At 45.6% G+C, this 70788-nt stretch overlaps 5 protein-coding genes across 7 annotated transcripts in view; 3 read left to right on the forward strand and 2 right to left on the reverse strand.

Annotated features, from left to right (window-relative positions):
• LOC101768451 (ent-copalyl diphosphate synthase 2) overlaps window positions 1–7885 on the reverse strand; it is a 9045-nt gene extending 1160 nt beyond the window's left edge. The window contains exons 1-11 of one of the 2 annotated variants that reach the window (XM_004956254.3): window positions 7716–7885; window positions 4774–4847; window positions 4394–4694; window positions 4079–4262; window positions 2979–3193; window positions 2051–2171; window positions 1813–1925; window positions 594–820; window positions 387–502; window positions 208–306; window positions 1–95 (exon numbers count right to left, since the gene is read on the reverse strand). The exon at window positions 1–95 is cut by the window's left edge and continues 151 nt beyond it. In XM_004956254.3, the coding sequence (XP_004956311.1) occupies window positions 1–95; window positions 208–306; window positions 387–502; window positions 594–820; window positions 1813–1925; window positions 2051–2171; window positions 2979–3193; window positions 4079–4262; window positions 4394–4694; window positions 4774–4847; window positions 7716–7830 (1660 nt within the window). In that variant the 5' untranslated portion in view covers window positions 7831–7885. Of the gene's footprint in view, window positions 96–207; window positions 307–386; window positions 503–593; window positions 821–1812; window positions 1926–2050; window positions 2172–2978; window positions 3194–4078; window positions 4263–4393; window positions 4695–4773; window positions 4848–7691 lie in introns of both variants that reach the window. The other variant, XM_004956253.3, reaches the window with a different exon arrangement.
• A 29532-nt stretch (window positions 7886–37417) lies between these two features.
• Window positions 37418–42578, forward strand: LOC101767785. Of its 2 annotated transcripts, none has more exons than XM_004956252.4 (5): window positions 37418–37807; window positions 39116–39269; window positions 40618–40802; window positions 41920–42093; window positions 42198–42578. In XM_004956252.4, the coding sequence occupies exons 1-5, from the start codon at window positions 37592–37594 to the stop codon at window positions 42282–42284; spliced, it is 816 nt and encodes a 271-aa protein (XP_004956309.1). In that variant the 5' UTR covers window positions 37418–37591; the 3' UTR covers window positions 42285–42578. The 2 variants fall into 2 exon arrangements, with proteins under 2 accessions (XP_004956309.1, XP_004956308.1); XM_004956251.4 differs by having other exon boundaries at window positions 37419–37807; window positions 40582–40802.
• Window positions 42579–44765: 2187 nt separating this feature from the next.
• LOC101767383 lies at window positions 44766–46004 on the reverse strand. The gene is made up of 2 exons (XM_004956250.3): window positions 45829–46004; window positions 44766–45672 (listed from the first exon to the last, which is right to left on the reverse strand). The coding sequence occupies exons 1-2, from the start codon at window positions 45992–45994 to the stop codon at window positions 44981–44983; spliced, it is 858 nt and encodes a 285-aa protein (XP_004956307.1). The 5' UTR covers window positions 45995–46004; the 3' UTR covers window positions 44766–44980.
• A 7310-nt stretch (window positions 46005–53314) lies between these two features.
• LOC101766984 (PI-PLC X domain-containing protein At5g67130) lies at window positions 53315–57934 on the forward strand. The gene is made up of 8 exons (XM_004956249.4): window positions 53315–53589; window positions 53878–54000; window positions 54087–54224; window positions 54311–54409; window positions 54685–54988; window positions 56753–56973; window positions 57052–57138; window positions 57403–57934. The coding sequence occupies exons 1-8, from the start codon at window positions 53506–53508 to the stop codon at window positions 57625–57627; spliced, it is 1281 nt and encodes a 426-aa protein (XP_004956306.1). The 5' UTR covers window positions 53315–53505; the 3' UTR covers window positions 57628–57934.
• Window positions 57935–60100: 2166 nt separating this feature from the next.
• LOC101766568 (CBS domain-containing protein CBSX1, chloroplastic) lies at window positions 60101–63007 on the forward strand. The gene is made up of 7 exons (XM_004956248.4): window positions 60101–60378; window positions 60875–60962; window positions 61054–61118; window positions 61307–61355; window positions 61724–61782; window positions 62192–62365; window positions 62483–63007. The coding sequence occupies exons 1-7, from the start codon at window positions 60205–60207 to the stop codon at window positions 62555–62557; spliced, it is 684 nt and encodes a 227-aa protein (XP_004956305.2). The 5' UTR covers window positions 60101–60204; the 3' UTR covers window positions 62558–63007.
• The last annotated feature ends 7781 nt before the right edge of the window (window positions 63008–70788 follow it).

Below are 70788 nucleotides of genomic sequence, written 5' to 3' on the forward strand. Positions count from 1 at the left end.
CGGGCTCGAAGATGCTGGCTGCGGCTTGGAAGTAGGCTCTCAACACGCACTTTGGCTCCACGCCGAACGCTGCAAGCTTGTTCCTGTCATACCACCTGCATAGTCGCAAAGAACAATAGTATAAGCACCACCAATTGGACTATCTTCGAAGCTTCTTTCAACTGAACTTCCAAAGACGTGCATGTCCAGGTAGGAACCGAAGCTCACTTTCTGAGGCCATTCCATTCGAGTCGGCAGAGTTTCTGGAAACTGCGAAAATCTTCCCTTGCGGTCTCGAGGAACAGTTCGTTACTGACTAGGGGCATCCTGCAAAATTTTCGAAGCTAACCGGTGAGCAGCCGTTCATGTTTGGGCATTAGTTAGGGGTGAGTTAACCGATCGATCACCTATAGAGGACCTTCCCGATCCACACATCGGCACTGCCACCGTACTGCTCCAGATACATCCTTGCTTCGATCCGGGGCAGGCTTGCTCTCCAGGGGAAGTCCAGTGCGTAGCCGACCTGCCAAAATCGACGCGAAAATGTATAGTGCGTGCATATTTATCAACAGAGAGGGGGACAAAGTGGCCATGTAGCACTTGGATTTTGGTACCTCGCCAGCTAAGTCCTTGGGGATGACCCATTTGTCGCCAAAATTGCCGGAGGCTCGCTTCTCTTCCAGGAACCCGCGGCAGTAGACGTCGGCCCGCTCAAGCTCGCTCTCGCCGGGGAAGGAGACCTGTGCGGCACGGTATGTGTTGTACATCGCCGTGATTGATTTGTTTGTCTGTCCGTGGTAGCAGACAAACTCTCCATCCTTCTCGAAATGCTTGAACATACCTGGCAGTGGCAGTGATCAAAATTGAATACATCAAGGTTTCGAATATTGGTGCCATGTGAATTATATTATACACGCGCGGCATGAAATAAAACAACGGATGGAATAGTTAGTAGTGTGGAGCTCCACATACAGGGAGACAAAAACAATCCCCGAATAACAGCCAAACTGATACCGACATTTTCTCTGCATGCGATTTTGGATCTGCCATACGAGAATGACTCATGGAGTAAATTTGTCCAAGAAAAGCTCTGGTACTTCTACTATTTTTACCAGATTTTACAAATATGTTTCAATACAAACTTAACTGGTGTTTAAAGATATATGTTTGGTACCATTTCACGTCACAACCAGATGTGATAGCAACATTTCCATGGTTCTTAGATTTTTTTTTTGTTGAATAGCCGATGACTATTTGTCTTCTTTTATGATTTTTCAAGTAGACAAGTTTTTTAGCCTAATTGAAAAAATTCATGAGTTATGTATTAAGTGATCCAGTGGATTTTAGGAAAACATTGGTTGCTTTCTCTATCGAGTCCAAATTAAACTAGAAAACCCTTACCTCTTTATTAGAAATTGTGAAGAATAACGATAACCCACATCTATTTGAAATGAACACTAGGAAAATCTTAGCGGGAATAGTAAGGTTACGAGTCGCACAATGCGTAAGGTTACGAGTCGCACAATGCAACACGATTCCCTTAAGCCTACAACACGATTCTTCTTGTAGCGGGAATAGTACGTATAGCATTTTTTCTAGAAGAACTAAAATACTAATGCCATGACATACACTATTCCCCAAACCGATTTTAGCAAAAAAAAAAGTAGCTGTTCCACCAATTTGCCAAAATATAAGACAACTCTGAACCTTCCTTTTCCCTTTATGTAAGATGCCATCTTATTATATTAGAAATTTCAAAGAAATTCTTCTCGATAAAACACCTGTAATCTGCCTAGGAACTGACATTTCCAAGGAAAAATTCACACTACTTACTTGGAGAGACATAGTAGCCATGCAACCGCAGTAGACGAAAACCCATGGCTGTGTCATCGATGTCATTAACCGGACAATCCCTTGTAGCAGCCAAGCCTTTTTGAGTCAAGTGCCTGTTAATATATATATATCGTGTAATTTGTTTATATACAACGGATTGAATATATTGGCAGGAGATTTTTGGTAAATTTAAGAGAAATAGGCTGAAATTCTATACTTCTTTTTTACATATTTATACCTGTAGACATAATCCAAGCACTCTTGGATTTCACTTGTGAAGTACCTCGAAATGCCTAGTCGCTCCAACCGATCAACCACCCATAAGCGCTCAAAGATATCGACAGGATATGTAAAGGGCACTAAAATGAAATGAAAATTCAAACATATTAGTATTTTTCAAAATAATTTGTTATGCAATGTATACCTTGGGTCTATATCAAACTAGGTTATATTTTTTTTAAGGATTCCACCAAAGTTGATAAAGGAAGATGGCACACTTAATCCGTAAACCTAACTTTTCATGCAAACTTTATCAAGATAAATCAGCAGAATGATTTTTCTACTAGCTTTGAGAAAGCCAATGGAGAAACGTCATGAGCACTATAAGCATTCTCAAAGTTTGAGGTTTGACCGATAGTATATATACTTAATTACAAATATAAGCCGACTTAGGTTTGTCCTAAGTCAAACTTTATTTCTTAACTTTGACCATGTATATCTGAAATTTATATAGATTGACATACAAAATTAACATTAATCGATTTATTAAAAAACATTATACATAGCTCATTTGATGTAAGATAATATACTTTTATACATATTGTTTAAAAGTTTGACTTAGAACGAACCTAAATTAACTTTTATTTGTTATAGGTAAGAATATAATAAAAATTCAATATGCTTAGGATAAAATTAAAATGCATTAAGGTGTTTTTTTTGAAAATGCACCCACCCTCGTAGTTAGAATCAGGAGGCTTAATCACTTGCAACAGACTAAATCAGATGCAATTAGAGCCGAACAAGTAGCGGTACGCGTTGCAACTAGATACAAGCCTGTTGCAACTAGACACAACCAATTGTCTGGGTGGGTGCATTTTTAATTTATACAGAGTGGTACCTTGTGCATTACTCACATATATAATATTTAAATAAAACATTAATTTTACCTCCCTCCTTGAAGTTATCGACAATTTCTTCAAGGAATTGAAGGCACTTCCTGTCCCCAGTTTGCATAAGAGCATAAGCTGTGGGGGCAGGTGATGACATAAAGGAGCCATCGGGACACTGGAGCGTTAAAAGCCTTTCCCAGTCTAGACCTGGCATTCCTTCTATGCTAAGAAGCAAAGTTGTTGGCCCGGCATGAAGTGCATCTATAGGAATCCTGCGGTGAAGATAACCAATGTATCATTCGACTAATTAAGTTGAAGGTCTCAAACCTATGCACCTTTTGAAATGTTGATTTCTCATAAATTATATTAAGAACACCAGGTCTAAGGGAGCGCGGATGCTTCCCATTCAGCATGACTGTACATTTCGGAATACTTTGATTCTACTACTTCAAAAGAACATGAAAAATTAGAGACACCAAATGATAAAAAATATAGAAATAAACTGAAAGCACGTGCGTCCAATCACCTCCACGGCCTCACCACATCCCTTCTCCTATCCACTCCATTTCAACACACCCACTTGCTTAACTTTCTACTACTTAGACAATGCAAAGAGTCCTACGTATCGAATTTCATCCTCTTCCACTCGCACCATCTTAAGAAATTTAAAAAACTCACATGAAAAAAAGAACCCGAGAGTGAAACCACCTTTTTTTGAACATCTCTTTGCTTCCAAATGCTGTTCTCCCCTAACGGCCTTGCCGCAATAGTCCTTTTTCTCCACTAACTTCAAAACACACACGCGCGCGCACCTGCCTGATCTCCACTATCGGACGAGGCTAGAGGAGTTCCTCCTCCCACCCCCGTGTGGAGAAAGGAACATCCCTGCTGCCCCAGTGTTTTTCCTCGGTGCACCTGGCGTGCGGAGCGTCCACCATGCCCGTGGTCATTGTTGTCATTCCATAGAGCATTACCCATTAGCACCCTCACATTCCCACAATGCCAACGGCTGCACCGTGCTCTCCTCTCTCCACCTCACCCGTGGACATCACCGTGTCTGCGAATGTTGTGGCTGCACCCCACGCATCTAACTATTTCAAGCAAAATCATATAAGATAAACCGTAAAATAGAAACGAGTAGATGATAGGTAGTATACTTGGATAGCTTTAGCTCTCTTCTGGAATATATTTCTTGGAGCGCGGGCTCATCATAGGGCAAGTCGAGGCCAAGATCCTTGGCCATCTCTAGTAGTGTTGGCAAGGTTATCTCAAAGCCAACTGGCATCCATTCCGCATCTTCCTCAGTTAATCTCCATAGATTTCCATGAATAAATGACAGACCTGCAATAGATCAAATCCATGCCTTCATTAACATGGCAGCTAATAGTAAAAATCTTATTCATCAGCGTAGTGCTGCTTTTGAGAGACCTGTTATCCATGCCAAACACTAGAATGTGATATGTACGAAGTACCTCTTTGGCACTGGTAATGGTGAATGTTCCACGATTTAAGGGCCACAATGCAGGCTAGGGTGTTGATAATCCTATCGTGAACCATGAAGAAAGTGTCGTCGCCCCATGAGCCATCCGGCAGCTGATTTTTGGTGATCCAGTCAATACTGGTGGGGAACTGCGGGCCGCCACCTCCATCGAGCCTCTTCACAAGAGCTACCCACGCCGTGTCGTAGGCCGAGACATTGATATTGCCATCACTTATGGACTTAAGCTTTGCTCTAATGGCATCAATTTTTTCTGACACATTTCTTGGTTCATCCTGAAGTATAGAAGAAATGTACGTACGTATGCACAAATTAATAATGAATTCACTTCATGAGTTTAATTCATTTACGCACCTTTAGACGTTCAGATGGTTCGCAAGTCGTCACTGCACCCGTGCCTTTCCCATTTGCTATTGCCAAAATGCGCTCTAGGAACAAGAACGAAGTAGCAAGACATCATAAAAGGTTCCCCTCATTATCAGCATATATGGTTTGCTAAACATCTATGTAACACCATAGAGCAAAACTGGATTAGGCTAATTCACATACGAGGTCGCATACTTGTACTCGCTTACACCACGTAAAAAAAGATTAATTTGAGTGGGTGGCATGGACTCTAGTGTGGCCTATGTTTGTGTAACTAATTGTTATGGTTGGGTTATGACAAAAATGACTATACACATAATCATACCGCACGCATGAGCCACCATAGGCCAAATTCAAATCGGACAGGATGTCATATCCTGTTCCTGTCTCCCACAAGAGGCCGGTGATGTTCGGATCGGCCAAATGAACAAATGACCAATGGCATCTATATCTTGGCCACAAAGCTCACAACTACTGCTACTACAAAAAAAGAAAGATTTTTAGGAGCTCCTTGATTATTTTAGGGCCCCGTATGAGAAGTCCCCCGCACCTACCAAAACTGTGGCGGCGGACGGTTGGCGGGGGAGCGGGCGCAGGTTGGAAGAGATATATGCAGAAATTAAAAAAATCTAATCCAATAGCTGAAGGAAAAGTGTTGTCAGTGACGAGGAGGCAAAGGATCCAGATTTTGAAGTGTCAAATTGTCAGCTGAATTGGGCCTTCTTGGCTCTATATAATGCGTTGCTATCACAAAGACAATGACAAAGCAAGCTGACATGGCATATATCAGGTATGGCGATGGCGACTGGTTAATGGAAATAAGTGACCTATTGAGATGAGCTTTATCAATATTTGATTAGCCCCACAATGCGGCAAGCAGGATTATTTTTTTGAAACAATCGTTAGCTTCTTTGACCTATTTCTGCGGAAAATCAGAAGACTATATTCCACACTAGACGTATAATCCCTATATATTTTGAAAAATAACTAGCGAGCTACTAAAATGCCTAGCAGTAGATTTTAGCAAAGCTTGAATAGAATAACTTTAATTCAAACGTTACAATATGAAAAGCATTTCATTTGTACTATCTTGATTACGAAGAAAGCTTCAGCAAATTATAAACATTTCTCGCATTTTTTTATCCATGCGCATGGGCATGCCCATGTTTTAATTTATAATATTTGCACGGGTTGGCGATGCATACAGTGCCAGCAAATATTCGTATGCACGGGAAATATCTTTTGGAGTTTAGTCATGCATCTTTGTCTCATTGAGGAAAGATCTCAATAGAGATAACTGAAGACTTTACAATTGATGCAATTACTGATAATTTCAATTGCTAGAATGCCTTAAATTGACACCAAATATTCGCATGGCGGCATGGAGCAACAGTTGCTCTCTTAACTTGGATTTTGAATTGGGTGCAGAAATTTAACGTAATATATAATATAGGCATGGTGATTATTCTGCTAAGAACATCACTATGTGAGAGTGAATAATTTGTTTGGTTCTATAGTTATTTAATTGTTTGCCAGCATCGGTAACATATATAGTAGCTGGACCCCGTATGTCATTGGTACACCAGTATACTCACTGTTACCATAGTAGCTGGACCCCGTATGTCATTGGTACACCAGTATACTCACTCCGTCCTAAATTAATATTCATTTTGACTTTTCTAAATACATGACTTTTAATATGCACCTATATATATACTATGTCTATATACATGGTAAAAGCTATGTATCTAGACAAACTAAAACGTATAGTATTTTGGGATGGAGGGAGTCACTAGTAGACAACTGACTTTCCATGCGTCCCTTTTTGTCCCGGTTCAAAGTAGGTCCGTGACAAAAAGTTCACCAACTGGGATTAAAACTTAGCCACTGGTGGGGGGGCTCACCAACCGGGACTAAAGGGCTCCTTTAATTCCGGTTGTAAAGGCCAGTGACCCTGACGGGCTTTTTCTCCCGATTAGAAACACCAACCAGGATTAAAAGGGTCCTTTAATTTCGATTGGTGTTCCAAACTGGGAGAAAAGCACCGTCACCTCGTTTCACGCCCCCCACTCCTCCATCTCCTTGATCTTTGTCTCAGAAAATAAATCAGCAGTACAACCTTGTCCTCTGCACATCATGCACAGGTACTCTCCTTCCTCCCTCCTTCTTCCTTATCCTCTCCTCCCTCCTTCTTCTTCCTTATCCTTTCTTCCTTTCCCACGCAGGCGGGTGGTGGGCATGCGACACCGAGGTGCGAGCTGGGGAGGCGGGTCGGGGCGGCGGCGGGCTTGCGGCGGTGCACCGGGGAGGTGGCGGCGGCAGGCCAGAGGCAGCGTACGGGGGAGGCGGTGGCGGAGGCCGAGGCGCGGCACCGACGCGCGGGGGAGGTGGCGGCGGAGGCCGACGCGGATCAAGCCGAGGCGCCGGTGTGAGAGGCGGCGGCAGGAGGCCGACGCGGATTGAGCCGAGGCGCTGCCTGTGTGCTTCGTGCTGGAGGGGCACAACGGAGTGGTACGAGCAGAGGGCGGCCGCGGGGGCTTGGCGTCGGCGGCAGGCGCAGCCGGTGAGCGGCTAGCCGACGACGCGCGGGAGCCGGAGGTGGAGGCCGAGCGCACGGCACGGAGGTGGGAGCCGAGCCGAGGCGGGCGGTCCGCCCACCTTTGTGCTTTTTTTTTATTGTTTTGGAAAACTCTTTCATCCTGGTGAAAATACCAACCAGGACAAAGGGAGCTTTAGTCTCGGGTGAGCGACCTGGAACTGAAGATCCTCTTTTGTCTCGATTGGTTTATCCGGGATGGATTGTGAGGAGATTTGCTCCATACCAAATGAGACTAAAGGTGGGTTTTTCACCGGTGAGTAGCAAATAGAGGGTCATAAAACTTTTGTAAAGACAAATAAGAAATTACCATGCATGACGAGAGAATTCTTACCACACGGCCGGTGCGGGGAGCGTTGGGGCAGGGCAGGTTGAACCCATGTCCTAGCAGTGCGTGCTCGGAGGAACGTCGTGACCGTGGGTGCAGCAGCTGCTGTTAAGGCCGACATTATTATCTCTCTCTGTATCTCCTCCTAAAGATGAGAGGCGCTGAGTAGAAGAGAATGACAATGAGATCACACACGTTGCACCTGTATATATATATACATATATATACGGACGTGAATTTACAGGTCTGAGGTGTGGTTGGTAGGGAAGAGTAAGCATCGCATATACGACACGCGACTGGTGGTCCAATCTTGTAGTCTGTGCACGTGGTGTTTTTGTGACAACCTTTAGTCCAGAGGCAGTAGTCTTAACGTACGGGTCCAATCCGATGGTCCATACACATGTTTGACGCTTGTGGATGATTCTATTCTGCCCGACTGGTATTCCCTCTCTATCCTTGTCAAGAAATATCATTCTTGGCCGACTCCAACCTCTGCAAATCCATTTCCACGAATTCCTTATTCTCAGCAGTTTTTAGTGTTCAAATTCTTGAGGTAGCCTATCGGCTGATCAAACACGAGCTAGTTCAGTTTCTCGTGCGGAGTCCTCCTGCAATGAAGGAGGATCGGAGTTACCACGACAACCATATCATTCGTGATCTACGGATACCCAAAATTAACTTTCCCCTCATTATATATTCCCGTGTCTCAGCATGTTAATCAAACAGACCGTGAGACTTTCCCCTCATTATATATTCCCGAAAGTCGTCTGTGTACCGATCATCACGGGTGCTTAGAGCGCAACTGCAGACTAGCAAAATATTAGCTCTCTGTGTTAATTGAAACATTGATCAGGCTATCCGACGATTTCCAAGAAAAAATATGTTGGATTTGCATTGGGTTGGATACGACCTGGCTCAGCTCGGCTTGGCTCACTCCAACTTGTGTAAGAGTCCGCTTAGAATCCTATTCAAATCCTTACTCAAAAGTATGGTTCGAGAGTGGAAAAAACGCACTCCAATAGCACCCTACTTGAATCCTACTCTAGAGAGACCACTACTTTCTCCCCTCCAGCTCCTTCTCCCACGGGGCATTCACGTTCACATGGAAGCCACCCTAATCACTTCTCCCTGCCAAATCCAGCCACACTACCCAAGCCGTGCTAGTCCGCCGGCAATCGTCCCCACATCTCCTGCCCTGACCACGAGCTACTTGTTGCCGCATCGGACTATGGGTGGGGCTGAGATCTTCCGCCGGGCCTAAAGGCCCCGAACTCCTGCAATGATGGGAAAGAGAGAAGAAGGTGGAGACCGGAGATGAGAGGAGGGGACAAACAAAGGAAATAGCACACGCTGAAGGATGGGTACCACTAGTTATATGGAAGAGAGGCTTATAAGTAGGGATCCTTGTTGGAGTTAGACGATAAACAATATTGCAGAAAAGTAAGGAGAGTTCTTACTCACGAAGTATGAATATTTGAGTAGTTATTGCTGTAGTTGCTTTAAACGAGCTAGAAAGGCTGCATGGCTCGGCTTGGTAGCTAGAAAGGGTCATCTAGAAGAGATGACCCAATTAGTCCTCGGTTGTTGTTACAAACTAGGATTAAAAGGTCCCCACGGGTGACTTTAAAAGGAAAACATCCCCTACTCAACCACATATACTGTGTAGGTGAGATGATAAAGAAGCTAAGTGCGAGGTAAGAGGTCACAGGTTCAAATCCCACGCACCACACACACGCATATTTCGCTTGAAAATTTGCGTGACTTGTGACATTAATTGGTTTAACCTGGTTGAGAAAACTGGGGTCCCAACCGGGATTAAAGACCATTTTCTAATAGTGATAATAAAAACCGGCTGAAATCAAAAGGAAAGCAAGACTAGCCAAAGCAATACTATTGGATCATGCAAAACCACCGCAGCTTATACGCCTTGAATCGAACAAAAAAAAAGGGACCAGCCAATGTGGATGAAAGAGAAATCTAAAGAACTAAACAGTTTTTGTATTTTTTATATACTCGTACAAACTTTGTCTAAACATGGAGTACGGAGTTGTTGGCCATCGCCCGCCGCCCCTTAATTTGACCGCGGCCACCGACCAGACTTGCCCGGCGCCCTCCGCGTTGACGAGGGCAGCAGGTGTCGAGGGAGGGAGTACGCTGGGGATGGAGGCAGCGAGGAAGCACGTGAGAGCCGAGCGGAGACCAAAGGCAGACGGGTTTGGCGGCTTGGACCTGCCGCTCTCGTGGTGAGCCGCGGGGATGGAGGGAAGCGAGAGAGGCAAGACATGAGCAGCCGAGCGTGAGCGGCAGGTTACGAGATGGATAAGGTTCGGGGTGGAGCGCTGTTTTTTTTTTTTTGATAAAGGGGGTGGAGCGCTATTGGTTGATACCAGCAGCTCGCGAGGTGGCTCGAACTCGTTCATTATCCTAACGAGCACAAATGCCAGGTCACTAGCTGGCTTATGTAATGAGCCGAGCCGAGCCGAGCCGAACTAGCATCGATCGCCTGACGAGCCATGAGTTTTTCATCAAATCCGATTATTAATGTTCCAGTCTGACGAAAAAATATTTCAGCATAAGAAAAAATATATTCCATCACAAGGATGTCTGATGCTAAGGTACTGCTACGTGGGGGGAACTTATTCATCCAATCCCACATCCTCCCCACTGGCATTTTTTTTAATTTTAACCTTTTTATAATATTTTTAAAAAAAATCCGTCCCGAACTAAATTTGCACGGTGACCCTTTTGTCCTGCCACGCCACATGCATTGGTGCGGCAGAGGTTGCTTGCGTGGCACAGCGCGGGAGGGCGGCTAGCGTGGCGCTGACGTGGGCAAGCGGTTGCCGCGCCAGCCCGCGCCCAACGCCTGGGTATCAACCACGCGCCGGCTCCCTCTACCCTCCCTCATCCCTTCCTTCCTCCAGAAACACCCGAGCCCGACCCTAAGTACGCGCCGCCAGCTGCCGCCACCTCTAAATCCCCCCAGATCCATCAATTTCGGTTGGGGAAAGTAGTGGGAATCGATCACCGCTTCGTTTGGAAGGTATCCCCTAACTTTTTCCCTTGTTTTACCGTTCCATTTGGTAGATCGAAGGATGTTTAGGTGACCTAGGGTTAGGTTATTGATTTCAAATTTTGATGAAATGCAATATTGTTATGTGTTAGATGATGCTTAGTTCATGTGCACTAGACTCTCTGCCCGCGATATTGACGTGTAGAACTTGTTGCATGTTTCAATTTAGTTAGATATTCATGCAAGTGTGTAGTGTACATGGCATTGGTAGGTTCTTTTTTTGCAATATGTCCAATTGATATGTCCAATATGTTTATTTTGTAATATGCTTGCTATTGTTTTTATGGTAAAGTGTTTGCATTTTGTAGATGGATTGTCTAGTTTGTATGTTTGATGGTGGGATTATGAAAGAGAATGGGGAGTTTGAGAATATGAATGAGGCAGTGGAATTGTTCGATGCTCCTCCAACTTTTAAAGATTTAGTTGACTGTGCAATGAGAAAGTATGGATATAGAGTGGATGAGATGACATTTAGAGGCCGTTTTGATTGTGGGAAAGCTAGAGCTCATTATGTTCTTATGAACTTGGCATCCGATTCAAATTGGAAGCAAGATAAGGATGTAGTTCAGCAATCAAATGTTGCATGTTTGGAGGTAGTAGTTGAAATTTTTCGTATGCATGGCCCAAATGTTGCCGTTGTTGGAGGTATGCCCTAGAGGCAATCATAGAGATGATGATACTCCATTTGTATCCATGATTTGTATGTTGTGTTCATTGAATATCCATTGAAGGCTACTTGAATTGATTTGCAATTATGTGAATTGTATGTGAAACTCTTTACTTGTATGGTTATTCTAAAGTTGTCCCTAGTCGGAGTTCATGTGAGGACACACATGAATATTAGACTAGCACATGTATTAGTTGATGACTATGTTTCACAAGTCATGGACATGGAGATGTTGAACTAATAATGTGGACACATGTGGAGACATGTGCTAGGACTGACCCAACACGAGAAGTAGTTCTCTCTTTAAACAACATATACACTTTGTCCTTAGACCTGAGATTGTCGCATGTATTCTAGATGTGGATCGACCTACTTAGGGGCTATCAAACGCTACGCCGTAACAGGGTAGTTATAAAGGTAGCTTTCGGGTTTGTCAAGAAGCATGCTATGAGACATGGTCAATCAAGATGAGATTTGCCCCTCTCTGATTGAGAGTGATATCTCTGGGCCCCTCGAGTGATCGGATCCGAAAATGCATGGCCATGCTACGTACGGTTAAGAGTTAACCTACAAAGGGATTCAAAATCACAAGATCGAGAAAGAGCGGTCGGCTTGAAGCTAGACCAAATATCGTGAGGCAAAGGGAATAGCATGTATATTATGTTGTGATGGTTCGTCTGATATGATCTTCGTGTGCGTATAGGAGTTGGCACGTCTTGCTAGAGGCCGCTCCCGACTATTGGGCCGAGTAGGAGTACTCGGGCCATGTCTATACGTATCCGAACCCATAGGGTCACACACTTAAGGGGCTGGAAGCCCAATTCGGATCAGATCCGAGTTGGATTAGGTTTAGAAGTACTAATGGGCCTCGGATCCAGAGGCCCGTCAGGAACCTCTATAAATAGAGGGGTGGGGGCACCCTAGGGTTTACACCTTTTGGCGAAACACACCTGCCGCGCCTCCCACGCCCTCGCTGTTGCAACTCGCGGATCTAGCAGTCCGGCTTGCGACACTTCCTCCCTGCACGTGTGGATACCTTGGAGGTGTTGCGCCTGCAACACTTGGACGAGCCGCCGACGAGCCGCCAACGAGCCACGACGAGCCAACGACGAGCCGCGGCACCGGAGGCAATCTTGCTGCACGTGGACGAGCTGCTGAGGAGCTGCTGGATGTTGACGTGATCGACTACGTACGACTACGTTGATCGACTACGTACGACTACGTGATCGTCTTCACTGCATCGACGCATATCTACATCTTCCGCACCAGTAGTGCGTCGAGTGGTAATCCCGTGATCCTTATACGGCAGTTCTTCCTGGTTTTACGTGGTAGAAATTTTGATTTGCGCTAGTGTAGCCTACCTCGTATCTCAACAGCCGTGAGAGATGAAGTGCCGGTATTGAATTGTAATGGTATCCAAGAGTCAGAAACTTTGCAGCACGGTTTAGGTGAAACACAATCTGATTTTGCCTTGGCCATTGTGAATGATGATTTTTCCAATGATACTTTTAAGCGGGATGAAACAAATATAGATGATGATGATATATCTATGGGTTTTGAAGATGGTGAATTTGAGGATGATGGGGTAGAAGATGTCGAGGAAGAGGAGGAGTCAAAATCTCAGAGTGATGGGCCTGAAAATGAGGACAAGGAGTCACAATCTGAGGAGGATGGGCCGCAGGTCAACACTGCAACTGTGCATGATGTAGAAGCCATTGGTCGTGTGGATGAATGTTTTTTTACACCCATAATGAGTTGCGGTTATTGAAACAATGTGATGTCGAACTGCCATCCGTTCCCAATGATAAGGACATAAGCATGGTCCACAAAGCCATATGTGAATCTAGTATGGTTAATTTTGAAGGGATACCCTTTAGTGAGAGTCCAGTGATTAAGAAGGGAATGAAGTTGAAAAGTCTTGAGGAGCTCAAGTTTTTCTTGGCTGACTACGCAGTGAGGTTACATAGGCCTTTCAGCGTACTTCACTCTGACAAGAATCTAAGGTACGATGTCACGTGCAAGCAAGGATGCCTTTGGCGTGTATGGTCTCGGCTAATTAGAAGTACCAGGCAATGGAGGATTTCAAATGTTGTGCAACCGCATACTTGTTGTTCTTCACTGCCGAAGCGAGTGCATGCCCAGTGTACAGCAAAGTACCTTGGGCGGCGTATCCTCGGCATTGTTCGTAAAGACAGCGAGATATCAGTGCCATCCCTCGTGGAGTCCATATTCGCCTTTAGTGGATACCGTGTCAAGAATTCAAAGGCATGGTGAGCGAAGCAACACGCCGTTGCCCTACTATGGGGGGACTGAAAGGAGTCCTATGGCATGGTTCCTAGCGTACTCACAGCTATAGCCTACTACAATCCTGGGGTTAAATGGTTCACTGACTCATGCAGCATGATGCAGCCTGACAATGGTGTTTTGAAGCACGTGCTCCAAAGGGTATTTTGGTGCTTCCCTCAATGCAGTGTGTCATTTCAACATTGTCGTCCTGTGATATTTGTGGACGGTACATTCTTGACCGGGAAGTATAAGGGTACACTATTGATGGCAATTGTAGTAGATCTAGAACATCAGCTTGTGCCTCTAGCTTTTGACTTGTTCGAGAGTGAGAACAATGACATTTGGTCATGGTTCATGAAACTCGTTCGACAACACGTACTTGAACCATCACAACAAATATGTTTGATCTCGGATAGGCACCATAGGCTCCTAAATTGTGCGAACGACCACATGGATGGGTTTCCACCACTCGTGCATAGGTGGTGCACGAGATACTTTGCCGCCAACATGAGGCGTCGATAAAGGAACAAGGACGTGATTGGAAAGTTGAAGACTTTATGCATGGTACATACGGAGACAGAATTTAATGAGATGTTAGATGATCTAGTGAAGGACTTGAACGATGACGCAAAAGAATGGTTGAATGATGAAATGGAGGATAAGGACAAATGGGCGCAGGCTTTCGTTGAGGGAGGGGTGCGTTGGGGTATTATGACCACGAACTACTCGGAATCCCTAAACGCTATTTTCAATGGCATCCGAAGTAGGCCCGTTTCCAGAATTATTGAATAGTCCTTCAAAAAATGCAACGCCTACTTTGTGGACAGATGGCAAAAGTCACGTGAACTATTGAATGAAGGTCATAGGACTACAAAGGTTGCAGATGAACATATATCAGAGGCTGAGCTTAGGTTCATTAACCAATTACCAAAACCATACGGTTCAGAAAGAATAGTATATTCTATAAGAGGTTCCGGTACTACTAACATTGGGGGTGAGAGCCATGAAGGCCGACACTATAGAGTGGATCTCAACAAAGTTTCGTGCACCTGCAATGTTCCTCAATTGTTGCACCTTGCATGTTCACACTTCATTACAGCTTGCAAGGCAAGAGGTCTTAATTATGAAAGCCCCTTGTACATGTCACCCTTGTACTCTAGGGAGCACACCATTAGAATTTAGTAATCAAGCTTTGAACCTTACCTTGATCCGTCACAGTGGCAGCTATATGAAGGGCTAGAGTATGTCCCAAACCCCAATTTGAACAAAAACAAAATAGGTAGGATGCAGAAGAAGTGTTTGAGAGGCGACATGGATGAGTCGCAAGGGAGGCTTTTAGCAGATTATGGCACTGACGATTTTGATGTGGACAGGTCGGAAAATTGTTGCTGTAAGTGCCACAAGTTCATTAAAAATTGCACATGCCGCAAGAAGAAATCTAAATGCAAGAAATCTAGAGCGAAAAATAGAAGCCAGCCTTCTTCCAACATGAGAGTAGTCCAGGAGGTCGTATTTTTGCATGGTTATCATTATAGTATTTATTGATAGTAAATTTTTATTGTTACTCTACTTACCGTGTAATGAACCTTTTTATGTTTATTCTTTTTTAGGATGGCGGCCCTAGTGTACCCGCTCCTTGAGACCGCGTACGACGTGCAACACCGCGGCCACCTCCTCGCCGACGTCCACGAGGTACTACATATTATATGAATGCGATTTTATGCGATTTTTATGTATATTCACCCTCAATTAAAATTAATTGTCAACTAAAGATATTAAAATTTTGGGCGATTCATAGAGTCTTGGATACTGACTTGTCTCAATACTAGAAATTTTGCACAATATGATGCATTTAATTTCATTAATTTTTTCCATAAAGTGTTAAGATGGGTGGCATTGTCCAAAATAGAAAAGACAGCTTGTAACAATATAGTTATCTCGAACCCATCCATTAGTAAAGGCAGCTTGTAATAAAATAATAGTAAAATGAACAGGCATAGTAATAATTTGTCCGTAGAGAGGAAGGATGAAGTTTTATGCCATTGGTAACATGTCTGAAACGGTGCATATGTCTCACACAGCATCTGAATTAAATGTTCTTTTCTACAGTCTTCTTATTTTTTACAATACACAGGAGTTTTTTACAATACACAGGAGAGCTGTTGTGTATTTGTAGTTCTTTTCTAGTTTAATTTTGACCAGCACCATGTTGAACCTACCTTGCATAATCTGTCTTTGGTTGGAAAATGCTTCAGCGAACCAGTTGTAATTGAGTTTATTTCAATGACAAAACTAATCACATTTGAATATGAATGTGGAACACACAAGTCATCTGCTACAAAACCAATCACTGTATTGCTTACTTCACTGTAAATTAGATTTATGATATCTAAGAGGTCATTATGTCTTTGTCTGTAGGTGCCTATGAAATGCCTAATATAGCACCCTTTCTTTTTTTGAAGAGTTGGATATTAGCTACAGTTCTGGCTTCCTGGTGTTGTTATTTCAAAGGTAAATGCCTATAATAAACCTAGTACTTTGTAATAGCGTTGTTAATAATTTTAGAGCCTTTATTTCTTGAAATATTCATTGTTGGATGATTACATACCATTTCATATGATACCATTTGTAGTTGAATGATTATATATCATTTCATATGATACCATCAGTTTCCATTTATTTGCAAACAACCTTTTTGCATCCATTTCCATTTCCTTGTATGGTAAGAAATAATCTTATTCCCTGTTTTGTAGGAATTGAAGCCATTATAGGCGCGAGTGCACTCCCCACTTAGGTGGGATGAGCGCTACGCTCCGTACCTGCAAAGAGCTGGATTTTTGGACATTGTTGTTCAGGTTATTGCGGGCCTCCCTCCGATGGATGGACCCTTGTTGACCGCCATGGTTGACCACTGGCGTCTGGAGACTCACAGCTTCCACCTACCGTGCGGCGAGATGATCGTCACCATGCAGGACGTCACCATGATCCTCGGTCTTCCACTGGAGGGACTTCCAGTGATGGGGATCATTCAGAGTAAGAACTGGCGTGACATGGTAGAGGTGCACATTGGAATTAGGCCTCCTGAGCCCGAGGAGGGAGACAACTCGAAGAAGACCTCCGGTGTGAGCTCCGCATGGTTGAGAAAGGAGTTCAGTGTGTTCCCACTGGGAGCAGATGATGAGCTTGTGGAGAGCCATGCTCGTGTTTGGCTGTGGCACTTTGCTAGCACCTTCCTCCTACCTGATGCAGCTGGGAACATCGTGTCATGGATGGTTCTTCCAATTTTGGGTCAGGATTGGGACAACATCCATTTATACAGTTGGGGATCAGCGGTGCTCACTTGGCTGTATAGGCAGCTGTGTGATGCTTGCAGACGCACTACAAGGGATTCAAATTTTAGAGGGTGTGCATTTTTGCTACAGATCTGGGTTTGGGAATGTTGGTGGGTCGACCTTGCCATCTTTGTGTCGAGGTAAAACACTACGACGACTTCCCGTTTCCGCGTTGCAATCCTCACATCTTCTGTACCTTGCTAACAATTGGATTCCTTTGAATTTTCAGCCTTGGTAGCGACAGGATTGTTTTCCCACATTCGCACATGTGTGGAAGCATGCGCAGCCTGTACGTGGCCCTTCAGAAAGGCGTTACAAGTTCTACACAAACGAGATTGATTTGTGTCACGCAGAAGCAGGTAATTTGGTCACCATAGTCTTTTTAAGCTCTATTACATACAATCACCTATGAAGTAACTATTGTTTTTTTACTAAATTTTGAAGGTCGAATGGGAACCGTACACCCGTCAGCAGTTGAGCGAGATCATATTTTCACCTATGTGCTATAGAGACAGGAAGTTGTGGTGGTCCACGACTCCACTGATCTTGTACTATGTCGTTGACATGCACTGGCCACATAGGGTGATGCAGCAGTTTGGTAGGATGCAACAGTGCCCTCCTATCGAGTACTCGACTTCACAGGCATTGCACAGGAATGCAGGAATCATTACCCACTTCGCTTATTCGATACACCTATGAAACATGCTAGGCTAATAACTTGCAAAAGTTGTAACGCAGGATCAACCGCAAGAAGAGGTACAAGGAGAATGATTGGAGGGTGAAGCATGTTGAGTACCTGCATCGGTGGGATAACAGGCCAAGATGTGATCCTAATAAAGGGTCGTATTGGCATGCAGGACCACATAGGGACTACCTAGAATGGTACTATGCTGCCACCAGGACTAGGATCAAGCCATCTTGGACCACGGAGCCCATTGAGAATCCATCGTCCGACTCCTCCGATGACATAGTTGACGAGTATGACACAATGACATGCTTAGGAACACAGCTTGAGCATGCACCTCTCCATGACTACATGGTAAGATTCCATTCTACCTATTTCCCTTGTCAAGGTATGTAATCGCAATACCATAACATTGATAAATCATGAAATCAAAACTATGCATACAGGGACAGTAGCTTGCAAGGCTTGTCAATGAATTGGGCGTGGTCATGGAGCATGCAGTCGGATCTGGTGATGGTGTGCTTCGTCAGTTTGCAGAGGTACAAGCACAGCCTAGTTTGCATTGATCCCCGTACTATCTATGTAACCCTCTCAATATCATAATGGTGGCTCTATGCTGCTTACATGTTGCAAAGGGTTCGAAGAAGCTGTAGGCGAATGGCCATGAAGATGAATTGCATGTCAGCCCGAGATGTGCACCATGGCAGCAATAGCCAGGGCACTTGTTCAGGATCACGGCATACTCCTATCCACCACAGTAGTGGTGGAATATCTAGGACTCCCTTGATGACCCCCCACAAGGACTGCATCAGCATCCACTACTCTAGGTCCTAGCAGGAGATCACAAGGCAAGGCACCCGCGACCCTTGAGGCAAGCGAGGAGTCTGAAGGTAACGAGTCCGAGGATGACGACCCTACATATGGTGAGCAACTGGAGATGTCCAGCATGTTTGATGCTCCACTTGTGACTCAGACGCAGGGAGTGTTCAACCAGGTAGATTCACCACTTTTCCCTAGTTGTATTCTCAATTGCTAAGTTCAATTCACAAGGAATCGTACACCTTGATCATTTCCTTTCAATTTTTCGTAGCCACCTACAGCTCCAGCACGGAGGTCCCGCCGGCGTCGTTCCCGAGACCACACCGACGTTGGCAGCGCCAATGTGTTGCCCACGCATCCTAGGAGGGATTGTCGCCCAAGGGATCCTTTTAGCCCTCCGGATCAGTGGCATCCACTGCAATGAAATTTGCATGAAGTGTGTTGCACTAGGTGTTGGACTGTAAGACTATGTATGTTGCAATTTGTTCTGCATGTGTGTAAAAGACTGTTGGAATTTATCGAACCTGTGTGTAAAAGTCTGTTTCAAGTGGTGCACTTGTCAAGTGTGTAAAAGACCATGCTCGATTTTTGTTGGATTTGTGCACCTGAAATGCTCATTTTCTTTCTCATTTGACCACATGCGTTTTAAACTTGATATGTGGGGAGGGACATCTGGGCAACATGTTTAATATGATCAGAAGCCAGATATTTTCAGGCTTGTTTTCTTTACCAAATAATGTGCTTTTCATTTCCTTTAAGTACACTGACCTTATTTTGCCCATTTCTCAATAGAGCTACAACAAGATATGCTACTGTCCATGCCCAATTCGGCCCCAAGAAGTCCAAATGGCTCCAGGAAAATCTCAGTGGTGAGTTTTTGTGTTAGTTCCATAGGAGTCCAAATTTGATACCTTGTGGTGCACTAACTATGAAAACAGAATCGATGTTGGATTCCTGTTAGTTTCTTTTCCCTTGCCTTGTTTCATTCAAATTAGCAGTGCTACTACCATCTTGAGAATGCCATATAAACTTGCTCAAGTCAACCAAGCTGATTATTGCTTTCTTGATGTGCAGCACAATTACTTAAATTTGTGGGAACAATTCTTAACAATAGTGAAATTCCATCCATCATTGCAATTAGAATTGAAGTACTAAAGATCATAATGATTAGGTTGTTGCTATTTTTAATTTTCCCTAATTCCGTGTATCATAACAAAAGGTTCTGCACATGAAAAGTTCTTCCTTTCTTGAATCTTACCACCATCATAGTTGCTTGTATTGTCCACAGAGTTGTGGTTAGACATGCTTCTTTCAAACTCTCAATTGCTAGCTTGTATTACGTTGTCTGGTGAGACATGGCATTACGTTTTTGTGCAGGCCATACCCTGGAATCATACGAACTAAGTTGGCCATTATCACTGAATCCAAACCAGGATAATTGGGACGATTGAGTCAAAAGAAGGTGGCCAGACAATGATTGAGCTCTTTCAGATATGTTGAATACCATAACATCCAGTACCTGTCAATACAAGTCAAAAATATTTAGTCAGTTACAGCATCATTTCAATTCTGTCAGAAATATAGTGAGCAGTGACTAATAGGATAGCTGACTACTTAAATCCATAAGGTAGCTTTGGCAGAATGTATATCAAGATCTCTAGGCAAATTAAAATGCTGACAAATACTGAAATACCTGATCTCCTGAGGGCAGACAATCGGAAGCATGAGATACAATAGCTAACTGATCCCCATACCCTGCTGCTGTAACAACTGGGCCACTAACTGAGAGGATATGCATCTGTAGAAAAATAAATTTGTTTGATTAGTATTGTGATGCTGTTTGTCTTCCATAAAAGATAGGGCGAGATGCATGGTGGCTAAGGACTTTACCAGAATGCAGGTTACATTGCTGGCAATTAGATTCGTGGAGTGACGGTAGAAAATAGAAATAAGGAGTGATGGGAATAGCAACTGGAAATATGGAGATGTATTTGTCCATTGCTTGTGTCTATCTTGACCTCTCATGATAATGTATATGACTCAACCCTCCTACTACTACTACATTCACCTTAACCTGAGCTTGCATTCTATCATATCTTATACAACTTTCTTACTGAAGACTGTTAAATTGATTGGACTTCTCTTTTCCCCGGTTTTAGTCAACTATTTCCTTCTCTACCTGGCATGGACAACATCTGCAAGACTACAAGACCTCTATAAGATCTACAGCAATTTTATTTCCTCTTCAGTATTCAAGTAAAAACAGAATGTTAGAATACCAGTCAGACAACCAATAGTTCCCTCAACTTCCATTATCATGGACATTATCATGGCATTATGTTTTTGTGCAGCTTTTCAGATATCTACTATCAAATGCAGGATGGTGGCTTGAAGAACAGGAACTGTACTGGAACTCCATCAGTCACCATGGCTGTTTCCCCATCCGAAAAATTCTGCTAAGCTATTTCAATTTTAATTCTGCTAGAGGTTCTAAATTCCTGTTCTCATCATGCCAGGATGTTCTTTTTTTTTGTTATTGCTTTGTTCTGCTTTAACATGCCAGGAATTTAAACTTACATGATTGGTTTTGCATTCTTGGAGTAATCTTCTTAAAAAGGCATATTTCTTTAATGTCAGATGATAGATGATTGTTGCAGAAGTCACAATTCTTTTCCTGGTTGTTGATATTGTGCTGCAAGAAAATATGGCATGGAACTATTGTGGTGGTCATGCACCAAGATTGCTTATCAGTATTTTCATTCTCCAATTTAAACTTGTACTGAGCTACCAGTACAAGTCTTGGCTTTTGTCCTCAGAAACTCTTCTCTTAGTTTTTGCTATACACTTGTACTGAGCTACCAATTTAAACTTTATTTCTGATAAATATAATTTAAGTGGTTTCTCTTGTATGTCCTACTGGTATGTCATTCACATCTTTTTACATAGGCGCATGGCTAGTATGCTACATAGGAGTCTTTGGTAATGATGCAAGGGATACATATCTTCCTCCTGAAGTATGGCGATACTACCTGCTTATGAATCGCCCTGAGGTCAGTAAAGATATTTGTTTAGATCATTTGAAGTTTGTGATAGCACATGTTACTTTTTCGACATGTTTAATCTTATATACTCAGGCATCAGATACACTCTTTATTTGGGCTGATTTGCAAGCCAAGTTGAACAGCGCGTTGGAGCCAACTAAAACTTTTTCAGCGTTTGTTTCTTGCAGTCAAGTGCTGAAAGTCTGGACGTACTGAAAGTTTGGTGCGCACGCGCGGCAGTTAAGCACTGCCACGCCACCTGGCGCGGCAACGCTCGATCTGGCGTGGCAGAGCTTCGCTGCCGCACCTTGGGAACATGCGTGACAGTACCCTTTCGAGATTGTTTCGACGTACTGAAAGTTCGTGCGCATAGCGCGGTAGTGCTTATTGCCGCGCCAGGCGGCCTGGCTGGCGCGGCAGAGCTTCGATGCCGTACCTTCGGAACACACGTGACAGTACCTTTTCGACATCGCTTGGCACGGCAACAATCTACTGCCGCGCCAGCTCAACTGGCGCGAAGCTTCGCTACCGCACCCTAGGAGCACGCATGACAGTACCCTTTCGATGCGTACGGCGCAGCAGTTAAGCACTGCAGCGCCAGGCCGCTTGGCGCGGCAACACTCTATTGCCGCGCCAGCTCAACTGGCACGAAGCTTCGCTACCGCACTCTAAGAGCACGCATGACAGTACCCTTTCGAGATCTTTTAGACGTACTGAAAATTTGGTGTGCACCGCGCGGCAGTTAAGCTCTGCCGCACTAGGCGGCCTAGTGCCGCAACACTTTCCTGACGCGCCAGTTCTCCTAGCGTGGCAAAGCTTCCCAATTTCACCACCGCGGCTAACTTAAAATAATAATTAACTTAAAAGAATAATAGTTATTTTCTTATGAATCATCGAGACTGGGAGAGGCCATAGAATTTAGGAACATTAGAATTTCATCATTATCTACAAATAATTTTGTATTTTTCGTACCGAAAGTTTGGTGGCTGTGTTCGGTAGTGCTGGCTGTGGCTGCAGCTGTAGCAGCCACCCAGCAGCAGCTACAGGCGCTGCAGCAGCCTAGCAAGTAATCTGGTAGGATTGATCTTAATCATGACCTTCATCGTATATTTATTTGGAAATGGATCAACTTTGTTAAGACCATGTGCTCCGACTGTTTCTTTTTTTAGCTGTGCAGCCAATCGGCTGAGCTTCGCAGCACTGTAGCTATAGGTGTACACAAGATTAGACAGGAGAGAGATATTTAGGCAGGCTGATGGAGAGTAGGCTGCCTGCTGCCGAACGGCTGGCTGCTTCAGCTGCAGCAGCAGCCAGCCGGATGTAGCACAACCGAGCAGGCCCGGTATGTCCTAGTCCTAGCTACCTGCAGGTTGCATCATCAGCTGCCATGCTTCCTTGTGGTCGTGTGGCTCATTATTGCGTTGCGTCTTTAATAGTTTATTCAATTTGCTCGCAGGAGGATGAGGATAAGGATATGTGTTCACCTGGATGTTGGCTGGGACCATCAAGAAACATTTGCATACGGTGGTAGTAACATTTTGTAAGAACAATGCATGGAATTTTAGGAACATATGGTTAGTAACATATGGTTCACGTCAATAGTGTGGTAGGCATGCATGCTCAGTGTGCATATGTGCATCACAAAGTTAAACTAGAATTACTTCCAGCATTTCCGTGAGTTGGTCCAAGTTATCATAGGTATGTTGCAAAATCACAATTATTTCAAGAGTTGTTGCCACTTGGTGCTCCGTGCTTACCGGTCGTCGCCATCTCCCCTTGCGGGAGTACACATCTCTGATGGTCAACCGTGCCATGCTTCTGCTTCACATTCATGGGGATGTGGTGAGGTTGGGCAGGACGAAACTCATCTGCTCCAGCTCGCTCCCGGACTCTTTCATTTTCTCCATCGCTATCAATAAGTCCTGATAGCCCCGTCCTCTTTCTCTCACTACATTTCTCTGTGTCTGTCCATGTGGATCGCCACGACGCCATGTTCAATCATCCTGAGAAATGGTAGTGGTAGTTGGTAGTTGTCCCCTTCCTCGTAGAATCAGAGCTCTCCCATTATGATTGTAACTAGAGTAATCTGGTAGTGGAACATAGTAGAATCATAGTGGTAGTGGAACATAGTAGAATTATAGAGGTAGTGGAACATATATAGGATGAGAACGCTGTAGTCTAGAGGAACCAAGAGTAGTGGCCCGTGTTGCATTGGGACTCCACGCACAATGCACGCACGCAAGTCTCGCACAGTCGTGTCGAGCCTAGAGAATCGGGCTACTACCCTCTGCTCTTCCTTCTTGCAGCTTGACCGCCAATCTAGAAGAACGGTATACACACGTGGATTAGAGAGTGCAAGTACTTAGATTTGTATTACAATCAATAGATGCTATAACCGATTTTGATTGCATGCCATACCCTCTTGTCCTCTATCCCTTTTTATGTGTGTGCTCATCTGGATCTTGGCTACATTAATGTGATCTAGCATGCAGTTGAGCTACTGGGCTGGGCTAGTTGCGGGTCTTGGATCAGAAGAACGGCATACACACGTGGATTAGAGAGTTCAAGTACTTATATTTGTATTATCATGCACGCACACTCAATGCAAATAACATAATACATGTTTCTCAACAAATAATCATAGTTCTCACAATAAATATAGTTCTCCACAATAAACATAGTTCTCTCACAAATGAACATAGTTTTCACAACTAAAGAGAAACATGAACCAACTGAAATGAACACGTTCATCTAGTTCGAGTCACCTTCACATAGTAACTCATCATCATCATCCCCTGCAATAACAACTCCCTTCCCTTTCTTATCCACATTAACCTTACCAACAGGTAAATCAGCAACAAGTGCCTTCATCGCCTTCATTTGCACCTCTTCCACCCTTTCTTGTAACTCTTCCATTTCAATACTTCTCTTTCTTGCCCTAACCTGCTGCAAATATTCTTCCCATGAACCCTTAGGGTATTTTGCATTCGGATCAACCAGAAAACCTAAGCGATCTCTCTCCTCCCTCAACCTTTGTTTCTCCAACTCCCTCTCTTCCTGCAACTTCCTCCTATTTTCTCTCTTCTCATCTTCAGTTAGAAGATGTGGATACTTGGCTCTGTTCTGCCTCCAATACTTAATGATAGTTTCCTTCGCATAAAGTCCTTCAGGCTTTACTGCAGTGTGGTGGATCCACTTCGGATCTACTTGGTTAAACCTGATTTAGCCGCATAATATGCGACGATCATGCCTAAGCCGAGTAAACACGAAGTGCCGTCGGATTTCTTCCGATTTAACCACATGAACAGGACCATTTTAGCAGACCCACACGAAGGTGAGCGGTTCCAGAGAATACAACAAGTCCACCGAGTTAACAACTTAACCACTGATTTTTTATTAGGAAATGAACCTCAGAGTTTTACAAGGGTTTCAGAAAGACAAACAGAAGGTAAAACCACTAGCGGAAGCAACGTCGGGGTCGGACATCCCTGGTGAGGCCAGCCGGGACATCACTGATCCCTCTCCTCGCCGTCCGAGGAGGGGTCCCACTCAACCGTCCAACCCGGAGGGAGCTGGGGCGGCCAAGTGCCAGCAGGAGAAGGGTCGGGAGCAGCAACTTCACCTGAAAAACAGGAGCCACAACAAGGCTGAGCTACTAAGCTCAACAAGACTTAACCGACAGGAGTAAAGCTACTCCACACTTCTAGACATGCAAGGCTTTTTGGCTGAGGGGTTTGTTTACCAAAAGCACTAAGTAAAACCCTATTTTCAAGTTTTAGCTCCGGTTCTAAGTTCATTAACCGGTCTAGGTTTTGCAACCTATTCTAAGCAATCATAGAACCAACCAAAGATATATATATCATCAACCAAACTCATGTCATCATCAGATTCCTTATTTACTCAGGGTGACATAGCGATCAAGCAGTCTCAAACTGTGAGAGGCAGACGAATCGATTCGAGTTCTTTAACCATGCATGGTGAACCTAACCTCACGACATCCGCGTACCCGGAGGTCGCTTCCTGTGTCGGCCTTCCCCATCAATCCCCTAACCCGTGTCGGGCCCATTTCCTTTGGTGCAAGGTTCCACAGACCCGGCCTCTGCCGTTCTGTGACCACGCATGCCACCACATGCGACATCCAGCAGGGGAAACTCCGTTCCAAGAACAATGGGGCGACCGCTCATGTCTAGGTTCAATCCGGTACTAGGCTTCCTCATCCCATACTAAGTATGAGGTTAGTACTTTCAAACACTTGATCACGAACACCACCACTGTCGGGACTTAGCCAAGTTTCATAGACAGACGGGGCGACCATCCGTCCACCAAAAGAGTTACCTCATCCCTGCCCCGTCCATCGTCCTTACAGGTGTAACAGAAGGGTAGACATCCAACTCCTACCACTCGCGAGTGCCAGGAAATCACTCGGCTTTTACCGTTTCCTATTTAAGCAAGCATCTACTCGGTCCAACAGCTAGTGTTCAGATCATGGGAGCCAACTCGTGCATCTAGGGTTCCAACCAACTCCTATATGTAAATGCAAAAGCATGTTTAAGGAAGGCATGCGCAAGTATGGTAAAACAACACCGGGTTTTCATGCAACCGGGGCTTGCCTTCGAGCAAAGAGGAAGAGAACTGCTCGACTTCGGGGGCGGCTTCGGCTTCAGAGGGCAGGAGCTCAGCTACACCGTTGTCTTCTGGCGCCGGGTGCAGCTCGTAGAAGCCATCGGCGAGGCGCAGCTCTACACGAATGCAATGCATTAGTTAGTATAGACGGTTATTTCAACAGCAACACTTGCAAGTCTGAGCCCAGAAACTCGCGACACAAAGCAGGAGGGTGGGAAGGTTCAAGGGAGCTGGTGGAGATCAAGAGGTAAGGGTCGGAGGAAAGGCACTTATGATCTGACCCTTAAACTAGAGGGTTGGTGTGCTAGGGATCCTTAGACACTCAACGCTGAATGGTTCACAAGTTTTACACATACACCCTCGGTTTGAAGAAAAGGTTACAGCCGAGCCCTCGGGCGAGGCGGAGAGGGGTCGGCGGAACAGGTAGGGTCGGGCGAGACGGAACCGGGGTCGGGCGGATAAGAGGGGTCGGGCGAAGCGGACAGGGGTCGGACGAGGCGGACCAGGGGTCGGCAGCTTACCTTCTTCCTATAAGGAAAAAGCTTGGGGTCGGGAAGGGACAGGCTTGGGACGGAGGGGCTAAGGTCTTGAACAACGGCTAGGTCCGGGAGTGCCTCGGCGGCGGCGGTGCTTCTTGTGGATCACAAGTGAGCTCTTACGCAGCACGGAGGAGCAAGCGGCTGGATGGCTTGGGGAAAATGGAGTGGAGCAGAGAGGAGAGTTCCTCAGGAACTTAGTGTGTGACGCTGGGAGCTCGAGCAGGGAGCAAGAGAAATGGCGGAAAGACAGCGATGGCGGAGGGAACTCCGGCGGGGTTCGCGCATTCCCTTTTATAGCGACTGGGAAGTGGGAAGGGAAGCGGCGCGGGAGTAAGAAGGTGAGCGGCGTGAAGGCCGGGGAAGAAGCAATGGAGTGCTCTGCCTGGGCGGCGATTGAGCGACGAGGGCGGTGGTGCAGGACTTCGGGGATGACGCCAGTGGTCATTGGGCTCTGGCATTAGGGCGGCGCAGGAGCGGGCATGCCAGTGGTTGGGATTTAGCGGAGGCGGGCGTCGTCGTGCGGTAGAGTTGATGGAAGTGACCAGTTTAACGGCGCTAGAATCGAGGGCGCACAGGTGAGAAGACAGGCAGCCGCGGGCGCGCAGGCGAGCGCGGAGCAACAGATTGTCGGGCGGCTTCTGACAGGGCGGGGAAAGGAGCTGTCGCTGCCGTGGTCAGGGTTAGCGGAGGGGGAATCGTCGGGTAGCGAAGACTAGGCGGCGCGACTATGTCGAAGTGACGGAAAAGACGGGTGACATCGGGGCTCTGCGGCCGGGATCTGGCGATGTGATGATGGGCGCGGGAGGCGAGGCGTTGCACAAAGGTTGCAGAGGGGCTTCCGCTGCAATTGGGGAAAGGGGGCGCGAGAATCCACTTGGTCGCGGGCCAGAGACAAGGCTGATCGGCGGGCATCGGAGAAGTTGAGCCACGCGGCGGGGAGACTCTGAAGCGGGCATGCAACTCGAGTGCGCCTATCGCGGAAGATCTGGGGAAAAAAGATCTCGGGGGTCCACCGGTCAGATAGAACGGACGTTTTGGAAAGGACCCAGAAGGATCAGACGGTGAGATGGGTTGGCGGGGTCGGAACTGGAGGCAAGCGAGGAGGGGTCAGGTCTCAGGGGTCGGGGCCGGTCGGAAGGTTGAACACTTAGGCTTGGAAAACTAGACAGGTGATCAGGGGCTCGGATTAAGATTAACTTGGAAGATTTGGGGCCGGTCGTCACAGCCTACCCCTCTTAAAAAGAATCTCGTCCCGAGATTCAGGTATCAAGTAGGGTGTGCCGTTCTTACCTCCTTGACGAGACAGAAAACCTGGGAAGTGCTTGTTCAGATACTCGTCTGTTTCCCATGTTGCTTCATCCTCCGTATGGTTTTCCCAGATGATCTTGTACATCTTGACCATTTGGCGCCGGGTATGCCTCTCTTTCTGATCAAGAACTCGGTCTGGGTATTCGGCGTAGGTTAGGTCGGGCTCTACCTGAAGCTGCTCTGGCTCTAAGATCTCGGTTGAAACTTGGACACATTTCTTCAGTTGAGACACATGGAAGACATCGTGTATGGCCGATAGCTGTTCTGGGAGTTGGATCCGGTAAGCCACGGGTCTACAGATCTCCACAATCTCATAAGGGCCAATGTAGCGGGGAGCCAACTTGCCTTTCACTCCAAACCGTTGCACTCCTTTGGTCGGGGAGACTCGAAGATACACATGATCACCAATGTCAAACTGCAGGGGCCTTCTTCGTCTGTCGGAATAGCTCTTTTGTCGAGATTGGGCAGCCTTGAGATTTGCTTGAATTACCCTTACTTGCTCTTCGGCTTCTACCACTAAGTCAGGGCCATAGATCTGTCTTTCTCCTTCTTGGGACCAGTTCAAGGGTGTCCGACATCTCCGGCCATACAAGGCTTCAAACGGTGCCATCTTCAAACTGGCCTGGTAGCTGTTGTTGTAGGAGAACTCTGCCAAGGGCAAGCACTTGTCCCAATTCTTGTCATAATGGATGACAGAAGCTCTCAACATGTCTTCAAGGATCTGATTGACTCTTTCGGTTTGACCATCGGTTTGAGGATGATATGTTGAGCTACGGATGAGCTTGGTGCCCATGGATGCTTGTAGCTGTTCCCAAAAGCGTGCCACAAACTGAACTCCTCTATCAGAGATGATGGTCTTGGGTACACCGTGTAGGGAAACTATGCGGTCGAGGTACAGCTCTGCATACTGCTTGACTGTGTGGGTGGTGCGGACAGGAAGGAAGTGGGCGGTCTTGGTCAGGCGGTCCACTATAACCCAGATGGAGTCATATCGCTGTGATGTAAGGGGCAGTCCAACTATGAAGTCCATGCTGATGTCCTCCCATTTCCAAGAGGGAATAGGTAGGGGCTGCAGGGTACCCGCTACCTTTAGATGGCTGGCTTTGACACGTTGACAGGTGTCACATTCTGAAACATAACGGGCAATTTCCGACTTCATTCCACTCCACCAAAAGGTTTGGCGGAGATCATGGTACATCTTATTGCTGCCAGGATGGATTGAGAACTTGGAGAGATGAGCTTCATCTAAGATTTGCTTCTTAATGTCGGGGTCGGCTGGTACAACCAGTCAGTCTCCATAATATACCTTTCCAACCTCATCCTGTCGAAAATGCTTATGCCCTTCATCCTTCAATGAGATCTTCCTGATGATCCGTTTTATTTCCTCATCTTCCATTTGTGCGGACCGTATTTGGTCTTCCAAAACTGAGTCAAGGGTGATGTGACCGAGGGTTCCATGGGGAACAATTTCCAAACTGAGTTTCCCCATCTCATGATGCAGAGTCTCGGTGAAAGTTGTTGCCGACAAGCAATTGCAACCGTTCTTGCGACTAAGAGCATCGGCCACCACATTGACTTTGCCGGGATGATAGTGAACTTCCAAGTCATAGTCTTTTATCAACTCTAACCATCTTCTTTGGCGCATGTTGAGGTCGGCTTGAGTGAAGATGTACTTGAGGCTCTTGTGGTCGGTATAGATGTTGCAGTGGGTGCCCATCAGATAGTGTCTCCATATCTTTAAGGCATGAATTACTGCGGCCAACTCAAGATCATGGGTCGGGTAGTTCAGCTCATGAGGTCATAATGCCCGTGAGGCATAGGCAATGACTCGGTGGTCTTGCATAAGAACACACCCAAGTCCAGTGCCAGAGGCGTCACAGTACACATCAAACGGCCTAGAAGGGTCGGGCTAAGCCAAAACTGGGGCTGTGGTCAGCAGGTGCTTCAGGGTCTTGAAGGCTTCTTCGCACGTGTCGCTCCACACGAACCTGACCTCTTTCTTCAACAACTCTGTTATCGGCTTAGCTATGTTAGAGAAATCCGGTATAAAGCGCCGATAGTAGTCTGCCAATCCAAGGAAACTTCTGATCTGGGGCACTGAGGTAGGAGGCTTCCATTCCATGACTTTCTGTACCTTACTGGGGTCGACGGCTATACACTCCTTGGAGATAATGTGTCCCAAAAACTTGACATTATCTAACCAAAATTCGCACTTGGAGAACTTGGTATAGAGTTGGTGATCTCTCAGCCGTTGGAGAACTACATGAAGATGATCGGCATGTTCTTCTTCGCCCCTTGAGTACACAAGGATATCATCAATGAACACCACAACAAACTTGTCCAACTCTGGCATGAACACCGAGTTCATGAGGTACATGAAATAGGCGGGTGCATTGGTGAGTCCAAAGGACATGACCAGGTACTCGTACAGTCCATATCTTGTGGAGAAGGCTGTCTTGGGTATGTCGCAGGGTCGGATCTTGATTTGGTGATAACCCGAACGAAGATCGATCTTGGAGAACACTTTTGCTCCCGCTAACTGATCAAACAAGACATCGATGCGTGGCAGTGGGTACTTGTTCTTGACGGTCACAGCATTAAGGGGTCGGTAGTCCACACACATGCGTAGACTACCATCCTTCTTCTTCACAAATAGGGCAGGGCAACCCCAAGGTGATGTGCTGGGTCGGATGAAACCTTTTTCCAATAGATCATGCAACTGGGTCTTCAACTCGGCCAATTCAGCAGGTGGCATCCGATAGGGCCTCTTGGATAGCGGTGCGGTGCCGGGGATCAACTCTATGGAAAACTCCACCTCTCTATCAGGTGGCATGCCAGGCAAGTCTTCAGGGAACACGTCAGGGTACTCACAGACAACAGGGAGGCTTTCTAGCCGGGCTGTCGATAGAGGGTACGCACAAGGAGGTGCGGACTTAGGATGTTTCAAGGATAGGGTAGAACTGCCATGGAAGGGTGAGTTGATGTGGAGAGTTCGGGCGGCCGTATCTAGAACCACTTGGTGTCTGGCCATCCAATCCATCCCGAGGATGATATCTATGCCTTCTAGGTCAAGGATGATAAGGTTTTCCTTGAAAAGAGTTGGGCCTAGCTGGAGAGGTACAAGAGTAACGATCTGATCCGAGGCTATCTTCCCTCCCGGAGTGGCGATCACATAGGATTCCTTAGTGTGACCGACATCCAGCTCACATCTTTCCCTAGCCTTACTCTCGATAAAGCTATGAGAGGCTCCCGAATCAAACAACACAATAACAGCTTGATTTAAGATAAGGAAGGTACCCGTCATTACTGGCGCACCTTCGGGGAGTTCAGTCAAGCTGGTGTAGTTGAGCCGGCCTTGTCGAACTTGCTGTTCGAGGTATGCCCTAGAGGCAATCATAGAGATGATGATATTCCATTTGTATCCATGATTTGTATATTGTGTTCATTGAATATCCATTAAAGGCTACTTGAATTGATTTGCAATTATGTGAATTGTATGTGAAACTTTTTACTTGTATGGTTATTCTAAAGTTGTCCCTAGTCGAAGTGCTTGTTCAGATACTCGTCTATTTCCCATGTTGCTTCATCCTCCGTGTGGTTTCCCCAGAGGATCTTGTACATCTTGACCATTTGGCGCCGGGTATGCCTCTCTTTCTGATCAAGAACTCGGTCTGGGTATTCGGCGTAGGTTAGATCGGTCTCTACCTGAAGCTGCTCTGGCTCTAAGATCTCGGTTGGAACTTGGACACATTTCTTCAGTTGAGACACATGGAAGACATCGTGTATGGCCGATAACTGTTCTGGGAGTTGGATCCGGTAAGCCACGGGTCCACAGATCTCCACAATCTCATAAGGGCCAATGTAGCAGGGAGCCAACTTGCCTTTCACTCCAAACCGTTGCACTCCTTTGGTCAGGGAGACTCGAAGATACACATGATCACCAATGTCAAACTGCAGGGGCCTTCTTCGCCTATCGGAATAGCTTTTTTGTCGAGATTGGGCAGCCTTGAGATTTGCTTGAATTACCCTTACTTGCTCTTCAGCTTCTGCCACTAAGTCAGGACCATAGATCTGTCTTTCTCCTACTTGGGACCAGTTCAAGGGTGTCCGACATCTCCGGCCATACAAGGCTTCAAACGGTGCCATCTTCAAACTGGCCGGTGTGATAATGCGGCCACTCGCTGAATCGAACTCTCGGCATGGCTGTGTGCAGCGATGGGAATGGAAAGAATGGAGACAGATACGAGGCATCGCACGAGTGGACTGTCAACTATACCTTCGCGTACCTGGGTAAGAGCCAAGGACAAAGGTAGGGGGTTACATGCAAAAAGTTGTTCGAGCCACGCGCCATGGTGGCAAAATCCAACTGCATGGAGTATATTTGACTGTCTATGCACATAACACTAAGTAAGTAGAGAACTGACCTTCTATCCAGGTATTTTTGTCCCAGTTGATTTTGGACCCGGGACTAAAGTGGCTTTAGTCCCGAATTAAAAATGAGCCACCGAAGGGGGAGCTTTAGTCCCCGTTATAACGGCTAGTGGGATGAGGAGACCTTTTACTCACGGTTGTTGTTTCCAATCGGGACAAAAGGCTCCTCCTCCCACGCAGCCCCCCCTCTCTCTCCACTTTATCTTCTCCTCACCCTTAACCTCCCTCCCTTATCCTCTCGCGCAGGCACCTCCTCTCCTCCCTCTCCTCCTGTCCTCCCTCTCTGTGCCGTCGCCCCCTCCCTCTCTTTTCTACCTTCCTCTCCCGCCTCCTCCCCCTCTGCTGCCCCTCCTCTTCCCCCTCTGCTCGCCCCTCACTGGCAGTGAGGAGCGGTAGCGGGGCGAGGGCAGGGTGAGCAGCAGGCGCAGGCGAGCAGCTGAGCGGCAGTGGGCATGGGCTGGCGCGGGCAGAGGCGGCGGAGCCGAGGCAGACGAGGGCGGGTGGAGGTGGGCGAGGGTAGGCGGCGGTGAGCGGAGGCGGGCGGCAGTGGAGCGGAGGTGGGCGGAGATGGACAGAGCGGCGCCACCGCGCCGTCGGCCCACCTTTTTTAACCTTTTTAGTCCCGTTGGTATTATGAACCGGGACTAAAAGGGGTCTTTGGTCCCGGGTGAATGACCCGGGACTAAAGGACCCCATTTGTCTCGAAAACTTAGTCCCAGTTGGATTTTCGGGATCCATGGCCCTACCCAACCTGGACTAAAGGTCCGTTTTCCACTAGTGTAATTGAAAAGTTCGTGTACCCACTTGCACGTTCTGCTATTTATTAGACCAAAATGATACAACCATACAAGTTGTTGCATGGTGGGTGCAATTTACTCATTATAAAAATTAGGAGGAGTTAGAGAGATAAGACCACTAGTAGAGAACTGACTTTCGATGTGCCCCCTTTTATCCCGGTTTAAAGTAGGCCCGGGAGGAAAGGGGGTGCGCCACGGTAGGCAAGAATGGAAGGGAGATTTACTCCCGGTTGGTATTTGCAATCGGAACTAAAGGCCCCCCTTTAGTCCCGGTTGTAATGGCTAGTTCCGGGGCGTCGGTGGCGTGACCCTTTTGTCCCGGTTGGAGGCTCCAACTGGGACAAAAGGTAACATCAACCAGGACAAAAAGTTTAGTCTCGGTTGGTAATTCCAACCGGGACAAAAGGGCCACCCTTTTGTCCCGATTGGAGCCTCCAACCAGGAGTAAACTTTCAACTAGGACAAAACATTTTCCTTTTTGTCTCGGTTGAAGTTTTTAACCGGGATAAAAACTTGTCCCCCATTATATACCAAGACAAAGGCCTTTCTTCCTCCTCCAGCCCGAGCCAGTCCACCACAAAGATAGAGAGTTGAGCTTCACCTACTCTCCGGTGGTGCCGAAGCAAGGGAGATGCTGCCCGAATTTTTTTCCCTAATTTTCGCGGGAATTTCACTAATCCAAAGTGTTGTGAAGGTTTGCTACTTCATCCGAGATGAACATGGTTTGCAAGTTCAACAAGTACGGATTTGAAAAACCATATTGAATTTAATAAGATAAACTATCTAGACAAGGGTAGCATCATTCTTAAACTGCTGCAAGGATACATACTACATACGACACATATGACACACTAATTTTTTCCTCATAATTAATATTGAAAGCCTCTCCATTCTACCTCACATTTACTCCCCATTCTCCCTCACATTTTAGCTCAAAATCCTCTCCATTTTCTACTTTACATTCTAGCAAATAAACTATCCATCTCCATTCTACATATCAAGTTGTTTTAACTAATAAAAATCGTATATAACAAGCAAACTATCCACCACATTCTATCTCAAAAATATGTATAAATACAAATCATCTTCATTCTCCCTCTTTCTAACAAGCAAATTCATTTTTCTCCCTCTCTAAAGTATAAAACAAAGCATAACAATAATAAATGAAGAGAGAATGAAGTAGTTAACCTTCACAACACTTTGGATGAGTGAAATCCCCACGAAAATAAGGAAAAAAATTCGTGCAGCACCTCCCCCAGGCTTGCTTCGGTGCCATGGAGAGGAGGTGAAGCTCTCTGTCTCTGTGGAGTGGACTGGCTCGGGCTGGAAGAGGAAGAAAGGCCTCTATCTTGGGATTTAATGGGGGATGATTTTTTATCCCGATTTAAAATTCCAACCGGGATAAAAAGGAACACCTTTTGTCCCGGTTGAAGTTTACTCCCGGTTGGAACCGCCAATCGGGACAAAAGCGCAACCCTTTATCCCGGTTGGAATTACCAACCGAGAGTCAACCGGGACAAAAGGGTTGCGCTTTTGTCCTGGTTGGAGGTTCCAACCGGGACAAAAGGGGACGCCATCAGTGGTTGGGAACTAGTTGTTACAACCGGCACTAAAGCTCCGCCCCATTTCAGCCTACCGTGGCGTGCTCCCTTTTGTCCTGGGTCAATTTTAAATCGGGACAAAAGGGGGTGTATGGAATGTGAGTTCTCTACTTAGTGATCCTTTTGCAACCATTTTCAATGATGACATAATTTTCTGAAAGGTTGCTTAAGAATGTTGCAAAACAAAGTGCAATGTATAGTGTGTTATGTGTATATCTCGACAATATTACATAACAAATGCACATGTCAGCAGCATATACATTTGACAGAGCAAAAATACCGATGACGAAAAACTGAAAAAGCAATCCTACAATTCGCTGCATGCAGCTGGTCCCTTCGATGAAGGAAAGTATTAGATAAAATTAACATATTACTATGGGAAGTAATACATGCACAAGATAACATCGGGAGCATAAGGGAACGGAACATATACAATTCGATCCTATCATCACATCAACCCGCTTAATTGTTTTTCCCATAGCACTAAAAGAGGTGGTGAGTTCAGAACACACCCCTCAAGAACACGGGCCACATAATCACCATCAATAATGATCGTAAATTTGAATGAAAAAAAATGAAATCAAGGAGCAGATGCAAAATTGGTGGCACCTTTCTTAATCCTAAATAATCCACCCAAATTAAATAATTGATGAAACAATGTGAACGTGTGCTTACCTGCTGGAACTCTCATCACGACAGCTAGGGGAAAGCACAGAAGAGCACAAGCTGAAGATGACATCAGGCACCTGCTAAGGTCGATCGTGGCACACGCGGGCGGCAGAGGTGGACTGTGAGGCAGGTGGAGGCAGATGTATCGCTGTCGCCGCCACCATTCATTCCGCACAGTATGATGGGCAGGGAGCGGGGGACGGGGAAGGGGGCTAGGTAACGGCTAGGTTAAGGTGGGGACGGCAAGGGCGATGATGGTGAGCGAGGCAAGGGAAAAATTTTGGCGAGGCAAGGACGATGCGTTGAAGCCTTCGTGCGTAATGTGCACATGACTGGCCGGGTTGAGACACAACACATCGATAGCCATGCACCCACTGCCCACGCGTCGACGACGTCTGTCGTACGCTGATCATAAACGAACACGCAGCACAACAACACAGGTAAAACTAGGAGAGGCTCCCGTAAGCATGCAATCCTTTCAGCCCTCCGCGCGTAATGTGGACGCGTGTGGCCAGGTTGGGCCACACCACATCGATAGCCATGCACCCACTGCACACGCGTCGATGACGTCTATTGTATGCCGATCATAAGCGAACACGCGGCACAACAGCATAGGTGAAATTAGGAGAGGCTTCCGTAAGCGTGCAATCCTTTCAGCCCTGCGCGCGTAACGTGCACACGACTAGCCAGGTTGGGCCACACCACATCGACAGTCATGCGCCTACTGCCCACGCTTCAACGATGTCTGTCGTACACCGATCATAAGCGAACACGCGGCACAACAGCATAGGTGAAACTACGAAGAGGCTCCCGTAAGCGTGCAATCCTTTCAGCGATATAACTATAGATATTAGCTAGCCAAATATATTATGACGACGGCGAACCGGGGTCAGGCCGGGGCCAAAGTCTTCGCCTTCCCATGGCTTTGGTTTGAACTTTGACGCCGTGGGAAGCAATAGCAACACGGCCGCATCACGCAACGCAACGGTGACTAGGGATGGCAACGGGGCAGGTCAGGGCCGGGTGAAGCTTCCACTGACCCGTCCTCGAAACCCGAATAGTAAACCCGCCCTGAACCCAAAACCCAATTCGAGTGGAAATGTTGCCCCGACCCCGAAACCTGCGGGTGCCCAAAATCGGGCAGGTCCCCGACACCCGAGCCGTCAACGAAGGCGACCACGAGGCCATGAGCCGCAGGAGGTCGGATGCCACACGCGAGGCCCGTGCTGCCGTCGTCGCCTCGCCAGCGTTGCCTGTCAGCCCATGGGTGCCGTGCACCCCCGTCGCCGGCGTTACCCGTCAGGATCCCAGGCGCCGCCCGCGGGGTCCCGCTGTCGTTGCCGTGTTGCAGGGGTCCACGCCACCATCACCGCGGGTGAAGGGGCCGAGGGGCACGGGCGGCTAAGACCTGCAACGAAGGGTGTAGCTGTGTCGCCCGTGCGGGGCAGGGGGTGGCGCGGCAGTTGCCGCTGCAGCTGGGGAGTGGGGATGGGGTGGAGGCCGCTAGGGTCACGGGGAGCGGGTGAGAGAGGAGAAGGGGGTGGAGGGCTGCTAGGCTAGAGGTGTGGAGGAGGCCGTGCGGGGGAGGTGTGGGCCGGTGCGGGTGAGTGATAGGTAGGCCGGTGCGACAACAGTTGTGCTTTGTGGGCCAAAATTTTAATCTGATCCTGCATCCACCATGTGTCGGGTCCCTGAAGCCAAGACCCGCAGAGGGAATTCTAGACCTGTCATGTCCGCGTTGGGTCTGAAACCTACGGATCTCGGGTACAGAGACCCACCGATCGTCATCCTAACGGTGAGCCGCTGAAAATTAGTTACCGAACGTGCCCTTCCCCATTTCACCTGTTTCCTCGTCTCGTCTACAAACAGCCTTCCTTTCCATCCACCCGCACCCATCCCTTCCCCGCATCCGCGCCGCCACCGCCCCCTCTCCCTTCCACGAAACCCTAATCCTAGCACGCATCCTCATCCACCTCGGGAGGGAGCGGCAGAGAGCGGCGGCGCGGGCAGCATGTCCGCGGCGGTGTGCGGGAAGCGGGCCTCCTCCTTCTTCGAGGAGCAGCAGCACTCCCCGCACGCGGGCACCCCTCCGCCCTCCAAGCGCGCCCGCTTCCGCGCCGGCGGCGGCGGCGGGAGCCCATCGCCGCCACGGCCGCGAGGCGGTGGGAGCGGCGACCCGGCACTCGTGGCCGCGATCCACGCCAGGTTCCCCTCTGTGAGCCTCGAGGTAATTCGATCCGTCCGATGTCGTCCATGCTATGCTCCACGTTGCGGCTCCTCAAATGGTAACTTATCGTCCCCGTTAGAGTACTAGCTTTTGCCGTTGCCGCAGCGCAAGGATCAACCTGAGCGGCCACCGTGCTCGTTGCTGCCAAGGCTACTTGCGCATCCGCGGTGTGCCAGCGGTGGGTCCTAAGGTCTGTCATACGTTTGAATTGATTTGTAGGGACCTAGGATCGTTTGTTCGGTTGTCCCTGCGTTTGGAGTGGTTTCTGGCATTTTAGCTGCGCATATTATGCTGATTACTATGGCGGTATGGGTTAGCTCTGAAGAAACCTTGAATTATGCCTACAATTGTGGCTGCATGAGCACTTTTATGCATCTTGGAATTATCCAGGGTTTCTCCTTGAAGTTTGTGGATCAAATATTAGTTGCTGGATGTTATTTTGTTGGTTTCTGGTGGACGAGAATGCCACGACTATGATTGTCTATTTTGCTTTGATTCAGCTCATGCCTTCTGCACAGCCTCTGAGATAGAAATCGGTTGTGCTGCATTCTAAAGGGGTGTTTGGTTCCACGGACTAAAGTTTAGTCCCTGTCACATCGAATGTTTAGATACTGATTAGGACTAAATATGAGCTAATTATAAAACCAATTGCACAGATGGATTCGCGAGACAAATCTATTAAGACTAATTAGTCCATGATTTGACAATGTGATGCTACAGTAAATATGTGCTAATCATGAATTAATTAGGCTTAATAGATTGGTCTCGCGAATTAGCCTCCATCTGTGCAATTAGTTTTGTAATTAGTCTATGTTTAATACTCCTAATTAGTATCTAAACATTCGATGTGATAGGGACTAAACTTTAGTCCGTGGAACCAAACACCCCCTAATTTGTTTGGATGCTGCATCACCTTTTCATACGTATTTATTGTTTGCCTCCATTAGTTTGCATGATAATTAGCCAGTCTTCTAGCAACCCGGTGCATCAACTGGATTATGGCATGCAAGTAGTTGGCCGTTAGCCTGTTACTAAAAGAAAACATGAAACTGGAAACCCTAAGGCTTGATGCCCAAGGAACCAAAATGGCCTTTTCTTGGCCGTTTGTGCATGATGTCTGGCTTACCTCATTACTTGATGTCATATCCTAATTTGTCCACGTAACTTGTTTTCACCCCATTTAATTATGGAGTCCTTCCCCAACATATTATTTGCTTTCAATGATAAGTATAACCGTATCATGCCATGCTGGCATGGCTGTAGACTTATCCACAACTTGAGGCCTCATGCAAGCTTATGTTATTTCAGTTTATTGAGAAGGCTCTGGAAGAGGGTGGAAATGATTTTGATTTAGCAACAAAGTACTTGCTTAATTTCCATGCACAATCTGCCGAATGTGATGCAGCTAATGGGTACCAATCTCCCAACGGGATGACTACTGAGGATCAAGTTCCTGCAGAAGGTAACCTTTTGATGTCTGTCGCATTCATTCTTGTCATGATTAACAATTACTTCTTTTGGCTGTCTATTTTTTTCTGAACCTTTAGGCTCTTTATCGTCTGGTTTCATTGCTCCACGTTCAATGAATATGTTTGGCACTTGAAATAAACTCGTTTGCTATCTCTTATCAATTGTATTGTTTTTTAGCTTTAATGACATAACATCTTACCCTGTGATTGTGTGACTCTAAAGCCAAATGATTTACCCAAGGACCAGAGTTAGAGATGGCAATGGGTGCCCGAAACCCGAAACCCGATGGGTTTATACTCCATTAGGGCATGGGCATGGGTCAATTTTTCTACCCGTGGGTTTATTAATGGGCAAAAAGTGAGACCCATCAGGTTCGCGGGCGTGGGTTTGGGAACATAAAACCCGAACCTGTGAACCCATGGGTTTTTTAGACCCGGCCATATATATCAAATAAGCCCATGTTCTTAGCGCACACCTCAATTTTGATGGCCAAAGCCCAACTCTTAAATGCATGCGCTACTTCTTGTCGTGACTTGAATTGTTAAACACTGAACTTAGGTAGTTTAAGATCTATACTATGCATTTGTGTCACTAACCTGAAGTGCTTTGTTAACATGTGGTGTTATGATTGGATAACTCATATATCTTCTCTTACTATACTTCCATTGATTTACATCAATATTGCATGCATATATATTGAATTGTGAACATATATATGTATATAACAATTTTTTTGCTTGTTGAATTGTGAACATATATATGTATATGACAATTTTTTTTGCTTGCTTTGGTACCCACGGGCGACCCGTGAGTACCCGATGGGCATGGGTTTGGGCATAAAATTAAACCCGTAACAGGTCATGGGTTTTTTAATGGGCAGGTTTTGTATTTGCGGGCATGGGTTTGGGATGGCAAAACCCAGCAGATTTATGCCCGTTGCCATCTCTAACCAGAGTATATGCTTTACACAGTGCTTTTTGTATGCTGATTAGAATTTTCTTTTAGCTTCCAACCTACTTGAAAAAGTAAATCGTCTACTTGTCCAGTGAACAAGTCGAATGAATAAACTTGGAAATATTTGAAATTGTGTACTATGTATCAATACCTTGCATATTTATCTGCTTTAATGTTAAACAATATCAATCTCTTCAATTCCAGTATTAGACAAATGTATCAAGATAAATGTTTGTTCAGATCTGTTCCCCCTAAATGTATTGTATATCCATTTATTCTTGTTTTGATTTGAGAATTACCCTTTTGTGGTACTCTGGGAGTCTGGGTTAATAGTTTGTTTTATGTTATAGGTATTTTGGTTGACAATGTGGTTGCTGCACCTGTAGATAGTGTTCCTTGGGCAGAAAACCTTCCGTCAAGCAGCACTCAATGGTCTGAGGTTCTTGTGAAGGAGATGATGAGTGCCTCCAACACGGATGATGCAAAGGCTCGTGCTTCCGGAGTACTGGAGGTTTTTGAGAGGGCCATGACCTCTCGTATTGGTGCAGAAGCACTTCAAAATTTCCAGAAGGTAGCTGAGTTCCCTTCCTTGTTCTCGAGCAATCTTTGTCATTGATGGTGATGCACCTGTCCCTGCTCGTTGCCTTTCGTTGGTGCTCAGCATGAATTGCAAAAGTTGGCTGGAGTTTCTAAAACTTCAATTTCTGGTTACTGCATAGTTTGTCTTTTTTTTTTCAGCACGTGTTTTGAATTATCTGGATGAATGAATGAGGTAAAGGCCAGAAGAGCTGGCATGCTATCAAACCACTTTGCAGCAAGGTCATTAATGTGCAAGTGACTGGCATCCTGAAATGTTTGCAAATACATGCATGATATAATCTTTTCCCCGCAAACACAGTATGTTATAATCTTATTATAGTTTGTTCTTTCTTTTCTGATAAGGGTGAACTCCTTCCTTAAGTGTAGTCTTCCACACTAGCAGCACCTTTAGTTCACATTTTTTTCGCATTGGATGTCCTATCATGGTTCCTTATTATAATAGATTAGTAATTCCTAGTCAGGAACCTGTTCCATTTCAATGTGATAGTTTTTGTGCCTTGCACAAGGGGCCATTCCTGCAAGCATTATACCGAGTGATATACATGTTAATGTGACAAAGAAACTGAGTGCATATCCAAATCTTTTGTTTCAAACTTTTTGGTGAAAAGAATGCAAACTTGATCCATCATTACACCAACTATTTGTCAAATATTCCAGTGTGCGCAAGGGCCAAGTTTAAGGGCCTGTTTGGTAGATTCTCAGTGGGAGCTAACTCTTAGAGAGAAGTGATTCTGTGGCTGAAAGTGATTCTCTATGATTAACTTTATGGAGATTTTTTTTTTCGAGAAGTGAATCAGGAGGAAGCTATTTTTTCAGCTCCCAGCTCCTGAATTCATTTCAGAGAATCACTTCTCAGAATCAGCAGACCCTAAAACAATCTGAGCCACCATAGAATTGGGTATTCAGAGCTCATTCTCATATAAATATTTACTGATTGATCAATTTTACTTATTCAAGGTGCATACGTTGCAATTAATTGAACTGCATTATGCTGGTTTATTTTTGCTTTCTTTTGGTTTATATATTGTTATGTTAAAAGGCAGTAAAGCTTGTATCCAACGTGAGTTGATGTTCTTGCCTTTAAACAGGAAAATTTGGTTTACAAGGAACAATTTGAAGCTGTTATTAGGGAGAACGCTATTCTGAAGAAAGCAGTTGCAATACAGCATGAGCGCCAAAAGGAGCAAGATGAGAGAAGCCAGGAGCTTCAGCAGCTGAAGCAGTTGGTTGTTCAGTATCAGGAACAAGTTAGAAGCCTTGAGGTACAACAGCTTCGTTGTTCTTCTTTTCTTTCCGTCGATCCTTTCTCCTTGAGGTGCCGAAGAAACTTATGCTTTCCTTGTGTCCTCTTCTTTCTCTTTTGCAGGTTAACAACTATGCCTTGTCCATGCATCTCAGGCAAGCGCAGCAAGGCAGCTCGATTCCAGGGCACTTCCAGCGTGACATTTTCTGAATAAGTGGAAACCTGAACTGGAGGTTTCCATAGCATCAGGATAGCATTTCACCCTTTCAGTTAGTGGCATGTCTTGTTATTGGCCTATATTTAACATATATAGCCAAATGATAACGTATCTTAATTTATGTTGTATACCAGTGTAAATGTATGCCCGTTGTTGGCACGCTGCTGCCCTCTGCAGTTGGGAGCTGGGAGAGCAAGCAGCCCAACATCGGCGTATTGTTGTCCAAAAACAGATGTTACTATGTTATCGATTTAGAGAGAGAAAAGATGAAACGGCGTTAAGTTATACTTGTGTGTACGTTATTTCGGTCAGAAATTTAGTTGAGTTTAAATCAAACTCAAGATAATTTTCCAGTTTGCCTGAGTCATTCGTTGCAGACGTGACTAGTAACTCCCTGGAAGCGTGTGACCTGGTATTTGTAGGTTTTTTCTGGCGTTGCAAGTAACCCTGATGGCTGCTAACGTCGTTGATGTGGCGCTTTGTTGCTTGCGTCATTGGTCTGAGGGCCATTCATATGCTGCCGAAGCCACGTTAGATAATTTTGAAATTTGAAACAAACATAACTCTTGTTTTCGTTATGGAACTGAATTGTCTTTGAAATCCAAAAGTGTGTTTTTTCATCTGACCAGGCTGGATCTCGTGGTAGATGCCTAGATGATGATCCAGTGCCAATTTCATCTCTAACAATATCTGACCATGACTATATTGAAGATGACATCACAGTGACACAGTTAGTTGGTCATAAGTGGTTTTTACTCGTGTGTAACAGCCCATCACTGTTCTTTGACTGTTTGTAGGACACTGATAAAATATGATATGGACCTGGGCCCAAGATGCTCCAGAATCATAAGTGGTTTTTACTCGTGTGATACCGGAGGAGGAAAAACGACATTATGGCTTACATACCACACGGTTGTGTTTGGCAAACAGAAAATATAGCATACGGATCTCATCTACTGGTTTAACGGTGTTGGGATACTAGGGGTTAAAATTTTAACCCCGTTACATCAGATGTTCGGATGCTAATTAGGAGAACTAAATAATAGCTAATTATAAAACTAATTGCAGAATTCCTAAACTAATTCGCGAGATGAATCTATTAAGCCTAATTAATCCATGATTAGCAAATGGTTACTGTAGCACCACATTGTCAAATCATGGACTAATTAAGCTTAATAGATTCTTCTCACGAATTAGACTCCATCTGTGTAATTAGTTTTTGTAATTAGACTATATTAATACTCCTAATTAGTATTTAAACATCCGATGTGACAGGGCTAAACTTTAGCTCCCTTGAGCCAAACACCCCTAAAAGACTCCTGTCATTAGAACAAAATCGCACTGTATGTGTGCAACACATGGGTAGATTCAGGGGGTGTTTGGATACTAGGTGCTAAACTTTAGCAGTGTCACATCAAATATTCATATGCTAATTAGAAGGACTAAACATGAGCTGATTATAAAACTAATTGCAGAACCCCTGGGCTAATTCGCGAGACAAATCTATTAAGCCTAATTAATCCATCATTAGCAAATGGTTACTGTAGCACCATTTTATCAAATCATGGACTAATTAGGCTTAATAGATTCGTCTCGTGAATTAGACTCCATCTGTGTAATTAGTTTTGTAATTAGTATATGTTTAATGCTCCTAATTAGTATCAAATATTCGATGTGATAAATGCTAAATTTTAGTAGGTGGTATCCAAACGTAATTCGTGATGTTCGTGATGTTCTCGGTCTCCTCGCCTTTCGATCGACAGACAGCTCTCTTGGAAAACGAAATTAGCTTCTGATCATACCTTTTTTTTTTTTGCTAAAAAACAAATCATCTTCATCTGCAAGCAGAATGGGTCTCGTAAAAGTTTCACATTTTGTGTCATCCCTCTGCACATATTTACGTGAGAAATATCCAGAATTTGCATTAAAAGCAAGCTACCTTAGCATTATTGTGAGAAATCCTGATCCACGCTGCATCTGAATCTTCAGTCTTAAAACCACGTACGGCAAGGCAGGAAAACACAACTTATGGTTGCCAGGACAGCCATGTTGCATTCCTCCAGAGTGGTTTAGCAACACTAGACAGCCTATCCAGGGGCCGTGATGATAAGCAAATATGAAATGCAGAAATAAATGGCCAAACATTACCCGAAGCCACCAATGTGTTGTTAGTGCCCAGTCATATACTCCATGAACTGAGCAACCAAAATACCAGGCATTATGTCCCACATTTTTGTGCCAAGAACGAGTAGCTGGTTCCAACAAATAAACGTAGAGTAGAACGGATTCAGAATCGACTGCAGAAAAGTTTTGATTGTAAAAGAACCATGTCAGAACCTTGACATGCTCCTCCAAAGAGGTTCAGCAACCGGCACTATTCATTGATGAATTTGCGATAGCTAACGATGCAAAACTCAAAACTGCATCCTCAGAAGTACAGAAATAAATTACTGAACATATCTGAAGCAACTAAAGCATTTCATATTCCCAGAGCGAGGAGTATATCCAGTTAACATTCTAATGAGACCATGCCAAGGTACATTTGATCGTCCTATCTGATGCAAACCGAGACATCGTAAGCAGGAAACATTCTAGTTCTCACTGACGTACGAATCCATGATCAGAGCAAGGTGAGTTCTGCAGAAGAAGGTGGCTGCCTGAAGCGATCATCATTGAGTCAGAGCTCACCTCACCAGGCATCGTCCGTCGCCACCCTGGCGTTGGCGCGCACGCGCTCGAACGCCTCGACGGGCACCGTGAGCGTCCCGGCGCGCGCGTGCCAGCGGGTGCCGTGCCGCGCTACCTTGCCCGACACGTCCTCGACGGCCTTGAGGAACTCCCTGGCCTGCGCCGGCTCTAGCACCTCCTTGACGGCGACCTCGACGGCGCGCCACCGCAGCTTGTCCGCCCGCCGGGCGGCGCGCGCCATCTTGCACATCTCCTCGGCGGCCGTCTCGGCGACGCCGTCCTTGGTCTTCTCGCACGCAAGCTTCATGGCGTAGGTGGACTGGTACTCGGCCACCTCGCCGTCCAGCGCGGCCTCGCGGGCGCTGAGGCGGCGGGCGGCGGCGGAGAGTGCGTGGCTGGTGCGGGACGGGAGGGACGGGAACAGCGCCGGCAGCAAAGCCAGGAGCATGCAGGACGGGCGGAGGTCCCCGCCGAGCCAGGAGAGTGCGGACACGGCCAGCGGCGGGTCGTCGGGGCGCGCCACCAGGCCGGGGACGTCGCGGGGGCGGACGGGCGGGCCGGCGGCCAGGCGGGAGTAGCGCGCGCGGAGGCGGGCGAGGTCGGCGGTGATGTCCATGGCGGCCGCGCTGTCGCTGTCGCTGGAGTCCGACGACAGAAGGCGACGGTGCGCCATCGGGTCTACGGCGCCGGGCGCTGGCGACCATGGGAAAGCAAGACGGCGAATCAAAGATTAATTCTATTCGACAGAAAGAAACAGCAAGAAGACGGGGAAGGATTCGAGGCCAAGAATCCATGGGGAGAATCAAGAACGCGGAGATTGAAGCCAAGAAAGAGGGGTTAGTTAGTTACAGCAGGGGACGAAGCAGGGGAGGCAGGAGAGGAAGCCCTTCTCCTTCTCCTTCTCCTTGTCCTTCTTGGCGCTCTTGCCCGCACCGCCGCTGCGGTGGTACCCGGCGTCGTAGCCGAAGTAGAAGTCGTCGGCGTCGCCGCCGCCCAGGGGGCTCAGGAACGGCATTGGCCCTGCGCGCGTATAGAGAGAGAGAGAGAGAGAGAGAGAGAGAGAGATGGCCGAGGCAAGGGGTGGGTGGGTTTAATGAAGCCCGGCCGCGAGCCCGCGACCCTTGCCGCCGCGCCGGTGTGGGCGACGAGGCGCGGTGCGTTCCACCTTCCAAGTGGTATTCTGCACCGTCTGATCGTCGGATCCGACGGCTGAGGAATGACACTCAAGGGGAACGTGTATGACAGAGGATAGCACCATGTCCTCCCTCCATCCCGATTTAACTGTCGCTTGGGAACCGGGATTGTGAGGGAAACATAGTTTCCGAGCGACACTTAATAGGGGACAGAGGGAGTAAAGCACATTCATAGTAAAATGCTCAAAATTGATGGGACGCAAAAACTGCAGACCAAAATTGTAAAGAATATCTCCACCAAGGTCATGTTTAGTTTCCTCCAAACTCCCAACTTTGACACTATGCAAGAAGAAGATTCTCCATCACATCAAACTTGCGGTACATGCATGGAGTACTAAATGTAGATGAAATAAAAAACTAATTGCACAGTTTTGTTGTACTTTGCGAGACGAATCTTTTAAGCCTAATTAGTCAATATTTGGACAATAATTCACAAATACAAACGAAACGCTGCAGTTGCGCATTTATGGCAAAATGCCAATTTTGCCACTCCCAAATTGGGAACTAAATAAGGCCCAAATCATGTGAATTCGTGTGTTCTAGACACGACTCAAGATGGGTTATTTATCCTCAGTCACCAATATATTTTTTCTTTCCCTCACCAATAATATTTTTTGTATTTTTTTAACTAGTGTTGCAGCAGATTAAACAGCACCATGAATAGAGTAGAAGGATGAATCCCCTTCATTTAGGCGAGGGAGGTGTGTTTGGTGATCACCAAATTTCTTTTTTTGTAATGGGATCGGATCAATAGCACCTCTTATCACCAAAATGATATTTTTTTTTAGTATTGAGGAGAAGGATGAGTAATCTGGATTTGGGGATATAGTCTTTTAATCTCATCTTGACCACTAACATAAATCTCATCTTGGACTTTATTTGATGGGGAAATGATCTCATCATTACTTCTATTTTTCTCTTCTATTCATGCCAATTCCGGTGCTACCCCCTAGCGGTGTTAACAGGTGTGGAAAATAAGGGAAAATTAGTTTTGTAGCATTGAAAGATCGCGACTTCCGTAAAATATCACTGAAAGATATCAGCCCCCGTAAAATACCACTGAAAGGTGCATATTTTTTTCACCGAAAACTTATTTTGGATACTTTTCAGCACATAACGCGAACATGAAATGACCTTGCTACCCTTAGGTTGAGGACTAAAAGAAAATCAAGTCTCAGGCGGTCGGTCAACCACACACCCGTGACTCGTCACCCTCCCCTCGCACAAGCCCGTCACCCTCCCACCAGCGGCGCCACCCCTCCCCACCACCTGCGACACTAGTACCCATCCGTCCCTGCAAGTGGGTAAGACTAAAACCCTAGCTCGTCCTATCCCTGTTTCACCAACAACAAGAAGGATGGCAGCTTCTGTAGAAACACCAACAAGACCACCAGGCACACCAGTGGGTGGACCAATAACAAGAGGAATAGCAGAACAACTGGATATATCACCAGGAGGCATTACTAGGAGGGTCATCATAAACTAGGCTAGTGTGATCCTGAATCATTTCATTGAACTATTACTGTATGGAAAAGTCATGTATTGAACCTATTTTGAGCATGTGTTGTTTTGCATGTGTTGGACCAGAGCACTAAGTTGGCTATTGCACTAGTATGTGTTTCATTAGTCACTATGTTACGCGTTGGTCAATATTAGTCCATGTGTTGAACCAGAATAATATTTTTCATGTGTTTAGTTAATATTTAGTGCATGTGGTGACTTGTACAATGAGCTTGTGTTGAAATGCTATCAGTTGAGGTCATGTGCTTGTTTCTTATGTTTTTAGTCATCAGGTACCGGATTGGGAGCATTTTAATTCAAGTTAATAGAGCTAATGCTGAAATCTAACAGATTGGTATTTTCAATTTATGTCTTGATATTTTCAGTTCATGTCTTCGCCTTTCAGTGGTGTTTTACGGGGCTGATATCTTTCAGTGCTATTTTACGGAAGTCGCGATCTTTCGATACTACAGAATCAATTTTTTCAAAAGATAATATTGCCCGCATTGACACAATCACTGCAACTGTACTCCTACTTCTGCATAATACAAGCTCTTGTGATTGCGTAAAAAACACTGAAATTAGATCCCGAGAACCAAAATATTAGCAGCAGATTGGAATGGAAGAAAGACAGCAAGATAGACATAACTAACCTCATATAGGGGAAGAAAAGGAACGCCAACCAGCGTATTTACTGTTGCGTTTTTCTTCACGCGGTTGAAAAACATGCATGAGCCGACCAGTCGCGTGGGGTCTACGCAAGCGCTTCGTCCGTGTATCCCAAAGAAATCAATTCCCATATGCGGGCTGGCCTTTTGTAGGAACAAATGCGACGCCGCTCCATCATCGCCGCCTCCACTCGGCCCCCGCCCCAGCAGCTCGCGGAGGATACACTGGCAGTAAACTTAGTATCAATCCTGGTTGGTAGGATGCAAATCTTTCAAAAATTTATTCGGGATAAACCAATCGAGACAAAAGGGGATCTTTTATCCCGGGTCACTCAACCACGACTAAAAACTCTCTTTTATCCCGATTGATAATACCAACCGGGATAAAAAGGATCACTACCAATCGGGATAAAAAGGATCGCCACGCCAGGCGCTGCAAAAAAAAAATCCCAGGGAGCCCCCCACACGCGCACATCACAAGTCACGCCAGGCGGTGTGAGGGATAACCCACGACCTCCAGCCTCGCGCGTAGCTTCCTGCCATCCCACCTACACAGCACATCTGACTATATAGGGGATGCAATCCTTTTGTACTAACTCGTGGGGACCCTTTCATCCCGGTTGAAAACACCAACCGGGATAAAAGACCTCTTTTTATCTCGGTTGGTATTACAAATCGGGATAAAAGAGTTCGAGGGATTTAGTCCTCTTTCAGCCACCCCGTGGGGACCCTTTTATCCCGGTTTGAAACACCAACCGGGATAAAAGACCCCTTTTTATCTCTATTAGTATTACAAATCGGAATAAAAGGTCCTCGACCCTTTTATCCCGGTTGGTGTTTCAAACCGGAATAAAAGGTCTCCCATGGTCTTTTTTTTCCACTAGCCTTTGCAACCGGGATAAAAGGTCCCGGTTGGTGAGCGCCAGTGACCGAGCTTTAGTCTCGGTTGGTGAACCTTTTGTCCCGAGTCAATTTTAAATCGAGATAAAGGGGACGCATGGTAGGTGAGTTCTCTACTAGTCAGTTTCTTGCTAGGCGAGTGAATGATTAGCTGGAATAGTGTTCAATGCTCACCGTGCAAGGCGATCTTCGTTAGATTGAACATTATTCGTCATCAGTAGTACACAAAATTGAACCCCAGATGCCGCTGGCCATCCCTGTCTTGTTCTATCAGTGTCGTCGCTCCTTTAGATCATTGCTCCTCCGTCACCCCCGATCCTCTTCATGTCCACCTTCTAAGCCATCAGCTTTGACTCAAAATGTAATCAATCCACTGCGCCAAATCTTCCCAAATCGAGCCTAACATGATCCATTGATTCCAATGAAAAAAAATAATCCCAAAATGAACAAATCAATACCATCCCATGTTTGAGACGCGAGCAGGCGCGGATGAAGAGGAGGAAGAAGAAAAGGAGAAGGAACTAGATCCCCTTGGGTGCGAAATTCTGAGCACCGAAGTCGGAAGGTAGTATTATCTTTTGCCACACTAGTTAACATCCATTTGAGTTGTGGATGGAGGATTTCTCTATCTTTCGGTGTCATAAAGAGTTCTCTATTAGGTCAAGCATAATCAGTAACTAGTCACACTGCTAAGTAGAAACGAGTATATGCATGCAGTCCTAAGTAACGCTTTTGAAAGAAGAGAACTGCTCTAATGCTCATAAAATAGAATTGATAATACTCCCTCCGGTCTAAATTGTAGGTTGTTTTAGCTTTCTTAATTCATATAGATATTATTATGCATCTAGATATAGTGTATGTGTAGGTGCATAATAATATCTATGAACTTAGAAAAATCAACATGACATACAATTTAGAATGGAGGGAGTAATTAATAAATGCTTTAGGATATGTACTATTTTTTTTTGGAAAAGAGTACTAGAGCAGAACTCTTAGGACCCCTTTGGCAAGGCTTCGACTCCTTGAAACAGCTCCAGCTATGGCTCCAGTGGTTTGTCTGGTGAAGCTGAAGTCATTTTAGAAAACGTTTGGCAAAACGACTTCTCCTATTTTTCATAACTGAATGAAATATGTCATATGTCCAATGTACCCCTAGCTGTTTCACTTTGTTGTACAAATCATTTTGTACTTTTCTTCAATTTATATTGTAATTTCATATGAAATAGAAAATGATTAACATATATAAGTATAGATTAAAGTAATAGTTTCTCTTTTCTCTTTCTTTTTTTCTTTTTCTCTATTTTTCTTTTATTTTTCTGCCTTCTTTTTTTATCCTTTTCTCCCTTCTTTATTGCTCCTTATCTGTTCCTCCTTGGCTCATCCTTTCTTCGGGGCGGCGCTCTCCAGCTCCATCCTCATGATGCTGCTTTTGTTCTGCGCCACACCGTGTCACTCTCTCCGTCCATCCTCATGCGTGCTGGTGTGGCCCGGGCCGCACGAGACATCCGATGCTGTCAGGTGAGGCTAGGTCGCAGAGCCAGGTGCTCGTGCCCACGCCGGGCGACGCGGCCATGCTGGCGCCAGCTGGGGCAGGAACGGGGTGTGAAGCGCCTAGGCCATTCGCCGGTGATCCTCTGGCCGGCTGCATACCGCCACGCTTCCGGTATGATAGGGGGACGAGGGGATGGAGAGGTACAGTGGCATTGCTACTGTAATAGCTGCGAAACTGGAGGAGCAATTTTGTACTCGTGCTTGTGGAGATGGGGAGGAGCTGAGTGGAGCTGCTATTTTAGGCTCCGTCCGCTCAATTCATTTGTGCGAATGGCTCCTTCAGTGCTCCACCCCTGAAGCCATTTTAGATTTGGCCGTTTGGTATGGCTCCTCCTGAAGCTGGTGGTGGAGCTGTTAAAAGAGTGTAGGTACCCTTGGAAGTACATGATATTAGATTCTACGCCCATGAGTTGTATTCATCTACTTAGTAACATGAACAATATCAGATCAAGGCACGATATCGCATACTATTAGCATTTGGCATGATTTGCGGAGAAAAAATTGTTAAAGTTTATTCAAAACTATAGAAAAGAAATAGTATACAGATAGACAAAATCAAGTGAGCACTCATTTTGTGAGTTTTTGAAATGGCGAAGTTTATGGATAAAATGTCCCTACTTTTAGACCATGCCGGTGTCTCAATTTTTGTCAAACAACTATACATGGCCTATTCCAATCAGAGCAAATTTCTTAGTTTCTGTCTGAAAATATTGTAATTTTTCTGCAAAATCATATAGACTGTTTTAAACATACTTCAACCGTTCTATTCCCTATATTTGGAGTCAAACTTCTTAGAGCAACTCCATGAGATTGATTTTCCCCTTTATCTCCCTACGGGGGAATCCCATTTCACAATTTTGGATTTTGAAGATGAATGCTACAACAGATTCCCTTTCCTGTTTCTATCCACGCGCCCACATGTCAGTGAGTAAGGGAGTGTTTGGTTCTTTAGGACCTCCTAAAATTCCTATCACATCGAATGTTTGGATACTAATTAGAAGTGTAAATATAGATTAATTATAAAACCAATTGCACAGATGGAGACTAATTTGTGAGGCGAATCTATTAAGCCTAATTAGTCCATGATTTGATAATATGGTGCAGTAAACATGTGCTAATGATGGATTAATTAGGCTTAATAGATTCGTCTCGTGAATTAGCCTCCATATATATAATTAGTTTTATAATTAGCTCATGTTTAATCCTCCTAATTAACATTGAATATTCGAGGTGCCATGAATTTTAGTCCGAACTAAAGAACTAAGACCCCCCCTAAATCATCTTCTTCCTTCTCTCCCTCGCTTCTCCTCCCGTGGCTGGGGCAACGAAGGTCGCTTGGCTGCTCGCGCGTGTGGGAGGGGCCACAGCACGCTTGACCTGCTCGCCCGTGCCGTGGGAGAAGCCACGGCGGCGCCTGGCTCGCTCGCCCGTGGGCAGGGTGGCAGCGCTCAGGCTGTTTGCCTAGTAGGGGGCAACGCTCAACCCTGCCGTGGCACCGTGCGTTGGAGTGGGTGGCGCGCGAGGAGGGGGGCAAAGGACGGTGGCAAGGGTCGGGACGCCACACGTGGGCGTGGCTTGCAATGGCAGCACGTGACCGGACGGTGCAGAGGGAGGGGTGGTGCGGATCGTGTGGCTAGGAGACCAGGGATCATGCGATTGTGAAAGAATTGATGGAAAGGGAGAAGGGTGATTTCTCCTTTAGAAAGGGGAGAGGGAGGAAGATAAACATAATCGAGAAAAAAATAAAGAGGAATGGAGAATGGAAAGAGAACCTAGATGAGGTTTTTTACCCTCTCAGTCTATTTTATGGCTGAAAAGTGGACAAAGTAAATGGAGAAGGGGATCTTTTGAGGTTGCTCTTAGATAGGACACCGTTTTTATCTTGCACGTCAACTTGACACTAAAAGAAATGAAAACATGGTTCAAGTCGATCATAACAACTAAAACATCTTTGTTTCCACTTTGGATTGTGAATGCTAATTTCAAAAGCTAAAGCAAAACAACCATCTTACTTTTTAAAGTGCTTGTGGGAGTGCAAAGCCTCCTCTACATCTAACTTTAGGTTGCATCCAACCAACAACAGCATATTAATGGTTTGTTTAGTATCGCTCCAATCTATGTTTCTTAGTTCCAATCTATATTTCTACGACGAAGCAGATCTGTCATGAAGCTAAAGCTGCTACGCGAGCAAGGGAATGAAAGGGTTTTGTGTGTGATTGCTGATGGTACCCTTATGGTGTTTACACCCACTCTATGACACCATTTGGTCAAAATTTTATACCACAAAAATATTTACAGATGCTTATGTAAAAATTTACGGATGCTTACGTAAAGATTTACGTGTGTACATAAAACACGACAATGGCACGCGGAAGTTCGTATACAAAGATAGTATCTTTCTGGAAAAATTCGTCCCCTAAAAAGAAAAGCCGCCCATGGACACGCTACTTGGTCTGCCATCATCTGTGTGATCACAAACTCTGACGGGCAGCAGCAGCAACGATGAGAAAGCGTGTTGACGGTTCTGACCCCCAAAGCCAAACATTACCTCTGCGAGCTCGTCTTTGCTTTGCTTTGCTTTCCTGCTCACCACCAAACCACAGGTACTATAATCAACAGCCGTCAGCAGATCACTCGCTCTCACACTGATCACTCCTGTCCTCTGAAAAAGGCGGAGAGGGTAGGGGAGTGAGGTGGTTTGGTGGCCGCAGCTGATGGCGCCGCCGCTGCTCCCCTCCTCCGTGCTCCTCTTGCTCCACATCGCGCTGCTGCTACTCGTCGTCCCCTGCTCCGCCCAGGTACCGCCCTCTCTCCCTCCCTCGTAACTAGCCCGCCTGCGGTCTGATTCTTGCTGCGGTCTCAGTTTCTTGGGTGTGCCTATCCGTGGGTGGCTCGTGTAAAAATTCTTGCCCGGTTCGATCTGATCCTTACGACTCAGTTCTTGTTAGACGTTTTTTGGTTCTTGCTATAATTGGAGCGCGATTAGTTATTCGGGGTGCCTTTTTTTTGCTAAACTTGCGACCAGAATTCACTTCACCGCTGGGCATCAGTGAATGAACGATTCGTGCGGTTCTTGTTCCGATCAGGTTGGGGATTCGTGCTCCTCCGCGCGCGACTGCGGCACGGGCCTGTACTGCGGCAACTGCCCCGCCTCCGGCAGGACCAAGCCCTCCTGCATCAGGGACCTCGCGATCCAGCCCACCTCCATTGTAACCCACCGCACCCCCCTGTTCCGCCTCTTCCTCTGTAGCTTCTCTTCGTCCTGATACAAATGGGGATTTCGCTTCTTGTCCAGGTGAAGGGGCTGCCCTTCAACAGGTACTCATGGCTCGTCACCCACAATTCCTTCTCCATCCTCGGGGAGCCGTCGCGCACCGGGGTGGAGAGGGTCACGTTCTACAATCAGGAGGACTCCGTCACCAACCAATTGAGGGTATGTTCTGGATCTTTACGAGCAGATTAAGTATGTCTGGGAAGAGAGTGTAACCGATTAAGCAATTGATGTGGAGGTGCTTGCAGAATGGCGTCAGGGGACTAATGCTTGATATGTATGACTTCAACAATGATGTATGGCTTTGCCACTCCCTGCAAGGGCAATGCTACAACTTCACTGCTTTCGTAAGTTTATTCCTTGTAGATACTTACTGGTTCATCGCCCATCTCATAATTCTGTAACTCCATGTTCGGACTCAGGACTAGTGTTTGTTTATTGTTTTCATTATTAATCTTGATTTCCCCCAATTTTGGATGAGAACACCTCCTGGAAGAATTCAATTGGTCTGAATAAATGTAGGAAATGATAGTTTATTTCTTTGTCCCTAAATTTATCTGCAACTCTGAAAGATGTTACACGGGCTCCAAAACTAAAATGTTCAACTTAAATTTGATGTTAGGTACCAGCAGTTGAGACACTAAAAGAGGTGGAAGCATTTCTCTCTGAGAATCCCTCGGAGATTGTAACAATATTTATCGAGGATTATGTTCGTTCACCGATGGGACTGAGCAAGGTCTTTACTGCTGCTGACTTGATGAAGTATTGGTACCCCATCTCGGAAATGCCAACTAATGGTAAGGACTGGCCAAGTGTCACAGATATGGTTGCAAAGAACCACAGGTTGCTGGTGTTTACTTCTGATTCTTCAAAGGAGGCTAGTGAAGGAATAGCTTACCAATGGAGCTATTTGATAGAGAATGAGTGTAAGTATGACTATCTGTGCTCTACTAAGATATAGTTACACATGGCTTCCTGTATATTGTTAGATAGTGATGACCAAATAGAAAGCACTTCAGTTACAATATGTACTACCATATCTTCCTAGTTCAGAATTGAGACTAGTTTACTACAAAGATGAGTATGACCAATTTGGAACCAAAACTAGTGAGTGTTGAGTGACTTCATTGTTTCCCTCTGGGTTTTGATGTTCATAAATAACCAGCAGTTACTTTAGAATTGGAAGAAAAACTGCTTTGAATGTTAGATTTGTTTCAACATAACCAACATATTGTTTTTAGTACTGACATGTACTTAGGTTTCTCAGTTTCTACTAATTTTGAATAATTTTAATTTGTTTCTTAGGATGATACGATCTGAAAATGTACATGACATAAGACTGTACACGTGAATGTTGCCATTGTGAATTGATACCTAATATACCTAAAGTATGCCTTGGAACAATTGTGTTACCCCTAATATTGAACTTGAAATTTTTATTATTGTTTTGTGCATAATGATTAGTCAAAATGTAAAAAATATCTGAAGTTCACACAGTGCTGTACTTGTTCAGTTCGATTCGAATACTATGGCAGCTCAAATATATTATGTATTTAAACTGTAAAAATCTCTTGCTGATTGCAACCAAATCATGCGATCTTTTGTGTCAATGTTACTATGATGCAGTGCAATATCCTGTGCTGAATTTGTGTTAACGATATATGCTGCCATTTTGCTAGTATAGGAAGTATTTTCCTATACTAGCAAAATGGCAGCATATATGGTTTACACAAATGCATATATCGTTAACACAAATGCATTGGATCTGCTATAGCTTCGCAAATGCATTTTTTATAAAGTTTTATGTAATCTGTAGATTCATGCTTGAATATTGATGTACACTAAATTATAATCTTTTTGGAATGTCGTCTTTCCTACTAGTACACATAGCAAAGCTGAGTCGGAGTGGAATCATCTGCAAAAGTGCAATTGGCAGATTTCCTTCCTCCTATTGTTTTGGTGGCTACGTATCCATATGGTTTTAGAGTTTAAGAAACCTATTAGTTATACTGATTTCAAGGGAAAATGGGTTGACTACTTTCAAAATGCAAGTTTCGGATGTTCCTATCATTTATTTCAGAACATGGTATCTAGTCTAAAATGTGTAGCAATCTCATCAATATGTTATGCTCCTTCTTAAACAAGACATAACCAATAACAGTGAACAAGATTAATTGTTGTATAGTCGTACAAATGAGATTGCTTGAAGTTCTGAATAATCGTATCTGCAGTCTAAATTCTAAGAATCACTAAAGTAAATGCACAGCTTCCTGTCTTGTTCTGTTAACATTGGTCAAGATTTTTCGGACTGGTAACCATGTTATGCACACTAGCAATACACATATCTTATGGCTAAATAAGAAAAGAAATTAACTAGAAAATGTCCTTGCACAATCTTAATTGCACATACTTCACCCGATGCAATCTGGTTAAAAATAGACACAAATTTGTTTTGATCTCAGGAACGCGATTGTGGCTTTATTTACCGCAACACAAGATTTGAGGTTAGAAATTGTATTCCTAACCAAGAGGCTAGATTATGCCTTAGACTGACCTGGTGACCATCTATGAATTTGCCATCTGAAAAATGAAATATTAATAGCCCTGGTAACTATTACTCAACTATAAGGTATCTGCAATAGACTTCTCTTCTGCCAAAATTCTCATTTCATTTCTTGTGGTCATGGCAGCTGGAGATCCAGGGATTGTGCCTGGTTCTTGTCCAAACAGAAAGGAATCACAGCCACTGAACTCAAGATCTGCATCTCTATTTCTGCAAAATTACTTCCCCACGATGCCTGTACAGAATGAAGCATGTAAAGAGAATTCTGGGCTACCACAAATGGCCCAAGCTTGCTATGCTGCAGCTGGAAATAGAATCCCCAACTTCATAGCTGTGAATTTCTACATGGTAATATTTGATTCCCACAGTTACAAACGAGATATGTCTTCTTGTGGAATAAAAAGTTTCTTACTGTGCTCTCTGCAGCGAAGTGATGGTGGTGGTGTTTTTGATGTTCAAGACAGAATCAATGGCATCACATTATGTGGTTGCAACACCATTGCTGCTTGCCAGGTAATTATAAAGTTGCAGTTGTAATGCTGACCACTTTCTGCACTAGGGTTAGTTTGTTCTCCATGATCATTAGCACCGGCCTGACATTTCTGGGAGGACGGAGGACCATAAAGCATTCTCTTTTGGAGCATACGAGTTTTGTCATATCCCTTTTTTTTTTCAGAATACGCAGGAGAGCTGCGTATCTTTTCATTAAGAAGAGAATATACCTTTTTTTTCAGACTGGTGTTTTTCATCAATGTCCTCACCAATGAATATCTGCAGGCTGGGGCACCAATGGGCGCATGCAAGGACACTGGGGCACCTAATCGGACTCCGTCATCATCATCGTCATCCTCCTCCTCTGTAGATGGAAACATCTATTCGGGAACTATAGAATTCAAGACCCATCCGACTGCTGATGCCAGCACTACATCCATGCGGAGTAGTTTTGTTCTTCTGCTAAGCCTGGTGTTGACTGTAAAGCTGGTTGCATCTTTCATGCATTAGTTTCTTTTTCAAACTTTTCCACGGTTTTTTTATAGAAGAAATTGATATCAGTGTTTGAAGTGAGCTTGTCTCTCTATTCAGATGACAGTTAGCACCTTACTAGCTTTATAGTCTAGAGTTGAGAGGGGGGGAGTAGATGACGTTTGGATCAATGTTAATAGAAGAATGAGTAGCAATCTTACTCTGTTCACCCAAAAATATTACAAACAAACCGATGGGTCATGTTCCTGCTGCTAGTGTCATATGCAGATGTGTGTTATGTTGCCAAGTTGCATGGAGTACTACGAAGAAAATATCTAGAATTTTACCAAACTTGTGTGGTTGTGTTTTTTTTTTTCGTTTTCCAGATCATTGAGATAATACTTCATCTATCAGTGCCATACATTACATCACATACGTTAGGATCATACGACAGATGGTTGTCTCAGATGGTTAATGTTTCTCCATAAACCATTTTAATTGGTGCATTCAACCGCTCTAATGATATTTTTTTCTTCACGTACAAATTGAGTCTTAAATTTTCTGGTGTAACGACGAAATATCATAATTATGTAAAAATATATTAGAAACTTTCATGATCAGTTTAAAGATTATGGTCATTTGGTAACACATTAACCCTAGAAATAGAAGATCGCATGCGAAAAAATGATGAAAACACTTTTAAAGATTTATTTCTAGAATTCTTGGTTTTTTCCCCCTTGAGTCCGTTTTGTGATATTTGTTTCTATTATATGAAACATAGTAGAGATAGAGATGTTTTTTCTAGTAAAGATGGAGATGTTAATATACACACAGGCATGCCCACTTCTATGAATACGTACTCACACACCCTATCCCGATTGGAGAAAAATGTTTTTTGAATGAAATTATTAAAAGAACAATTAGCTAAAAATACAAGCAATTTATCTAATGGTCACGTTACACCACAACAGATATAACCAACAAAGGTACCCTATCTTCATCTGGTATCTAAATGGGTGTCAAATCAACCTTCAATGATGGTGTTTCTTTCATTTTAAGACATAGTTTTTCCCTTGATAAAATTACTACCTCCGTTCCAATATGAACAGAGAGTATTTATTTTGCCATTGCGATTTCATTAATTCTTTCATTCTTTCAGCGATGCCTGCATCGACAAGGTGTGTGTGGACCCACTTGGTAAATGGACGTTAAATATGGGAGAAAAGCAAAGTTTGCAGCGACAACGAATAAGAACTATCAACTCTTTCCTCCGTTTCAAATTGTATGTCATTTTGACTAGATGCACGTCTACAATTTGGAACGGATGAAGTATATATCTCTGTTTTTTTAACCTGAGATCTTTTTTGGCCAGTGTTACCCTTAGAATTTAGAAATGTGGAGTGGCCTGTCCATGCTAAAACCTTCCCTTCCTGAAATGCAAGTCTGAACTCTGAATACAAAGAACTGCGAAGTTTTTTTTTAAAAGGCAAGAACTGCGAAGTTCGGGACGGGATTGAACCTGAAGCAACAACCGTGGTCGTCGTTCCTTGCGTTTTTTTTTTCGAAAGATGTCGTTCCTTGCGTTAATAATATTTAAAAAAAACATCCACGGCCGTGTGGATTGTGGTGCCTGCTTTTTCCTCCCTGGGGGAAAATCTCTAGCTGCATGCGTCCATGCAGGGTTCTCGTCGGATAGTGGAAATCAGCACATGGAGCCGCGTCGGGTGACCGCGAGCGAGACTGCAAGGAGGGAAGAGAAACACGACTCGGCCGGCCGACGTCCGCCGACGCGAACGGAGCTACAGCGACGTCGGAAGCTGCCCTTCGCCGGCCACCGCTGAACCGTCGTCATCTAGCTAAATGTGGAAATGCTTTGTTCTCGTATTATGTTTTGTGAGATGGTGGAAGCTCAAGCATTTCCACATTTTCAAAAAGAAAACTTGCAATGATCTGGTTTTAGGGTCTTCCAAAAACTAGTCAACCATTAGTGTATCCATAGCTATTGTGCCCAATTTTGAGAACCGGTGACAACCGCGAGATCGAGTTTGGTACGTACGAAGATGATGTGAATTGGAAGATTGTGATAGCGTAGACCTTCACTATATCTCGCCATATTGGTTGTTGGTTTTGGGTTGGCAAAATAGAGATTGTGTGCAAAATACTGAGCATAGATTTTTGGGGGCAGTTTTTCCTCTTCATGCATAAAATTCAATTTTATATAATACTCCTTTGTATACCTGACATTGTTTACTTTGACCAACCTTTTTTACTTATCTTCATGTAGCAACACTAAAATGGCGGGAATAATCTGTCAGCATTAAAATGGATTACCATTTCAGAGATGTTGGTTCTAGAGCGAGGGCGAGCACGTGCACAAGTCGAGTGTCGATCACGCAAACGGTGGCCGCGGCGCGGACGGCCGAGAACGGTCCGGTCCCTATCCGTTCGCCGTCGTCGTCGGCACGCATGCTTTTGCATTTGCTTCCCCACCAGCTAGCTACTCTACCTATAATATCCTCCCAGTCAATCACCAGGCTGCAGCCATCCGCCGTCCAGCCCCACCCCCGCTCGGATCGACCACCCAGTCGTTCCCTCGGCGCACCAGGCGGCGCCGCCATGGACGCCACGCTGCTGCTCTCCGCCAACGCCGCCCTCGCCGCCCGGCGCCGCCCTTCTACGCCCGCGGGACGCCCGGGGCGGGTTGTGCCGGGGCGGGGCCCGGCGTCCTGCAGGCCCGTCCGCGCGCGCGCCGCAGCAGCGGCCGCGCCAGCCGCGGGAGGCGTCGACGGGGTGAGGACGGCTTTTTTTACTTTTCTCTAAATTTTCCTTGGTTATAAGAGGAATTGATGCTATTTTGGTATCTACCCTTGTTTAGAATAGTACTCCTTCCGTCTTTAAAGTTGAATTGGTGCTGGATTATATACTCATGCTTGAAACCAACCCCTTTTTCCGGCCGAAATTCTCCCAAGAATGAATTGGAGGCTTTTCTTCTTCAGAATCAGAACAGGGAAAAAGAAGTGAACAGTAACTCTTTCTGAAATAACCACCTTGTAACAGCACTGTTGTAAAAAGGGAGGGGAAAAAAAGCAATTTTCCTTTAGATTAGTAGGACGATGTCAAAGTCATTCTTGTTCAATTCACATTCCTGTCGTTCAGATGCCTCTTTCAGCAAGCGCACAAATACTAGTGTTCATCTGTTGACGAAATTGTTCTCCTTGGAATTGAATATATGTATGGGTTTTAACATCACTTCTGTACTGATAATATCTGCACCCTCCTTGTTCAGCAAAGCAATGGAGTTTACACGGTTGGTGACTTCATGACGACAAGGGAAAATCTCTACGTTGTCAAACCTACAACTTCAGTTGACGAAGGTACCCCTCTCCTCCTTCCTAGTGTGATGCCTGGGCTCGATTGCTTTGTAATTTCCCAAGTTGCTCACTTCTGCTGTTTCTTTTTGCGCAGCCCTTGAGATGTTGGTGCAGCACAGGATCTCTGGCTTCCCTGTGATTGACGACAACTGGAAGCTGGTTAGTTTTATCCTTAAATCTTTTCCCCAACTGTCTTATAGAGTTATAGTATTCTTCTACTCTGTTGTTATTGGACCGCATGAACTTAGTTCACTTTCCTCTGTTAACCTGAATTACACCAATTAGCTTGGCTATTATTGCAGTGCTATCTCTGATGTCAATTATATTCCCAATATCTGCACCTGCAGGTTGGGGTCGTATCAGATTATGATCTGTTAGCATTGGACTCAATGCCAGGTATTCATGATTTCCAGGAAATTTTAATCTTTTGCTTGCAAAGAATTCATATTACACCATTTGTTTGGAACTGCACACATACCAAGTCATTCATGCTACTAGTCAGTTGTGATGCAACAAAAGGAGCTACCTTCTGCATGTTGTCTGTAGTATATTTCATACAACACTTTGATCATATCCTTTCCATTACTTTCTATTGTGTCCTGCAATTCATCTTTACAGTCATATATTGTTCTACATGGTGTCTGGCGCTATTCTTCTTTTTTGGGAAACAGTTAGTGGTAGTATTCACTATTCTTCTTTTTTGGGAAACAGTTAGTGGTAGTATTCATTATCTCTTCATTTATTATATTTATCTCATGATTCAGGAAATGGACTGGCTGACACAAATACAAACATGTTCCCTGAGGTGGATAGTACTTGGAAGGTATCTCATGATTGAATTACTCATGTTGGCTAGTGTACTACTTTTAAAAAATAGTATCTTTACATATCAGCTCTATTTTTTCTGACCTTTTTATCTCCCACCTATTGAGATGAAATGCTCTGCTTTGATGTGGAGGCAGTTTTTCTTTATGGGGGGAATTTTCTGTGTTCACAAAACAGCTCCTCCATAGAATAAAATGTTCGCACCACATGAGACTTTGAACCACACTTTTGTACATCAAGAATCCTCAATCAGTCTAGCTTAAACAAAATAAGGATAACATTCTGCACTGTTTGTACTATTAGAATATCTGATTATTTCTCTCATTTGTTTTCACTACTTCTATGAATAAATTTGTGGTCATCTCTTCAGGATATACTTTTTTTAACTCATAATTACTGCTCTACAGACATTCCGTGAGATACAGAGACTATTAAACAAAACTAATGGCAAAGTCATTGGTGATGTAATGACTTCTTCACCTCTTGCGGTGCGTGAAAATACTAATCTTGATGCTGCCATAAGGTTGCTACTTGAAACCAAATACCGAAGATTACCTGTAGTTGACAGCACAGGGAAACTAGTGAGTGGATCCATCCTTCCTTGCAGTTCCTGTTTGTCTGCTTTAGCTCAATACCATTAACAAAATATTTTGAACATTCTTTTTTGCGTAAACATAATGAAATTTCCGTTCCTGAAGGTTGGGATGATAACAAGGGGAAATGTCGTCGGAGCTGCTCTCAAAATAAAGAAGAAATCTGAAGAAGGCGCTTGAATCGCACAGTGCCTTGGCATTCAATTCATTGAGACATTGATTGGTGAACTTCATTACATATACACTGAGTGCAGCTCCAAGTTCTACCTGGACACCAGCAGATGGATATGGTGTTGTATGCAGATTAATATAAGTTGCAAAGGGCTCTGATATAGTTTCATATAAGGACTACTATAATTCATTTGAGGTAATCATACTTGGTTCCCTCTCAATATTAGGTGGTGCTAGCGTAGTGGTGTATAGGTTAATTTATATAGTGAAATTTAGAGCTTGTGATATGATGGGAATCTTTGGATTGAGGTAACAGTATTAAAAACTGTGTTATGATTCCAGCATGTCCTTGAGAACTATGTTTCATCCGCAGCAGACCAGCTTAAAACAAACACTCTGGTTCACGGTGCTTATTGTTTTACAGTTGGGCATAAGAAGATAGATGAAATGATCACCTTACTCTGGATGTTCTTTAAAGTGTGCACGTGTTAGAGAGTTGTTGATTTATGATGCATTTAAGGAAGGGTACGTGTAAGACTAGAAAAAGCACGTCAAACCTGCCAGAAGTTGTAGAACAACAAACAAGTATTTTGTAGATTGTAGAAGAGTTTAAACAACTACTGTAGTATATTGATCCAGAGTGAGTATGTTGAATAGGCTCCAAATTTATATTCGTCTGCTCGCATGAACCATCAAACATTCAAACATCATCTAAGCACCGTTCTAAAGGTGAACGCTCATGAGCAGAAGCACAGGAAGATGATTTCCCTCGAGCAACTTGACGGTATTTCGCCAAGAGGTTGATATTTGGTTTTTGATTTAAAAAGCATGTTGTCATCTCATTTTAGTTTTGTTGATTGTTGCATTGCTGCCGGTTTTGTTTAGCTAGTTACACTTATGCTCCAGGATGTGCAGCCACAAAAGCAGACCATTCAATTCCAAAAGGAAAAAAAGGAAAAATTGGATCATACCATCAAAAGAAACAGCTATTAGATATATACCATCAAAAGATTGAACTACAGATGTTTACCACCAAAAAGTTGCAACGTTAAACTATCTAGTATTTCTGTTTGCCTCCGTCAAAAACTGCCCAACAGCCCAAGTCCAGGTGAAGAAAACACAGCCACCAGGTGAAGAAAACACCAGCCACGGCGGCGCCGCTCTTTCCTGGCAGCACCATGCGTCCGAGCCGGACCGCTGCACACCTGCACGCCCGCACACGCCGCTCCTGCTCTGCAGGTTTCACCGTGCCTCCACTACTCCTGCCCCCACCCCCATCAGGCACAGCCGCGCCGCCAGCCGCCGGCCGCCGCTCCTGCTCCGCGTGCTCGCCCTTGCACCGCCGGCCATTACACCATGCCGCCGCAAGCCGGTTAGGAGCACCTGCGGACGAAAGGAATTGGAAAGTGTTGGAAAGGGGTGAAAATTGGACGTTAAAAAATATTTCTGACGCTTGGGTGCTACTTTTTTCACGGAGAAGAAATTGACCCGCCCAACCCATCCCCCTCCCCGCTCAGCAATTTTCACGTCACCCGCGTAAACCACGCTCCTTTCCTTCGGTTACCTTTCCTAATCACGGTAGTAATATTTTCTTTCCCTAATCTCCATGCGTTCCCTACTGCTAGCTTCCTCGGCCCTCTGCGCTCCGCGTCGCTACCGCAAGATCGACGTCGGCGGCTCCACGAGAGCGCCCTGCCACCACGCCCACGCGAAGGTAAGGACTGCCGGCCTCTTATCTCGCTGGTTGCGCAAACGGCAAGCCTCCTCCCTGTTCCTGCACTACCACACACACGAAAAGCGATCGACGACGTTGAAGCCATGCGCAGAAACGGAGCGGCCACCTCCATGATCATGACGGCGATTAGTGCCGCACGCTGCCGGTCAGACCCTCCACACCATCACACCATCACGCTGCCGGTTTCAATTTATTTGTTTTAGCTTCTCATCCTTCCAAACCTCTCCATGCACCCTCACTCCTGTTGGATCTTCTGTTAACACCGGTATGTTTACCAGAATCAATCGAAAAAGATAAGATTCTGATAGGTGATAAAAGAGAAAGGAAGGGTCCGTTGACGGTTCGATGTTGACCAAAGTCCACCACGAGCGACTGGGTTCCAGAAGTCGATAGAAGACGGGAGGGATCCGATCCGAAGAGAAACCGACTCCACCAAATAAGGGAAAGCGTGGAGATTTATCTCTAGTAGTTTTTATACTCGTTTGTATCGGTTCATATTGTAATCGACTAGGATTTTAGCTTGCTCCAAGGTATAAAATAAACCCATGAGCCTTGTAAAAAAAGAATCATCAATCAATCAACGCAACCTTTCGGCGCCACGCCACCAAAACCTAAGGAGTAGGAGTAGAGTAGAAACCGGCAAGTTTCTTTTTGCGTGCAAGGTTGCATTGGTTTTGATCTCAGACGAGCTTGTAAGTACCGTCACCCGGTCGTTACGTTATCTGTATCAGAACTTTCTAGGCATCGTCCAATATTCTGATCTCTTATCGTAAGGGCTAGTTATCGAGTTAACTTAGATTGAAAGTAGAACTTTCTAGGCTTTGTCCAATGTTCTATTTGTCTTTGACATTGCTCATAGTTATCGAGTTATTTGGTTTTATTAAGTTGTATCGTATCGATCTCTTAGTTTTATGAAGTGCTCACACTAGTTAGGTTGTCTTTCTCGGCTTCTTGATCTTGTTTAAGCGTTCACCCATTATCTGATCGTATTGGCTGGTTAGATCTTGCATGCTTTAATTTCTTTACATATGCTAGGTCCGATAGATCTTTACCTCTGCCCGTCGTATTGCTAGCTATCGGATCTTTAACGTCAAAACGCTACCATTGAGAGCCGATACATAGGCTGGGTATCATCCATATCTCTCAAAAGCATGATGACGTCATTGAGCTGATAGCTATGCGTACGAGATCTTGCTGCCGCAAGCTAGTCTGTTAAGTTAGTGGGCCAAAGTTAATGTTCTCTCAGCTGTATTGCCTTGATTAAGTTCAATATACTTCTCATGACATTAATCAGATCCGTTAGCTTAATCGACTTGTAAGTGGTAGGCAAGAGCATGCTTTAAATTTTTAGATTAATAGATTGAGGTTAATGTCCTCTTAGTCGTACTGTCTTGGTTAAGTCCAATCTACGTCTCATGATATTGACTAGATCTATTGATTTAATTGACATGCGCATGATTAGCAAGTGATACTTTTATGACTGTTGTTTTATATTGCATCTATCTTAGCTCGTCGGCTCATATAGCCGATGGCACATGCTATCAATACTTCTTTTTATTTACTTACATTGAAAATCTAACTGTAATGGTGTTTATTCAAAGGCGTTTAATGGTGTTTATTCAAAGTAACGCCTATCAATGAGCTAGAATGCTTAGCCGCCTATTAGCTCAGGAATTTAGTGTTTCCGTTGTTAATTTCAAGTCAAATTGACTGGCACGCCTTGCACCTTCGTGAGCCGATTTGGATCCTACACTGGAGTCAAGTAGATATCCCAGGTCCTCCATGTTGTTCAACGAAGAAGCCTGAAGCCTAGATTTTGCGTCAACACGCTCTTGGCACGCTCGGTGGGACCAACAATCAACAAACGTTATTAGTGCTCGTCGTTGTCTCAACTTCAACCAGATGACTGGCGAGACTGGAGACGATCAATCCGGCGATCCCAAAGCTCCCAAGCAGTTTGTGGCAACTGAGATTACCATGGACAAACTTGATGAATTACAAAGGAAAGAAGTAGAAGACGCTACTGCAAAGTTCCAAGCAGCTTGTCTGCAATCGTTTAGCATGAACCGCAACAGGGATCACAAGAATCATCCTCTGCCAGTGCCAATGCCACGAACCAGAGATAAAAATCAGGAGGCCGAGGAAGATGACCTTGAGCTTCAGTCTAAGATCAACTCTATGGTCAACAAGACTTTGATTAGCCCAACTGGGGTATTTGCAAATGAAATCCAGAAGACGATCTTGCAGGTTGCAGAGCATTATGTTAACAAACAGTCCTGGAAAAGATATGTGGCTAACATGTCTGGTCACGGAGGTGGTGTACATGATTTATCTTCCAGACACCTGGCAAGACAGCCGACGATCGGCCCATCTAATGGCCAGCCGAGACAAAGATCAGGATCAATTTCTATCCAGACTGCAAATCAACACTCAATGCCACCAAGGCAGTCAGATTTTACATCTGATGGAAACAGAGCATTTGATATTCGAGAACCTCATGTTATAGATGGATTTGTACCCTCAGCCTCTCCACATTAGCAGCATGGAAATGGGCAGAATAATGAAGATTGGGCTGCGAAAATTACTGAGGTTATGAGCAGTCAATTTGGTTTGAAGCCCAAGGAACAATCTTATACATACCAACGCCCATACCCTACATGGTTTGATCAAGTGGCGATGCCACATCGGTACCGTGTTCCTGATTTTGCTAAATTTTCTAGAGAAGACAATATGTCTACAAGGAAATACGTCAGTCGATTCCTAGTCCAATGCGGAGAAGCGGCTACCATGGACGCACTTAAAGTGTGAATGTTTCCATTATCATTGATGAGACTCGCTTTTACATGGTTTTCAACATTGGCACCCAACTCCATCAATAATTGGGAAGATTTGGAAAGATTATTTTATAGGCGCTATTATGTAGAAGCCCAAGAGATGAAGCTAAAGGATCTGATGATGATGAAGAAGCAAATAAATAGGGAAACGGTGGCTGCCTTTGTCTAGAGGTTTTGGGATGTGCGCAACAAGTGTTATAATATATTCTTAACTGATGGACAACTGGTTGAATTGGCTTATCAAGAGCTACTGGATCCTACCAAAGAAAAGTTTGCTCCTTAGGACTTTGAAAGCTTAGCATAACTAGTGCATAAGGTCTCGGTTCATGAGAGCCTATTCCAGAACACGCGTAGGGGCAAATATGGAGTCTCCAACTTCAATGCATATGATTCATCTAATGAAGACTCCGATGCAGAAGGGGAGATTGTTGTAGCAGAGTGGGTCAAGAGGAAGAAGCCGGTTTCGTGTCCATGGATCAAAACCAATATGGAGACATATGACTTTGATATTACTAAGGCCGATGAAATATTTGACTTGTTGCTGCAAGAAGGACAGATTAAATTGCCTCCGGGTCATAAGATACCATCGGCTGAGGGACTTAAGAAGAGGAAGTATTGCAAGCTGCACAACTTTGTCACACCTCACACCAATAATTGTAAAGTGTTCCATCAGCAGATTCAGACCGCCATAGAACAAGGAAGGTTAAAGGTTGACGACAACAAGAAGTAGATGAAGGTTGACAAGCACCCTTTCCCAGCAGTTAACATGGTAGAAGCTACCCTAGTTGATAGGAAAGAAGAAACTAGGCTCCAGTCGGCACTTCTCACGTCCCAGAGAGCCAAGGAATCTGGAATAGTGGACTCGCGGGTGTAGATATCGGCTGAGGACTACAAAAAGAAAGTAAGCTAGTCTCAAGAAGTAGAGGAAGATGAAGCCAGCCGATCTGTTAGGAATCCTAAAGTAACATCCAAGATGCTAATCAAGAAGTACCAGCGCAAACGAGAGGTTCAGGAAGCTAGGGCAGATGATGACCGGAGCAAGTTTGAGTCACATTGGAAGTATCCTTTCTTCCAATACTGCTAGAATGAAAAGCTTTGGTTACCATCGACTATTGATTGCCCATAGTGCAGTTCACAGTATCAAGGCTATCGTGAGTCCAAGAGACAATGCCGATTGGTGCATGAACGACAGTCATCAAGGCACCGTCGGGCAGTCGAGGGATCCGATGAGGAAAGGGAAGTTCAATCTGTGCATGAGAGACTAAGCTACCTACCAAGGTGCAACTATGTTGTCATCGACGAGTCCAAGGAGGAACTTATCAGACGTCAATAGAAGCTGATTCCTAGGGAGCGTTGGTGCCCAGAAGGGTTAACCAAGACTTAGAGAAGGAGGGTTCAACGCCTGCGCTTCTAGGAACAAAACTAGGAGTGGCGTGTCAAGCAAGCGAATAAAGATAAAGAGGTATCAGCTGAAATTAATATGGTTTTTATTTTACCTTCTGAATTTGGGGCATGTCATAGCGATGAACAGGAGGTTGCCTAATTGGTGTTGCCGGCCCAGCAAGCTATATTTGAGAAACCAGAGGATGAGAGACACCGTCACCTCAAGCCTTTGTACCTGAAAGGTCATTGTTGGGGGGAAATATTAACGATCCCCTAAGACACCACTTAAGGAAGCAGACACGGAGGCCCGGGCCCACCTAGACGTGATCAAAGCTCCGCCTCGCCCGACCAAGACGCCAGGATCAGGAACGTCCGACCCCCTTCCACAAAGTTTCCGCCTCGCCCGACTGCGGCCCCGGGGTCTGGGGCGCCCGACCCCTCGTCACGAAGTTCCGCCTCGTCCGACCCCAAGCGAAGGGGTCGGGCGCGTTGAGGCCCCCGGGGCAGGCATCCCCCTCGGATACGGTCCAGATGGACGAGACCGACAAAATCCTGTGGGTCCCCTCGTCGGCCTCGCCATAAATGCGCCGCAGGCCTGGCAGAGGGAACGGATGACGGCGCTCCTCACGCAACCTGTCACAAGTACCCGTGCACGACCACACTGTAAAGGCTACAGTGTCGGCGGCTGACTCCCATTCGCCGCAGGGTACTCATGACCTGCGCCAGCCGGAGCGAAGGAGAGACCGGCCTATCCTCGGGCCCCGCACGGCAAGGATGTGACGCTCTCTCTCAGGAGCCATCGCCTGAACAACAGCATCCACCGTCCTCCCCAGTAGACACCAGGATAACGACGGAACGCCCTCATCATGACCCGACGCCTACGGGTATCGAAGGAGCTATCTGTAGGGAGCAACAACAGTTGGCACACGGCGGCCTCCCCTTCCGGCATGCACGTCGGCGTTCGCCAGGGGCCGGCAGAGGCGTCGGGCGCCTAGGAACTTGCTCCTCCTCCCTGCCGTGTTTTTACCATTCTACGCTTTACTCTTTACAGTCCTCTTCACCCGATCCCAACTGTAACTCCGGCCACCCCCTTGCGATATAAAAGGAGGAATCCAGGGCTGGAGGGGGGATCGGCTTCTTCTCCCACAAGCCACTGCACACAACGACTCTCCTTGAGAGCACGAGCACCCAAAGAGACTTGGGACCAGTCCCTCTCTCGTCGACCTGTAACCCCTACTACAGAACCCCGCGTGGGCAACACGAACATCCTCGATACTGGACGTAGGGCTTCCCTTGCCCGAACCAATCTAAACCCGTGTCTCCCACGCTACCACCTGAGGCTTACGCGCATAAAAGAAATTTACTAGTCTAAGTCTTGATCGGCCGATCTTGACAACGACAGTTGGCGCGCCAGGTAGGGGACCTTTGCGCGTACGTTCCCAGCCTCAGATGGCCAATTACGACGGTAGCTTTGCTCCGGGCTCCCTAATCTGATTCGGGAGCCTGGACTTCCTCGCCACCGGGGAAGGGATCGAGCTGATCCCTGTCCTCGTCCTACCCGCTCGCCCAGCTACCCTCAGCCCTGCCGCCGGGACGGCGGCGAGCGGTCGCTCGCCCACTGAAGGACCTCACCAAGAGGACAGCCCTTCGGGCTACGCAACGCCACGGGGGCTTACGGACGCCTCCTAGCGCGGTCCTTGACCACGTCGCCCGCGAGCAGCGAGCTCGTAGGCGCGGCAAGGACAATCTCTGACGCTGGCTCCAGCAGCGGGAGTCCCCACCCCTCGCGCGAGTGCCTTGTGGTCGACGCGCACTCTGAGGGGTCCAACGGCGATGGTGCCGAGGGGAGACAACGGGTTCCCCCCTCGCGCGCTGCAGCTACAACTGGAGCCTTACCAAGGGCCCCGGAGTGCTCTCGGCAACCAGAAGCACGCGTGGGCGCTCGTCAAGAAGTAGAGCACCCCCACCACGAGGGGGGAGCGCGACAACGGGCGCGCGACGTCCAGCAACGCATCTGTGCGGACGGAGAGCGTCCGCCACTCTTTGCCCACGCTAGCCAAAACGTCGCAGCCGCGGCGGTGTTGCTCCGACAGCTCCCCGAACCAGCGACGCCCGAGGAGCGACGGGCACGCCAAGAGATGCGCAACCTGCTCGAGTGCGTCGCCGTCCAGCAGGCGGAAAGTTTGGCGTCCTGGCGACGCGGGCAGAACGCCAGCCGGGCGACGCCTGACGCACCCCCAGAACGGCGGGGGGAATCTGTCCATCAACCCCCTCCGGGGGCGAATCAG

This window comes from Setaria italica, chromosome II, assembly GCF_000263155.2.
Source record: "Setaria italica strain Yugu1 chromosome II, Setaria_italica_v2.0, whole genome shotgun sequence".
Classification (NCBI taxonomy): domain Eukaryota; kingdom Viridiplantae; phylum Streptophyta; class Magnoliopsida; order Poales; family Poaceae; genus Setaria; species Setaria italica.

Coding starts and splice junctions, on each gene's coding strand:
- LOC101767785 (XM_004956251.4), top strand. CDS start 37,592: ATGTCCGCGGCGGTGTGCGGGAAGCGGGCCTCCTCCTTCTTCGAGGAG. Junction 37,808..39,115: donor TCCCCTCTGTGAGCCTCGAG/GTAATTCGATCC, acceptor ATGTTATTTCAG/TTTATTGAGAAGGCTCTGGA. Junction 40,803..41,919: donor CACTTCAAAATTTCCAGAAG/GTAGCTGAGTTC, acceptor GCCTTTAAACAG/GAAAATTTGGTTTACAAGGA.
- LOC101767383 (XM_004956250.3), bottom strand. CDS start 45,994: ATGCCGTTCCTGAGCCCCCTGGGCGGCGGCGACGCCGACGACTTCTAC. Junction 45,673..45,828: donor CCCCTGCTTCGTCCCCTGCT/GTAACTAACTAA, acceptor CATGGTCGCCAG/CGCCCGGCGCCGTAGACCCG.
- LOC101766984 (XM_004956249.4), top strand. CDS start 53,506: ATGGCGCCGCCGCTGCTCCCCTCCTCCGTGCTCCTCTTGCTCCACATC. Junction 54,225..54,310: donor CCGTCACCAACCAATTGAGG/GTATGTTCTGGA, acceptor AGGTGCTTGCAG/AATGGCGTCAGGGGACTAAT. Junction 57,139..57,402: donor ACACCATTGCTGCTTGCCAG/GTAATTATAAAG, acceptor GAATATCTGCAG/GCTGGGGCACCAATGGGCGC.
- LOC101766568 (XM_004956248.4), top strand. CDS start 60,205: ATGGACGCCACGCTGCTGCTCTCCGCCAACGCCGCCCTCGCCGCCCGG. Junction 61,356..61,723: donor AGCATTGGACTCAATGCCAG/GTATTCATGATT, acceptor CTCATGATTCAG/GAAATGGACTGGCTGACACA. Junction 62,366..62,482: donor TTGACAGCACAGGGAAACTA/GTGAGTGGATCC, acceptor CCGTTCCTGAAG/GTTGGGATGATAACAAGGGG.